Below are 69,929 nucleotides of genomic sequence, written 5' to 3' on the forward strand. Positions count from 1 at the left end.
GGTATGAGTGACAAGCATACCTGCCTCGGAATTACAAGGTAAAAATCCTCGAATGAAGGAATATTTGTGTATCCAACAAAGTCTCCAATAAGATTAGCTCGCAAAAACTTATCATTGGATATTGCTGTTCTGTTTTCAGGACCTACAAGCACTTCCTGGCAGAAAACAAAGGTGTACAAAAACCTCTCTTAGTGACCTTTATATAACCTCTCCTTTCACTTTCAATAAATAAATCACATAACATATAAGAGAAAATAATCAATCAAAATTTCGCTCTATTAACAGTACGTTAACAACTTACAAATCCGCTTTTACATCAATCTAGCAATATGATCATCAGGATGAAATGAAACTTGCTGAATTTATAGTAGATAGAGTGCTGTAAAGTAAAGAAAGAACAGGACTTCATTCCATAGGGAAAGAGAACTATGTATAGTTCAGTATGCACATTCAATGAGCTCTCAGGACAGGAGAGATACATTCTAATTCTTCACCAGAGCAGAAAGACAGAACATTTTAACACATGTCTCAGACTAAAATCAGGTCATGTATAATGACTAAGTTTTCATGGCGGAAACAAGAGCACTACACCATAAGAAATCAATATAGATATGGTGCAATTATGAGGAAAAGCAATGTACCGAAACTTTAGATCCTGTCTTTACTTGAATGAGAACACTAAATCCCACTGAGCGCTGTCCAATACCAAAAACATGGAACCTAAGGAGATTTTAACAAAGAAAAAATCAGTCTACCTTGTAGAATGCTTTGATCAAAATATAACAAAAAGAACGAGAAACATATCATCTTGGCCACCGTACAGAACTATTTATAAGGTTTAACTCATCAAATATATGATGCCATACATAAGCAAATATCAAAAGTAAAAATAGTGTCAAACTCTCAGTTGTACAAGTTCACGTGATGACATGCGCATATACCAAAGAGCTCTTGCATGTCTAATAGATCTTTTTCAAGAATCAAATATCAATGCTCGAGAAATATAATCAGAACGAAAAACTTAGTACAAGGACCATACCAATCACCCGGAAAGCGGACACAATGGGCTGTATTGGGTTTTCCTTTCATCAACTTGCCAACTAATCACAAGAAAGTCAGGTCAATACAACAAACTCGTAAAAGGCACTGTGCATGTAATGTTTAAGAAATACTAAACATGATAAAATCATTTTAATGCACTTACAAACACTTCCACATGATGAAGGTACCCGCCGCTGAGGCCCACAAGGACAGCACATTGGCTACGAAAAACAGAACAAACTAATTGGAGAGTACACATGATAAACAAGAAGCAGTACATATTTTCTAAGTACTTCACCAAGGGCGAAATATACACATAACAAAAGAAGTGTAAGCATTCACAGAAATAACCATAATGCAACTAAAATCATCACAACATGTACTACACTAATGTGAGAAACAATTTAAATTGGGAAAGTGAGTCGTCTCACTGCTTCCTTAAGGCCATATATGTACAATGCTATAGAATCTGATCTATAGGAAAGAATGGAAGAATATGATGAATGAAAACAGTTATCCACTAAAGTACAATAGACAGAAAGTAAATGATCAATTGATAATCATATCTGCTGGATTAATGAGAGCTAAATTTCTGCCGGCTTAATAAGTAATGTGGACATTTTTATGACAGGTCGAAGACATTAACTTGTGAGGAAAGTCATCTCTTTTATGTCAAATTCATATATCGGATATGAGTAACAATGATTTTATGTTCATGAAATTCCAAATATCCAACACCACGTAACAGTGCCCGATATCTGATTCAGATAGTAAATCACATCGTAGATTTTCAATCATGCATAATGCTGTTGAAATCACTAATCAACTTTTAGATAGCAAATAAACGAAAGAACTACTGTCAAAGTGGGGTTCTAAACAGTGTGGAAAAGCTACCTCTGTATGCTCAATAATGGTACCATTTTCATCTCGTAACCTACAGAACATACAGCGAAAGTTCATCATCATCCTCAACGAAAATCCTAACTTTAGCAGCTAAAGTAACTCTTGGAAATTATAATCCAAAGGTAAATACCATATAACCTTAAAACAATCAAAGAATAAAGACAGTAATAAAAATTAAACCCAATTTGTTAAAAGAAGGCTAATAGCTAGATTGTTTGCCTCTCACATATCTTCACAACTTTTGCATCTGCATCTGGCTCACACTTTCGAGTCTTAACATAGTACTCTTCAGGCTTATATGCAACATCCTGAATAAGATATTACAGCATCAATCGCAACGTTTCGAAATTGAAAAGCAAAAACTAATTAACAGATTTAACCAAAAAAAAAAAAGGTTAAGCTTTGCCTTACTCGAATGTACGTAAGCTCGTACAAGGCATAAGCCGCGGATTTATTGACAGTCAGGACAGGCGGTATTCGAAAAGTTTGCATCTTCTTGCTTGAATTCTCCTCTACCTCGACAATTTCCGCAACAATCGAAGCCTCACCTCCACTCTGCATGTAAATCAATCATACGTACGTACGTTCCTAATCCTTCCCCCACTATTAATTTCAAGCAGAAATTGAAAGAGAGAAAATAATATTAGGCAGAAGTTTGTTCCTTTACCGCGCCACTAGGGACGGCCATGTTGAGGACGATCTTCTTAGTGCAATTCAAGTCACCGGAATCGGAAGTCTTCTCGCACTTGTCGAGTTTCGATTTGGAGAGGATCTGGACTCCAACGACGTGGCCGATAAAGCAAGGGAGGAAGAGGAGCCATAATTTTGGTGGAGGGATTCTCATTTTTGGGAATGTCTGGGAGAGAATGTGGGGATTTGGGGAAGTGCATGAATGAGTGGGGGAGAAACAAGAAGAGGAAGCAGTTGTGGCGGGCGGGAACTGCCAACAACGGTTTCTTTTCTTTTTTTTTTGAATAATTATACATACATCTAAAGCCGATCGAATCACTGTTCCTAGCACTGTTCCTAGACACTGTTCATTAGAATTGCCGGTTTTGCCCTCATTCGAGATTTTTTTACGGTTCTGCCACTGAGCTATACTAGATGCTTCCATCAGTTTCTTCTTTCTTCTACGGCCATCGGTTTCTTCTCTCTTTTGATGGTTTCTCTCTTCATCACTCAGTACGACATCGAAGAAGTACAGCAACACATGTAACAACCCAACAATCTCGCCGTTCCTTGATTTCATTAGTGAATCACGACCCTTGATCTGTGCGTGACCTATGTAGTTTCGCAGCAGGAGATAGTTTCTCTGTACGAGAGGTTCTGTCAGCTCGATCATAGTGGCGGAGGTTTCATCTTCGTCGACGAGTTTTTGTCCGTACCGGAATTCGCACCCAATCCTCTCTCTCAGGTAAGCCTACCCCAAATAAAAGTTAAACCTTTCGTGATCTGAAGGTAGTAAGATTTCGAAGATTGAGGCTTTTATTGAATGGTTGTTTTTGCTTCTTCTATTCGTTGTTATTGGATAGGTTGAATTCTCATACAATTTTGGGTTTCACTTATATCAGTTTTGCATTTCTCAGTTTTGGGTGGGTGGACGTAGATACTGGGGGAGAGGGATTGGAGCAAGACCACACTTGCTCTGAGAAGATGCTTCTGTATCAACGCCCAATTTCCTTTCCTCATCAGAGAGATTTGATCCAACAACAAAGCTACTTAGTTTTGGTATATTTACGTGCCAATGATCTCAGTGAGGTTAGAGCCTAGAGTTTTATTCAGTACTAAAGGTCAAATTGCCAATGCATCTTAGTTGACAGAATTCTTAGTTTACAATGCTTTGCATACCAATGACCTTACTGAGGACAAAACATAGAGAAAAGGCAATACCAGGATGTATTGAGCCATCCCCGAAGCATATTACTGCCCTCGCAACCCTTCCTTTGTTATAACTTGAGGTTCACATGGCAGTGCTGCAATTTGAATATGTGCCAAAAGCTTATATCTTGCTGCAATCTCATCATGAATTGATAAGATCCTACTGGTTTTCTAATATTTATATGAAGTTAATATACAAAAACATTAAGATAGAAAATCTATTACATTTTGTTTCAATTTGGTTTGATAGAGTAGTAAAGCCTCCCTCAAGATCAGAATGGTATGGAACTATGGATACAGTGATTGTGATGGTTCTGTTTGTTTCTTATACCAGCATAATTCAATGCATAGAGAGCTCTCTCATTATCTTTGTTCTTTTAATGCTTAGTTTATGAATTGATTTTCTTGGTGTAAATTCGCCTTAGCAATGATTTTGAGAGATAAAATTGTGGCTTATAGTTTGGTGCTTCTAATATGAATGTGTAGATTCTAAACTATAGAGGGCCTGTTTTTGGTTTTTCACTTAAACTTCAATATCTGTATGTTTGCAGGCCGAGAATACAACAGAGGATTAAAAGCGCAGAGCTCAGGATGTTAACCGAGGAGCAAGAAAATGAACTTCTGAACTTTACACCATTCATTCCATTGATGTCTCCCTTGGTGAGTTTCCTCTCTGAACTATTCTGTTTCTATTTTGATGATGCCCGTAGTCTGTTATGGACTTCAAATACTACTCTTTTATTAGTATTTAACTCGATGCTTAAAACTTTAAGATTATATACAATGATATGTAATTAGAGAACGACCATTTTTCTATAATGCTTCATTTGGCATCTGATAATCTTTTGTACCAATGGTTCTTATATTGCTTTTTGAAGTTCGGTACTGATTATGAAAAGAACAATTTCAAAAGTATAAGTAAAAAGTGAAGCAATATAACAAATATTAAGCTAATGATGTCAATAATAATGTCTTTTCCAGTTTCATTGACTAACTTGCTTTCCTGTCAAGTTGTAGTGACGTTGATCCCATAGTAGCATCTTCTCTGCAGGAGCATCAGAGATGTAAATATTGTCTTGGAACTGGTATAACCTTTATGTTCTCAACCTTTTTGAGCATCAGAGATACTCACTTTCAGTTTTAACTAGAAAAATAAATAAATAGAAATCAACTGTTTCTCCAATGTAAATCTGATTTGACAACACTATAGGAATATTAATCATGTCCATATTCTGATTACTACTGCATAAATAGATCTCCTCTAGAAAAGCGGCAACATAGAATTAGTACTACATATGTATGTTTTCTAATAAAACAATTGTCCCATAGGATTAGGTTAGAGTCAAATCAAACCTAGATATTATTTATTCTTTTATTAAGTGAACTTTGGTGTTTGCAGCTTATGGCTCATCTTCTGATGCAATGACTATAATCCAACAATGATCTCCTATTGTTAAGGTACATTAGAGCGTTTTACTGTACATTTAAACTGTTTTGCTTTCCTGTAGTAGTGCTCTACATTTGAATGTTTTGAGGAGATCACATTAATTCTATCATTAAAATGATAATTCTAAGTAGGGGATGATGATTGAATTTGCTAAGAACTCTGTTGATTAAGCTACTGCCAGCGCCCAGCGGAAAGAAGCATGTTATATTGTTTTCAAGATTAAACTTTCGGGGGTGGCAGAGAATTAATGTACCTCCTTTGTGCTTTATAGCTTTACATGATTTCTTCTGTTGGTAAATATGCAAGCATTCTTTTTTAATATAAGTCAATACTTACTTACAAAGACAATATCAGTAGGAGTTACATTCTTTTGTAATGTGTAAAATGACAAATTTTTCAGTTATTGATTTTAGCTTACGATTGTGATCATTACTACAAATTTGAGAATAGAAAAAGGAAAAAAAAAAAAACCGAACTGTGGAAAATTGAATTTTCATCCAACTCTTTAGCTGATGGTCTGCAGACTGGATTTGGATCCAACATGGCCTGATAGATTCAAACAATATGATGCAGTCAGCAACTCCATCTCAATGTCCTTTTTATTAGACCAAACCAACTTAAGAATAATAGGATACTAAATGCATCTTTCCTTTGAAACAGATTTCTTATGAAATAAGCTTACTGGATCCAACATTACTACTTATGAAACGCATATGCAGAGTTTCTTATTAATTTTTTCTGTCTTATAGCTACTTGCAATTTTCAGAAAACCATACTACATGAAAGATATTACTGTGAAGTGTGAATCTATGATAAGGGGTGGTTTTTATGCAGTAGTGATTCTGGATTTTGAGCAATGGAAGAACTCTATGCAGTAGTGATTCTGTTTGGAAGGCTTTGGTTTTTTATGCCAAAAGTTGTGAATGCTTCTTTAATGCTGATCAAGACAAGGATTTGGCAAGGCCATAGTAGACATAAAGAAAATGTTGGAGCAATTTGATAAGTTGCTCAATGCCGACACCGTAATTTTCAAAAATGCTAGATGCAAGGTAAAGAACTTGGTGTTAAGTTGTTTTTTCATCCTCTGTTTTCCCTTTTAATCTCCAACAATTTCATACCACAGGTCCGTATTTGTTTTGATTTTGGGTTATTTGGTTATACACAGGTGCTTTTTAGTATTAACTTTTTGAAGTTATTCAAGAAACTGATGTTGGCCTGTTTGGAGAAGTCAGCACTCAGCACTGGATCTTCTATTAAAGCTTTCATGTGGCTGGAGACCCAAGAAGCAAGTGTTGAGAGAAGTTGTAGTAACTCCTCACTAATTTTGAAGAAATTTAAGGTTAAATCTCATTGTTTGCACAACAGCCTATTGCAAAGAATATGAGATACATTCAAATGATAAAGGTCTGAGATGTATTGCCTCCAGAGGATATCTCGAGGATATCCCAAAGTTGGAATATCGCTTGGAGACGGTTTTAAATAGATACACAAATAAAATCATTTTTGTTCATCTCGCAGCATCGCGCGAGGGGGATTATCTAGTATATACTAAAGCTGGTGCATGCATCGCTGTTGATCTTGGCCCCAAATGGAGTGACGGTTTTGCCCTTGCTACTTGCCTCAACAACGGTTTTTACGGATAAGAAGAGCCACTATGAGAGCGAAGATTTATAATAGAGGTTTGGCCGTTTGTTTTGGAAGAGGTTCGGTTTCAGTACATGCAGAGAGAGGGACTGAGAGCGAAGTAGCTAGGGATCGATAGCGGGATTTGGATCTTTCAGCAAAAGCAGAGGTGTGTGGCTTACTTTTGATTTTTATGGGTGTCGTATGGCGTCAAAGAATTGTATCTTTTACATGCTTATTAGTTGATTGAATATATAAATGCAATGATTGCAAAATCAATGTTGATCGAGATCATGGTGTCAGAGAAATCAGGCCCAAGAGTAGGACAATCACTCATTGCTGATTTGAAAATGCACATAAAAAAAAAAATAATAAGCTAAAATCACTCCTTGCCTCTTCAATTTGTGCATTTGGCATAAACTATACTCTTCTTTATTAAGCTAAAATCCGTTTTATGCATGAAATTTGATGAATTTTACAATAAAGTTTGTTTTTTTGGGTTGCGTCTCTTCTTCTGGAATTTGATCTCAGTTTCCTCCAATTGTGTTAACTTCACAATTGATATTTAGATAGAGTAATAGAGTCAAAATCTAGATGCATGTGTAGGTGTAACTTTTACAAAATCTGAAGCCCATTCTGGAATTTGATCTCAGTTTTCATTCATGGAAATCAAAAGACCATTCTTTCACTTTCTATGTTATTTGTGTGATCGATGTAATTACTTCCCTTCATTTTGTATGCTTAGCAAAATTCAGATTTGAACAAATAACCTGCTTTAGTGGCCATTGTCTTTTGTCACTGAGTTTCTTGGCTTCAATGCTGTGTTTTATAGTGTTTCATATTACTGCTACAAGGGAGAATAATCTCAGTGATGATGCCATAGCTAAAGACATTAAACAGGTAAATATTTCTCATCAAACTTTCAGAAAAACTATTTCCACAATTTGAGTGCTGCCAATACTAACACACATCTGTTAGATTTGAACTCTCAACCTTTTGTTTAGATATTCCATGCAATACTTTGGTGATTTGTTTCATCAATAGAACCTTGGTATCTTTCTGCTGGACATAAGATAGTATTGGTATTATTCCTCTGGTACTATGACAACTAATATATTACTAGATATAGCAACTGATCTAACTAAGGTATCTAGGAATACAATGAATTCAATAGACTTAACCAAACCTTTTGTTTCTATACTTTGCACTTCTGCATATAGTTAATGGGTTTTCATCTGTGCACGCAGAATATGAATTTGGATATTTGGTTTTCGGTTTCCTATTCCAGGTCTTCAGAATGCTTTCTTGATTGTACTGGTAAGAACTCTTGGCTGCCTATTTTATCTATATAAACACATATTCTAATCGCATGTGTGTGTTTGTGTCTGTATGATATATATTCTGCTTTCCTTTACTTGACAGAGATTTTCCTATCCTGCTCACCTTGATACTTGTTGTCACACTAAATGAGTCTTATTACTTTGTTTCAGTAGCAAATGGAAAAGTTTATGCTAATGATCATCTATCAGGTCAAAATAACCTGCCCATGCAAGGAGCCGACTGCAGGGAGCTCTTTGTTAGAGAGATGATGTGTGCCTCCCACATGCATAATGATAAAGCCCGCGCTTCAAGGGTGCTTGAGGTCTTGGAGAAATCCATTTGTTCACGTGCATCCAGAGACGCCAGTAATTGCAGCATCTGAAGCTACTGGTGGTCCAGTACCAGGAACAACTGTGAAGTCTTGAGGTTGAGCTTTATACATTGTAATATTTGGATGAAAGTTTGGGCACTCTGTTTCAATTACAATTTGGTAAACTATCTTAAGCTTTTGCTGCTTTTCTTCATTCGGCAGATAAACCATTCTCATATAAAGTTCAAGTAGTACAGCAAGCCAAGTTAAGCTTCAATCGAGAAGCTTCTTAATCCATATGATAAGGAGTGAAAGATGTGGCCATTTCAAAGCAGGTAATAGTCCATGAATACTGATTACAGACAGGATTACTAGCTTTTATTTATTTTTAGTCTGTACTAGCTTTTCTTCTTTTTTTTCGTTTTTTTTATAGACTATGTGTATTGTGTAATGAATACTGATTACAGACACAATTACCTTATAGAAAAAAAAAATACGAATATGAAATTAGATGCAAATGCAAGAGAGAAGAGATACGCTTGACGCTGTGGGGAGAAATAGCACGCAATCTTGATACCAAGGCTACAAGGAATAAAGTAAAACAGCGTCAAAGTGAAACAGAACCAAAGTATGTCCTCTAATTTCATCCCTATCATATCACTACAATTTCATAGAAAAAATATAGTTTCATTTAATATCCTCTGAACTAACTACAACAACTTTGATATTGTAGACAAGATTTCACTATCATACACAGGAAACAGTTTCTACTTTCTAAATCCTGAAATTCCAGAAAGAGATCAAGCAGCGTCTCTGTAAAGGCGCTCCTGGCTTTCCCAGGCAATGAAATCGTGGTAAGTAGACGTCCCTTTTTTAGATAATATAAACAAGTATCTTATCTAAAACAATAGAACCTAACAACAACAAAATTAAGTATTTTGCCTAGATACTTTACACTTATGTTTTATATATTGCCCTCATCTGCATCTTAAGTTAAAATATTAAGATATTCTCTTATGTATGTTGGAGTTTACACTTTGAAACTCTATTGATTTGTATTAAAATATCTGCTAACCCTCAGCTGTTATGATTTACAATAACAGCCAATCACAACCAACATTAGCTGCAGAAGAATCATCTCGAAGGACCTGATGTAAATAGGTTGTTTGAACTACAAATGTAGAGTTTGCAGGCTGGTTTTGGTTTGAGTGGGGATCCCATTATTACAACTCATGCAAGCAAGTTGATGCTGTTGAAATCAAATGCACACCATCTAGAATATTACATACTTGCAAGGTATGATCTCGGTCAATTAGTTTAGATGCTCAATTTAACCTTCATTGTTGCTTCTGTGTGAATGAGATTATTATTGAAATAGGTTTTTGGTTCAAATTTTTTGTTTTGTTTTGGCTTTGTCAGTTTGTTGCTACTTTCTAGATGGTTGATCTCATTCACATTAAAATTCATCTTAAACTTTTCAGTGATCTGTGCATTCATCAATTTTTCGGTACCAGAAGTTGCAGTTTGTCTCCTTCCTCATCAAAAGTGAATTTGAAGGCATATACTGATCGAGCTTCATGAGGAAGAACAAGTGGAACAGACATTCCATCCTGGTTCGAATGAGACATTGCTTTTGCAAGACAATGGGAAACAACTTCTTCAAATCCAAGGAATGTTAGAACAAAAGATGAAGCAATGAGAAGCAATTCAAGCAGCTAATGCAAGGCTGGTAACTAAGTTCACTTCTCTTGCAAATTCTTATTTGTTTGCCCGAATTTTCATGTCCTACTGAAAGTCTTCCCTTAAAATTCCAAGAAGGCAAGAAGAAGAAATAAAAAATAAAATAAAAAACTGGTGAAAAACAGAAGGACGATTCAAAGTCCCTTAATTGCCTAAAAACAAATTGGTGAATGATATTGGGGCTGGAATTTCTTTTCCTTTTTATGATTTGGTTTGTGAATTGGGAGCACATTCTTTGGTTTTGCAAATCATTATCTCCCAATTTAGCAACAGAAAGCTTTAGCGAGTAAAAAGGTGGGATGATTCAAAGCCACTTGATTTAGATGGCTGGATATATAAGATGGTTTGTTTACCCAAAGTGAAATCCTAATCAAAGGCAGATAGATAAAATAAGCAAGCAAAAATCCTGAAAAGATGTTTCTTGCATTTTTCTTTTTTTATTGGCTTGAGTTCTTTCATTCCCTATTCTCCTCCCCTGTTTGAATTTGATTTGAACAGGTTTCAGATCATTGCTGGAAAGATTGCTGATTGTAAATGATACTTAAAGCTACTATATATGCAGTGGGCTTCATCTCTCTTCGACTGAAGCCCCTCAGTTCGATTCATAGTTTTCATGCAGATGGAGAAGAAACAAATCTAAGATTTCAGGACGAACCCATCTTTTCAAACCAAGTTTACGAAAGAGGTGAAATACTACTTCTTTGAGTCTTTGATCTGTTAAGTAGCTTGGAATTATTTTCTTTTCCAATGCGCCTGAATTGGTTTATCATTCTCTAACTTAGATAGATCAGGACTAAATCGCAAACCTGACATGTCATGGTCTTAAACTGCTATAGTCCAGGTGAATAGGGTGACGATGATCATCAACCGGAACTCGGAAGACTCTTCTGTTCACATGTTTCAAGCACAAGATGAATTTTAGTCTTTGAACGGTAATTATTGAATATAATAGTGATTAAAAATAATGTAAGCCTGCAGCTTTCGTATTTGAATTCTATTATTTTCCGCTGAGGTAGCCATTCTCTGGTCTTATGCCAGCTCCAGGGATTAATCTGTTACTATTTAGTCACTGCATGTACTTATGTGAGTCCCATCCCCATTAACTTGGTAATCATTAGAAAAGGCTGCTGAAGGTCATGGAATTGATATTGTTAGGTAATATCTGCAACAAAGTTATCTTAGCCTTTTGTTATGTGTGTTTTCTAGCAGTTGTCATGATCTAATGATTCTGATACTTTGTGTTGTGGTATATAGTCTCTAGGTTCACACAAAGGAACATTCTAAGGATTTACCCCAAAGGAACTTGAAGTTGCCTCCTCGAATTACCAACCACATGTTGAATGGATGCATGGAGCTCAAATGGTTGTCTCTAATATGCAGGTTAGCTTTGGAGTTTCATAAAATCTTATTGGAACCTAATAATATGTCAATGGCAAAGATCAATAAGAAATATAACCCGATCCCTGCATATAAAATTTTATGACAGGGATGTGACAAATCACGATGTTTAGACCCAATGAGGATGCGGTTACTTGAAAAAGCTCGCCTTTTTATGCACAAGGGCCCAAATGATGAGGTTTTTCATCCTAAAAAGACCTTGATAGTGACAAATAACTTTGGTCATTTACTTGTGCTCTACTATGTTAAATTGCATTACCACTTCCGTATTGACATTATTACTTATGTTTTCCAATTACAGCAGCTCAGCTCAAATTTCAGAGGAGCAATCATCTGTTCCAAATGACGAATTTGACTTTGTACACACATATGACTGACTACCTTGTATAAAATAGTTGGTCGCCATTACAAGCCTAAACCATTTGTTGTATAAAATAGTTGGTCGCCATTACAAGCCTAAACCATTTGTTGTCAAGCCTGACCATGTTTGCTATATGTACATAAACACCTACTATCGTTAGCATATCTAACTTTGAAATCTGGCTAACTTACTAGGTTTTTGAACATGTAAAACAATATATAATGTATAATGTAGCAATGTAATATAAACAATGTTTCTAAATTCAGTAGCATTGAATCAAACGATATTGCTCATATTCCCGCAACATCGCGTGGGCACACTTTTCTAGTCCAAATGACGGTTGGGTCTACACACGACTCTGCCCCAGGTCTGTTAGGCCATACAGAGAAATTCTTAGGTGGGGGTTTCCCCACCACGTGGCTTTAGGGCCACTCAATCAGAACAAAGAAAATTTTTTCTCTCTTCTGAAAATGCCCCTGCTCCTTAAATATACAATACCCAAAAGACCCCCCTGCTAAGCCGTGATTGGTCTGCCGCATATGCCACGTGGTGCGGGTGCCCCACGCAAGTCTCTCTCGGCCATACAAAGACAAGCTTATAGGGCTGAAATTAGAAACACATATGACACAAGTCCGATTGGAAAGAGTTTTTTTTTTTCCTACTCCCAAGGCCACGGCTTACCTGCTCACCGGCAATCCAATTAGAAAGATAAAAATAGAGGAAAGCTAATCTCAGCTAACAAAAAGTAGTTTTTTTTTTTTTTTTTTTGCTTTACGAAAACGAACTTACATTCATTACACTGTAAGATTACAGAGATGGAAACAACAACATAAATCAACATAAGTCCACAACCACTCCAATCGTCCTATAATAGAACCAACAGTTATGGTGACCGTGAGCCTAATGAGGGACAACCTCTAACCACAATAATCACCCTTAAAATCTGCGCTAATGATAGAAAACCGACTCCGAAAGTTTCGAATTTATGATACATCCTCGAGGCTAACTTGAAGAAGAGTTTAACCCCATTTCGCACTGTTTGACAAAGAACTAGTATACGTAATATCATTGTACGTGGAAGGTGGTAGAATTGTAATTAAATTTACATCTAAAGATGAAAAACAATGAGCATTTCAAACCCTCAAATCTAACAACAATGAAGCACGACTGAGTACCAAATCAACTGATCACTTAAACAAAACTGTTCGCAAAATATTGAAACAATAATAGATATAATACTCTCATCGTAATCCCGAGTTCTGGACTATCCAAATTATCTAGCTGCCACATGACTCCAAAACGCACTACTTGACTTCTTCTCCGAAAGGCTGCACAAGATAACTCAAGATGCAATTTCCAAAAAAAAAAGGACTCAAGATGCAAATGGCTTGCATCACTTGCTTGATAGCTAAGTACACCCCTTTTATAATATGTGGCCATACTCAAGTTGACATTGGCCATGAACTTGGGTAGGTTTGAAAATTGAAATGGCTTACCATAACTACATCACAAACTTTCCTCTTCAGAGCAAAAATCGTAGGGTATCCATCCGTCCACTCATTTTCAGCACACAAAATCTGCGTCCATTTATTGGAAAGGGCCACTTGCCCCAAAATCCCCGTAGTAATTTAGTACGGCAAAGCCGCAGCCCAGCTTTCCTTTCCGGCCCACGTCACCCAAACGAGTGGCGCCGAGGCTGTACACCTTGCCGCACCGGATTGCCTCCTCCTCACGGCGGGGACACCTGGCATCCACAGGGTCGTACAGCGAGTTTTTTTTTAAAAATAATTCTTTTAATTAAAAGAGAACATTTTGCGGTCGAACCAGCTACGGCTCTCTCTTCGATGATAAACACTTCTCCAAAGTCCAAAGGGCGAAGCGAAGAAAGCTAACTATGCGCATTGGGCACCCGTCCGGAGATCTCGTCGGAGACGGCCATGGCGGCGCGCGACTCGCAGGCGAGCATGTACCGACTGCTGCTGGACCGGTGCCAGAGCTTGGAGGCCAGCCACGTCAGACTCAGAGCCGAGTTCCATGAGCTGCAGCACCACAACGAGAAGACCGAGGAGGAGGAGGAGGAGGATGATGATGCGATGCTGACGTCAGAGTTCTCGGTTCCGCACCGTGTCCGGGGGTTCTTCCTGTCCGGGAGTCCGTACCGGAGCATACTGGACAACATGGGCCACGCCGTCCACGTCTGCACGGCCTCCGCCGGAGAGATCCAGTACTGGTACGTAGTCGGTGAAACGTACCAGGCAGCTCATATTCAATGAAACGGTGGATTTGGATCTTGGTGTAAAATAAAAAAAAGTTCAGACTTCTATTTAGTGTTTATCTCAGCACGCGCGTATTGATAAGTTTGATCACTATATCACGGTTTGAGCTCAAGAATTTACTTCAGTGTATTTTCGGTTATCTGTGCGTTTTTTCTTTCCTGTTGACATGTTATTTGACTGACTGTGTCTGTGAATCTTTGTTACCTGGTGAAAGATTGTTTATGCGTATAATATTGATGAAACAGTTGGTTAATTGATAGTTTAGCTTTTAAGAGGTTTTTGGTTGGCTGTTGCGAGTATTTGTGCTTGTTTAGCATCTTGGCAATCACTGTTGATGGAAACTCAATATAAGACTTCAAAACATGTGAAATTAAAATGCTTTAAGATTTGTGCATTGTTTAGTCAGCAGATAATTATATGTTTGGACAGTTATCACATATAGTTTGAGACTTTTGAGTTTAATTCAGGAATCGTGCGGCTGAGAATCTCTATGGATGGAAGGACTATGAAGCCCTTGGACAAAGGGCTGCTGAGCTCCTCATTGCTGAAGAGTACTATGCACATTTAAAGAGAATCATGGAAAGATTGAATATTGGCTTATCATGGTCAGGTCAGTTTCCTTTCAAAAAGAGGTCGGGAGAGATATTTATGGCAATGGTGACAAAAAGCCCATTGTATGAGGATGGTGAGCTTGTTGGTATCATCACTGTTTCAAGTGATGCGGCATTGTTTAATAGAGTTGAAGCAGAAAATCTGAGAACATCCAAGGATCATGCCAATGGCCAACATAAGGGATGGCAGTTAAACTGGAACAAGAGCCAATTACACCCTGGCCGGCCACCGGTCGCACCAGTGCCACAGATTGCATCGTCTGTTTCCAATCTGGTGCTTATGTATAACACAACCATAGTTCTTTTTCTTCCCTTTTCATGACTGGAATTTTGTTGTAATCAATCTACTTATGAACTAATCAGGCCTCCAAACTGCTATCACGAAATGATGACAATGGATGCAATCCAAGTGAGGTTAACAAGGCAAGGGAGAACTCTACAGCAGACACTGGAAAAGCTAACTTAGAGAAAGCTGGTACACTAGTGAGTCTCTCCGTCATAACAAGTAGTGGTTTCTATGAACTTTTTCTTTTTACTGTCACTAAACTTTTTGGTTGGGATGGCTGCAGGCGTCTAAGTTCTTGGCAAAGTTGAACATTAAAGGAGCCAACAAAGGTGGGAAAGAAGATTATGAAACATCTCAAAAAAATGGCAGAAATGATGCTAATCTATTTAGCAATGAAGTGACAAAGCAGCCTAATTCCCCTAGAAATTCAAACGCATCAAGTGTATATGGGCATAAGAATCCGATTGATTTAGATGAGAGTTCTGTCTTAGCCTCTTCAAGGGAGTGCAATGAGTATATTGGGTTGCATAGACCAAATCATCTATTGCCAAAATTACACTATGCAAATGATCCGGGGCCTGAAGAATGCAACTTGAATGCTTCAGAGGTAGAAGATGCAATGCAAAAACAACCAGATGGTCAACCATTACCTAGTTCGGCAGAGAGCACTCGCAGCCCCAGTAGTTCATCAAGCAAAGGGGTTAATAATTCTACTTCCATAGGAGGTTGTGAGATTCGTTGGGAGGACTTACATTTGGGAGAGGAAATTGGACAAGGTAAAGAGTTATAGTTGTGTTATATATTCCAGTGCCTATTCTATGCTCAAAAGTCAAAAAGGCTTGTGTTTTTAATGGGAAAAGGAGAATCCTGAATGGTGAGCAGTTTTTATTAGGATACTCAATATATAATACTTACAGGATATTTGTTAGTTATTGACAGTCTGTTAATATTTAAATGAAAGAAAGTATTTTTCTGGAAACGATAGTTTTTCATATATGTGTGTGCGCGCGCGCTTGCTAATGTAAATTTTGTTCTCATCTTACAGGTTCCTGTGCTATTGTATATCGTGGAATCTGGAATGGATCGGTGCATTTCTAAATTCGAAAAGCTCCTTGTATCTTAATTTAACATATTGACTTAACAATTTTTTTGTTTGTGTTGTTCAGGATGTTGCCATTAAGGTTTACTTTAAAAATGAATACAGTGAGGGGGTTTTGCATGACTACAGAAAGGAGGTGATTACACAACTTCCTGTGACCTTTTAACTATTTGTAATTGTTGTTTGAGAAACAAGGCAGCTGATTCCAGCATCTCTTTTGCATTCTTCAGATTGATATAATGAAAAGATTGCGGCATCCTAATGTGCTGCTATTTATGGGAGCAGTATATTCACAAGAACGTCTAGCTATTGTCACAGAGTACCTACCTAGGTAATTGGAAGTATGTTGCATATTCAATGATTGACAGTAAATGATAAAGAGTCGACACAATTCTCATAAGTAGCCTGTTTCATGTTTCGAGTTATACCCTTTATTAAATCTGAAATAAGGTACTTCATGCTACTTGGAGTGATGGTATAATATCTCCTTTCTTACCTAGTGTTCTGGGTGATCAGGGGAAGTCTTTTCAGACAACTTCACAAAAACAATCAAGCATTGGATATTAAACGACGTATGAGGATGGCCCTTGATGTTGTGCGTCTATGCTATTCTCTATCTCTCTCTCAGTATCAGTTCTCTTTTTACAAGTGGTCTTAAGACTCTTGTCTGTCAAACAAATTAATGAATTTGCTCTTTTACTACAGGCGAGAGGTATGAATTACTTGCATCGTAGAAATCCACCTATAGTTCACAGAGACTTAAAATCGTCTAACTTGCTGGTTGATAAGAACTGGACTGTCAAGGTATGTGTACTGGGTGACCACTACTATTTCAAGTAGATTGAGTATATATCAGTTGTTCAGGCAAGTTTTCTGTTGTCAGGTTGGAGACTTTGGTCTGTCGAAGTTAAAGAACGCAACCTTCTTGACTGCAAAATCTGGGAGAGGAACAGTAAGGCTCTCACTTTCTCTCCAAGGGCTTTGTTCATGCACTTAACTGTTGTGAGATTTTCCAAATCACTGTTGATCACATACTTGGATGTCTTTATGTTGATGCAGCCTCAGTGGATGGCACCTGAAGTCCTCCGAAATGAACCTTCAAATGAGAAGTAATTTCTCATGACTGCTCTCTATTCATTAAATTTTATTAAATTTTATCATTACTTGTCAATGTCATGTACAAAGCATGTACCTTATGTTTGTGTTAGTGATTGTTGGATCATTCACATCCAAGTTTCATGTTGATACATTAAGTTGTCTTCTCTTTGAACAGGTCTGATGTATTTAGCTTTGGTGTCATCCTTTGGGAACTAATGACTGTATCGGTCCCATGGAATAACCTCAATCCCTTGCAGGTTCTCTTCTCTTTTGTGTCAACAAGCATGGGCATATATGATGGCAACACCACTTTAATCTCTTCAGCTTTTAAATCTATTTAAAATTTATTTTATTTTTATTTTTTTTCCATTTGCAAGGTTGTTGGAGTTGTAGGCTTCATGGATAGAAGATTAGACATACCAGAAGGCCTCAATCCCGAAGTAGTATCCATTATTGAAGACTGTTGGCGAAGGTACGTGTGAATTTAGTTAGCTCAATGTTCATTTTCTAATTTGGCACTTGCAAGTTGAACTAAACCATTCTCTGCCAATTGCAAGCAGTGACCCGGGACAGCGTCCATCGTTTGAAGATGTGATTCAGAGAATGAAGGACGTAGTTATCAAAGTTGAAGCAGCTTCAGTAAGAAGAAAGTTCAAACCCTTGAATTAGTAGTGATTTAGGTTACACTTAGGGATATACCTTTTTGCTAATCATTAATAAACAGTTGAGAAAAGGGCTGATCAGATCAACTGTCTGACACATGATGGTTCGATTTTCACTGCAATTGTATTCATCGTTCAAGTGGAAATGAGGGAAAGAAAAGGGTATCAATCCCTGAAATGTTGCCTAGTACGGAATTATACGTGTGCTTTCGCTACCATGATTACTTTTTCCTTTTTCTATTCCTTCGCTTCCCATGGTTGAAAACTTCTTTGCACTGTGCTAGTAATCCTTTTGTACTCAATTTGAAGATGCAGTTTGTTAGTATAGATTTTATTGTATATTGGCATTCCTAATACAAAACCTAGAGTCTTAGTCTAAGTTAGAAGTGTGCCAATCATTGGAGTGAAGACCTAGTCGAAGGAAAAGAAAAAGACTCAATGCTTCAGTTGACTCCTCAAGGTACTTCACAGGTAATTGCATATGCATCTCATACGTTTTGTGTCTTTATGCATACTAGGATTGATGCATGTGTTGCAATCCCGGTTAGGTCAGAATATGTGAGTTGGTCTGTGTTCGATTTCTTTAGTTAGGAGATCTTTTGTGCATTATTGCTGTCAGTCATTAAGTTGTAAAAGGATATTTATTCTACATGATTTGTTCAGTTAAGTCTATCTTTTTCATTAGGGATAAAATCATGTTTATTTGTAGAATATCTTTAGGATATGTCTCTTCCATATAAGGAGTCAATTAGGTTTTGGTGTCTTTATTGTCCAAAGTTTTAGGGGGAGTCTGCATATTATAAACAGCAATAAAATGTGTTCATGGTGCTTGCCTTTGATGGGAAAAAGATTGTATTCATCCATTGTGATTTAGAAAAAGGCTTCATTCATCTTTGAATAGTGATGTGCTTCAAATCGTATCAGTAATCTACTTGTTCCATGTTAAAGTAGATTGGTGAGTCAAACACTTTTTCATTTATCAATCATATACTGCATATCAAGTACTCTCGAGGTCAGTTGGAGTTGTTGATGTGCAAAGAAGGTTGAAGGTCGAGGTCAGTACCTGTCAATCCTACCAGTGAGAGCAGTTCATTAGTGGAGAAGATTTACGAAGACGTGATCATACAGCCTTCTACAATGTGTCTAGTAAGTATAGCCGAGGTCAGTGCTATTGGTTGTTTGTAAGAGAACTCGTATCTTTCCATTAAGTGAATTGGTTTTCACTAGGGCTTTAGAGAGTTAAGGCCCCGCAATTGTTTTCCTCATTTTGAGATTTTTACTGCGCAAACAATTCTGGTGTCTCTTGATCGCTGTGTGATTGTGTTTACCTTTCTTTTATGCACTTTATCTACACTGTTATATTCAGGGGTTCATATCTGTGTTTCAATCCTTTAACGCTTCTTGTTGGAGTTTCTTGTATTAAGGAAAAATTGTGGTTTCTGTAGGGAAAGCCTATTTACCCCCCTCTAGGCCTTTTAGTTTCATCCCAATATTTTCACAGTTTTAGTTTGCTATTTCACTCATGAGTTGAATCGTGCAACAACATCCAGCATAGGCCTGGCATCTGAGCCCGTGACCCGCAAACCCGCCCGAAACCCGCACGGTAAAAGCCCGCACGAACCCGTCCATTTATTAAATTCGTGCTAAAAAAACCCGCACGCAAAAAGCCCGCAAATTAACGAGCCTTGCGTGCTAAACCCACTGGAACCCATGGAACCCGTTTACTTCCAAACAAACCCACTTCGAGTCTTCGACCCTTTCCGTCATTCACCAAAACGCAACTCTCTCTGGAACTCAACCCAATCTGATCTGGGTTTGCTGCACTGAGGTAGACGCACACTCACGCCACTCCCTCTCTCTCTCTCTCTCTCTCTCTCTCTCTCTCTCTCTCTTCCAGATCTGAAACCCAGAGACCCCCCAGAAGCCCTTGGTTCAGCTACAAGGACGATCGCGGTGAGCATTTTCTCTGCTGCACTACTCTCACCCTTCTTCTGTTTCTTCCATTCTGTAATATGGTGTTTGTTTGGTTCTGGGGTTGTACTAGTTCTTTAAAGATCTGAGTGTTCTGAAGCTTTGTTGTTCTTGATCGAATGTTGGGTTTTATGGGTTGCTGTTGATAATGCATTTTCTGTGTGATTTTTGTATACTGGCCTAGCTTGAGATTTTGCTTCGTTTATCTTGGATTTAGAGTATTGATTTTGGTTTGTGTGGACTCCAAGTTGACCTGAATGTGTGGGTTTGAATGTTTGTTGAATGTTTATTGATTTAGAGTACTGGTTGTGATTTTTGTGTAGTCTGGTTGAAAAAAATAAAAAATAAAAATCCCCTCCCACGCATAAAATCTCATGAGAGTTGAGATTGCAAGAGAAATCTAGTGCTTTTGCCAGTTTCCATCTCGGAACACGGTTGGATTTGTGTTCAATATGATTAGCCTTAATAGTTTTGAAGGGTGTAATTAATAGTTGGAGGACCCATGAGGGTTGTTTGTATCACCTTTTTTTGGTTCTGACATCAAAATCATTTAGCTGTGCTATTGTCTAAAACATACTCTTTTAGCTCTCTGAAATCGTGTAATCTCTTTTTCCCCACTTATATAGTTATATGTCTTGCTTATGTTTCTGCCTGCTACGTTGTTAAGAAGTCACTTTCGTTTCTTTTTTTGTAGATGAGTTTAAATGATGAGTCCCAATTTATATATGTGAACGAAAGAGGAGAAGATGCTACAACAAATGTTATTCTAATATTCTAATATTTTTCTTTTTTGTTTGTTTATATTTTAGAAAAAGAGCGTGCTGAATTGGAGGATCTTACTGAAGACGTATTTGATTTGACATTGCAAGATAGATCTGGAGAAGGAGAAAGCCGCAATTAAGATGACTTAGACGTATTTTATTTAGTACATTAAAAATGTATTTTATTTAGTACATTAAATATGTATTTCGAACCTATCGAAATATTTAATTATATCTACTAGCTTAGCTCAACCAACATATGTATATATTAATTGATCTGAATATATTTCTCTAACAGTTGATCAAAAAATGAATCAAAAATTACATAAGTCTTAACGGATTTTAATGGATTTGGGAAAAAAAATTTATATACATAAGTCTTAACCGGTTCTAGTTGCTTAAAAAAAAAAAAAATATTAAAAAAAAATTTTAAAAAAATTAAAAAAAAAAATTTTTAACGGGTTTTAACGGGTTCCAATGGAAAACCCGCAAACCCGTCGGGTTTAGCCCGCGAAACCCGTTAACTTAACGGGTTTTTACCGAGTCGGCCCGTTAAAAACTCGGCCCGTTAAGAACCCGCACCGTACCCGCACGTTGCCAGGCCTAATCCAGCATCATGCGTACATCTTAAGAATAGGCACCCAGTTGAGGCTTCCACTGCTGAAATAATGGGCTCAACTTACAGGCGAAGTTCCTAACCTGATTTACAAGTCTGATTATTGGTCGTTCAACAAAATGAATAGCAAAATTGCAGTATAGAAGGACTTCGAAATCCCTAAACATAACTGGTTGGAAATCGTCTCTAGGCTGGAGCGGCGAATTGCTTGACCCGAAACTTAAAACATAGAAAACGTTGGTGGCTGAAGCGGGTACAAACCCTGAGCACTTGTCGAAATTAGGTTGAGATGGACTGGGCTTACCTAGGTTGAAATCGGGCACTTCCAAAGCTCCAATCAATTGCAAACCGAAATTTGAATTGCACGATGAGAGAAAAAAAAATTGAGATTAAGAGATGCATTGTTGCAAGTGGCTGTGCTTCTCCTAGTGTCTAGTCATTTGTACCACAGTCCACATATTTGATGTTCGCTTATAATGAGAAATAAGACCAAGTATGTAAAACTTTTTAATTAATTCGCCTCTAATATTCTCATTAGGGTCTATAGAACGAGCGAGGTCATCAAAGTTTACATCTTTGATAAATGAACCGTATAAATGTGCATAGCTATGCAGGTATTACTTCTGAACATAAATGTAATACACTCAAACATAATTGATGGATAGAGAGGAAGAGGAACGATCCACTTTCATTTTACTAAGCTTGTAATCGCCAAAAAGTTGGTAAAATTTGTAAACTAATAGTATGTTTAAGTTATGAAAAATTCTACAGTATATTAATGTACCGATACATCAAGTAGACTACATTTGATATAAAGGTAGTCTGATTTCGTGCATAAGTAAACTAGTCTGCTTAATGCATCGGTATATTAATGTACTACATAGGAACCCTTTAGTGATAATGAACTCAAACAATAACATAGAATTGTATCTTCTCTAATCTAGTCTTTATTTTGCTTCAAAATCCATAATTTACATCTTTCTGATAAAGTTCAAAGGATTTACATATTTTAATCTATAATATTAATTATTATTATTTTAAAATAATCTAGAATATTAATTATAGAAAACAAAGCCGCGTAGTTACCCTCGGTAAAAATCTCAATCCTCATGAAGAATATAGTTTCACACATGCATAACCAGGACACGACTACGTAGCTCTTGCTACATAAACCATGTAGCTCGATTTCCGAGGCTTTGTCACAAGTCACAACAAAGACATCTGACAGCACAGAAATAGTGCTTTGCGTCAAGGCCTTCGTCGCCGATGTGACTACCCCATGCCGTTTGTTACTGCTATCGTTCTCTTACATCCCCTTCAGTCTTTTTTTTTTTTTCCAACAAAAGGATGACATTCTCAAAAAAACAAAAAAAAAAAATCAAAGTACACACATGGTCATTTATACTGGAGAAGTTCGGATCATATGACGTTCTCTATCATTATTATCGGTGATATAGTGGTCTTCACTTAATCAGTTGCTGAGCAAAGAATTTATGCTTAATAATTCTTAGATTTACATCCAAGAGTGGAAAACAAAACACCTAAACTTAATAATAATTCTCTCTGCCATTGAATTTACATCCAAAAGTGGTTGAGTATTATTTTCTTGGTCAATAACTGACCAGGTGAACATTCTTGATCGGTGATCAGTGGTGTTCACCTGATCAGTTGCTGACCAAAGAATTTATGTTCAATAATTCTTAAATTTACATTCAAGAGTGAAAAACAAAACATTTCAACTTAATAATAATTCTCTCTGCCAACGCAAAACATGCACAAAACACCAACGTGCTCCCACAGAAGAGAGCTGCTCGACATCTTCCTTTCAGGAAATATTGCTCTACAAGGATTTATTTTCTTTTCCTTTTCATTTTCCAGGTCGGTGGCGTTTGTCATATTCAAAACACAGAATATAGAGAAAAACAGAGATGCATGTTTATGGACCACCCGTGGATTGGGTAAATTGATAAAGTAGAATAGTGGTTGTTCGTACTAACTGCTCCATTGGCTGACCCGGCACGGCAGACGGCAGCGATATTTGAATTTTGACTCGGGCGTCAACCTTCCACACTACTGCTACTACGTCAACAGTGAACTCGAATCCACTTTGATTGGCGCCAAATTTATAGTTTACAATGACCCGCCCCATTTCGTAGACCGCTATCCAGTTTCTTTGACCTTGTCTCGTGTCGGTAGGTTGCCTGGGATTCTGGAAACCATATCTCTCTGGATTTTTTTCTTTTAATTTTGTGATCAATATGGTGTCAAAAATTAAGGCCAAAAACTTCCCCCATGTTCTTGTGTTGCTACGTGGTCATGATAACACACACACACTACTATAATTTTCAAGCTTAGTTGACTTCATCAGTTCATGGTAATTTATGTCTCTACTGTTTTGTTAGTTTTATTTATTGTTGTTGTCTGTCAATATTTTTGTTGATTGAGAGTGATAGAGTTTCGGTTACTTCACTTGATTTAATTAAAAGGTTGAGAAATGTAGAGTTTCAGTTACTTCGTTTCCTCTTACTGTAAAACCCCTATAAATGATAATGTTGGGATTATAGAAAATTATTACTTTAGAGGAGTTATTATATTATCGATAAATGAATAATTATTACTTTAAAGAACAATGATCAAGATTCAAATGACACTTGTGCTCTACTAGATAATTCTTCGAAAAAGGCATTTCACGCAGTGGTAACTTTGAATAACTACTTGCTACCAAATAAAAAAATTAAAAAAAAAAAACAAATTTTGTGTATAAATTGCAGAAAATTAATGATGAAGTTCAATTTGGTTTAGATACAAGGAAAAACAAACTACTGTAGATATATATTTTGAGAAATAGTTAAATTGAGAAAATATAAATTGCAAAAAGTTCCTTAATATGTTTAGGGCTCTTGACCATTTACCCAATTTGGGCCCAACAAATGTCCACTGACTTCACTAAAAAATTTGTGTGCATACTTACCCAATTTAAATGTAAAAAGACAAGTTTGCCCTTTAAATAATTAAAAAGTCATTGAAGACTTCGTCAGACTTCGGTTACCGATCGTTGGAATCTGGTCACCGACAGCCGGAATCCAATCACCGGTCGCTGGAGACTTTTATTACCCCCCAATAAATTTTTATAAAGTTTATTGGGGGGCAATAAAAAGTTTATTTGGGGGCGATAAAATGTTAATTAGGTACTATTGAGGGGCAATAAAACAGGATGTGGGACTCCGATCACAAGTCCGGAGGTTGCCGGAAATTCGCAAAGAGATCGTTGGAGACTTTTATTACCCTCAATAAATTTTTATTAGGGAGTAATAAAAAATTTATTATGGGACAATAAAGTTTATTGGGAGGCAATAAAAAGTTATATTAAGGAGCAATAAAGTTTATTGAGGGGCAATAAAAAGTTTATTCGAGGGCAGTAAAACCGGACACCGGTCGCCAGATTTCGGCCGCCGGTTACCGCATTCAAGCGACCGGTCACCGGATTCGGGTGAAGTCTCTCTCTCTCTCTAAGTGACAAAGGGAGAGAGGGCAAAATTGTCCCAAAAATAAACCAAAATTAAAAAAAATAACTTAATTAGTTGCTTATTACGGCAAAAAATATGTAATTTGTTGGGTAAGTGAGCAATCTTATAAGATGTTTGGGTAAATGGGGTTAGTGTAGCTCAAATTTAGGTAAATGGACATTTTCCCATGTTGATGAATTTTTATATATAATTTCATTTATGTATTTCATCAATCATTAATATTCTTTGTGAAATTTTTTTCTGTATTTTTTTTTTATCAATTATTACTTTATATATTCGATAGATCCTAAACAATGTCTAGAAATATTATTATCTTATTACCAAACTACGCTAGTCCCGAATTAAGATCGGAGAAATTTATTATTTAACTGAAGTTATTAATTTATCGAACATTTATTTATCGAAGTTTTACTGTATTTTAATTTCTCAGAGAGTTATCATTCTCATTCATTATAATATCTATGGCTCAGTATGCCTCAACTCTCCCCAAACCCTAGCCTCTGGAGCTCTGCGCTCCATCAATGGCGGCCGGCTTCAGCCTCCCTCCTAAGCCATTTATTGATGGCCCTCCAACGCCGATCTTATGCGGCAACCACCAAATCAAGCTTGCAAAGTTTCATCACGATATTTGCTTCACATCGGAGTAAAATAGTTGATGTAGAGAAGATTGTTCGGGGGTCTAATTCGATGACACCCAAGGCTAGCTAGGTGCGAGACTGGGATTTGTCGATTCGCCCGTGTAGGGCGCGACTCAAATCGGATCTAATCTTGGTTGGAGGAGCGCATAGTGGATCAGCGAGGGCCAGCCTCTTCTCCGATCTAATTCTGAAGGCTGCGGGGAAATGCGGTGCTGATCCGGGTGGTCTGAAAGCCATGGGTGACCGGTGGAGACAAGTTTCCGGACCCCATACCAGTGTGACGGGCGTCGTTGCGCTCCAACATATAAGTGTGACCGGTGGGGTGGTTGTACCGATCGGAGCTGTGCACAATAGAGGAGCAAAAGGTGTACGATTCGCAAACGAGATGGCGGAAACCTCCCATTCAATGGCTGAGGCAGCGAGTGGATCTAGTTGTGCAGTGATTGATCCTTCTGTGTCTCAATCAAACCCGAAGCCGGTGAAGTTGAAGGCAGGGATCGATGTTGCAGCCGGTGGAGGGGTATCCAAATTGCGTTGGATGCCCAGATCAGCCGTGTGGCCCAAATCACTTTGGAGGCCCAATTATGTTAGGGTGTCCAATTCCTTTTTGGTGCCCAAACAAATTTGGGTGCAAAAGCTAAATCCGGATTTGAAGCTCAAAGTTTTGGGATCTGGATCTATGGGGTTTCGAATTTGGGATCCAGGCGGCTAGACCCAGTCAAATCTCCTAGCCTTAACTTGGATGACAAGGAGAGATTTTAGTTTTTTGTTGAACTATGCCTATGTACTGTGTTCTAGTTTTTTCATAGTTATAGGCTTGCTTTCATTTGTGAGCACTGATTGTCTAATGAGTGGTGCTAGCATGCCATGTCCTAAACTTGCCCATAGATGGTAAGGGAAGGTATGGGGTTTGGATCTGGATCTATGGGGTTTCGAATTTGGGATCCAGGCGGCTAGACCCAGTCAAATCTCCTAGCCTTAACTTGGATGACAAGGAGAGATTTTAGTTTTTTGTTGAACTATGCCTATGTACTGTGTTCTAGTTTTTTCATAGTTATAGGCTTGCTTTCATTTGTGAGCACTGATTGTCTAATGAGTGGTGCTAGCATGCCATGTCCTAAACTTGCCCATAGATGGTAAGGGAAGGTATGTATCCGTGCCATTCTGGCTTGCGTTGAATGAAAGTCGTCTTGATTAAAAAAAAATCATTATAATATCTTGATCTTCCTATTTGTAAAATACAATGAACGGTTGGTAGGAGGAACAATAGTAGCGTTTCATTCAAAAATAATTATAGCAAATCTTGATTTATAACTCATAAATTAGTCATTTATTATATCTTTCCAAATAAAGGAATACACTAGTCTCGGGATCAGAGAAATTTATTATGTAACTCAGATTATTAATTTATCGAATATTCATTTATCTGTTTAAGTATATCTTGATTATGTATCTGGCCCAAACTCTAGTTTTTTTTTTTTTTTTTGGAGGATAATAGGCAACCACTTTATTAATAATAATAAGAAGGGGCTGTGACCACTTACCCAATTTCAGCTTCAAAATTGCCCACTTACTCCACTAAGAGTTTTTTAACCCCATTTACCCAATCTAACAGCTATTGACAGTTTCGCCCTTATTTTAATTCATAAATTACACTCCCCCTCTCTCTCTCTCTCTCGCTCTCTCATCCCCTCCTCACCCAGACCACCGTCAACGATATCTCTCTCTCTCTCTCTCATCCGCCTCCTCACCTAGACCACCGTCGTCGATCTGCCTCCTTTGCGGCTTCTCGGCCATCACCGCTGGCTACTCCATCATCGAGCCCAGGCAACCATTCATGTCCCCATCAGAAGCAGCACCAGACACCGTGCCAATCACTAAGTCAAATCATCGAGCCCAGGCAACCATTCCTGTCCCCATCAGAAGCAGCACCGGACCACCGTGTCAATCACTAAGTCAAACCACAAATCTGGAGATCAACGTCGACCTCAAACACGAAAGCCCGACCTTGACCCGATTCGAAATCCGATTAGACAGCCCGAGACGCCGAGACCACCTTGAAAGGGAGCCAACCCAAGGTCCTCAATCCCAGGTTTGCGATTTTGCTGTTGGTGTTTGATTCCGAGGATGAGCTTGTGCTTCTTCTTGGCGCGCTCGTCGTCGTCGTCCGGCGAAGGAGGAGGAGGGGCCGGCTTCACACTCTTGGGTGCCCATAGCACTTTTTTTTTTTTTTATACACTGTGAACCCCGAGAATGAGGAAGGAATTGCAATGTAACTGTGGGGTTTGTTTGATGGTCTACTGGGGGCAGTAGACACATTATTGGCCCCCAGTAGACTTTGATATGAGGGACATGGATCACTATAGTGTGGTGTTTTGATAAGTTACATGTTGTTTTCTGTGTATTAAAGTCAAATTATCTATGAATCATACAAAATGGTGCATTTTTGGCCCCCAGTAGACACATTATTGGCCCCCAGTAGACTTTGAAATGAGGGACAGGGATCACTATAGTGTGGTGTATTGATAAGTTACCTGTTGTTTTCTGTGTATTAAAGACAAATTATCTGTGAATCATACAAAATGGTGCATTTTTGGTGGTCTATTGGGAGGCAGTAGAGACATTGGACTTTGTATTGGGGGGCAATAATATGATTATTGGGAGCCAATAATATGATTATAAATTGATCAATTGTTCCTGTAGTGTATTCATTTTGGTTTTGGGAGTTCATACAATTCACTGGACGGCAATAATATGATTTTTGGGAGGTAATAATATGATTACTGGGGGGCAGTAATATGATTACTGGGGGGCAATAATAGCCGGATTCCGGATTCCAGTCATCGGTCGCCGGATTTCGGTTACCGGTTCCCGGAATCCGGTCATTGGTCGCCGAAGTCCGTTCGCCGGAGTCCGGTCACCGGTCGCCGGAGACCGCGCCGGCCACTGGTCACCGGAGCACAACAAGGTGGAAGGTGACTTCTCTCTCTAAGTGAGAAAGAAGGAGAGGGCAAAAAAGTCTCAAAAAAAAAGAAAAAAGAATTAATTGGGTAAAGGGGAAATAATCCCTTAGAGTGTTTTGGGTAAATGGGGTTAAAAAACAGTTGGTGGAGCAAGTGGGCAATTTTTAGCCTAAAATCGGGTAAATGATCATTTTCCCTAATAAGAAAGATTACAACTTATAGATGTAGTAACTACATCAAATTGAAATATAATAAAAACAATACTAGATGCAACAGGGCAGCGAAAATAAAACCTAACAAGAATAATGAGGAATGCTATAAAGCATTTGATGAAGCACCGGGCAGAGCTCGGGCAATGTAAAACAGTACCAATAGTATGGCCAACCATACTTCCACGCAAAGATATCCGTCGAATAGAGAGTAACCTTCTATCAAGGTAACTGCCGGTAGTGTGACCGACCTTACCTACTCCACGCAAAATATTACGTTGAGTAGAGAGCAATCTTCTACCTAAGTAGCCGAAATTCCAATTCCAAAGTGCAGCCGAAAAGTGAGCCCATAGAAAATCTCCTAGATCCCAAATGCGAATCTAAATAGAAGACAAGGCCCAAGAAAAGGCCCACCGTGGGTAGTCCAAACAGAAAAAGGCCCAGGTCCCCATCTGGGCACCCAAATTCTCTATGGGCACCCAGAGCTGCCCTAACCTCGACCCCAGCCAATGCGCCGCAGTCCTTCGCCGGAAAAAACTCATCCCGGCTCTGTGCACTCGAATCCGGTTTCCACCACCGACGCCACCAGTCTTGACGTGATTCAGAATCGAAATCGGGTTAGTGCTCCTCCAAACCCAGATCCCTCAGATCACTCGTGCTTCAATATCAAATCTCGAACTCGACCACCGATCTGACATCTTCCCATCATTTGTAATCATGGACCAGCAACGGCCCCTCATGAATCTCTCACCCAGCCACGCCGCCACCAGGCCAGGTCCTTCCATGCAACCCGATTTCAATCGCGCCCGACTCGGCCGAAATCGATCAACAATTGAAACCGTCCCTACCCAGCTAGATGGCTCATCCACATCCCCCCCCCCCCATCCCACGAAGCAAAGATGCCAAGATTAGGTTGAAGCAGATGATGGCTCTGAAACTGAACAGAAGAAATCAGCGCATGCAAGCGCCCATATTTGGGAACGGCATAAGTCGTGCACAAAGGAGCCGGCCCTGAAATCGGTACCGGAACAGTGCTCCATCGATGATAGAGGAAGGTGCAGAGAGGCCAAGAACGGCGCTCTCCCAACCCTAGCAGAGCGCTAGGTATTCTCATTTTCATTGCATTGATGCTGATAATTACTCTCCTATTTTGGTTTTTGTCCAAGTTGTAATAGGGTTAGTCTTATATATATTCTCGGTGATATTTTATTTAATGAATCAATGTATAATTAAGTTTCCTTGTAAGACTCATATTCTCTAGTTTATATAGAGTATATAAAGAGACCCATATTGCTTATTCTCTCCCAATTTCGATTCCCTAAAACATTATCAAAAGTTTACTGTATTTTAATTTATGGTTCTCATTCATTATAATCTCTTGATCTTCTTATTAGTAAAAGGGAAAATTTTGCAAACAGTACACCAAGTAAATGCCACTAATAATTTTTATACATAAAGTTTCAAACCGAGCATTTTAGTACACGAAATCTGAAATTCGACCCACTATCTAGACACGACGTCAATGACGCCGTTAATTTGAGGGGTAATATGGTCTATTTAGATTTTTACTATGAGCACCCGACCTTCTCTCTCTGGGCACCCAGCGTTCCCTCTCTCTCTCTCTCACTATGACTCTAGCAGCACCCCATCTCTCTTCCCCCCTCCCAATTCCGATGACCTCTGCAATTCCAACCATCCACATCTTTTCTCTATTGGATTCATCAAACAACCCATTTGCATCATCCAACCTGCCTTCCTTACACAAGCCATTTATTAAGGATTCATCAAACAACCCAATGCGGTGGTCGTCGGGGTCGAGAGAGAGATAGAGAGAGGGGTCGAGCTTTCTGGGTTTGGGTATGTTTTGTTGTTCGGCAGTGGCTTCAAGAGACTCTTACGAGGTCTATGGAGTGTGTGGTGGTTCTCTAAGGTGGTCGGCGGCGACTGGCTCGCAGAGGAGTTAACCTCCAATCTCCTTTCAGTTTCGGGTCAGATCGGGAGATTCCCTCGCACCCCACAACGATGGTGGAGGTCCTGGAGGATCGAGGTCGGCCGCCAGAAGAATGGATTGATCTGAAAGGGAAGATGGAGAAGAGATGGGTTCTGGGATAAATGGATTGACAGAGAAGTGTGTGGATAGTGGCAGCTGTGCTGGTGCTGAGTCGGGGCCGAGAGAGAGAAAAGATCCTTTTTTTTCTTTTCTTTTTTTACCAAAAAAGTGAGCCAGAATGTGAGAGTACTAAATTACCCTTTAACAAATGAACAATGACATAAAAGTTAACGGCGTTATTGACGTCGTATCTATATAATGGGTCGGACTTCAGATTTCGTGTACCAAAATGATCGGTTTGAAACTTTATGTATCAAAATTATTAGTGACATTTAGTTGATGTACTATTTGCAAAATTTTCCCTTAGTAAAATACAATGGATGGTTGGTTGAGTAACTCCCGGCTACTGTTATGTTTCATTCAAAAACAGTTATAGCAAATTTTGATTTTTAACGCATAAATTCTTCATTTATTGGATCTCTCCAAATGAAGCATAAATTCTTCATTGATGACTCGAATAAACTTGTAACATATATCATGAACTAATGCTCATTGCTTTTAGTAATTCTTGAATGTGCGACTATCCTATAACTAATTTGATATAATAATGAATATAAAATATTTCGTTTTGTTATATTTTTAACAATATTGGATAAAAACATAAATTCTTTAGCAAATAAAAAATGAAAAAATAAAATCATAATTAGTCTTTCACGATCATAAGTTTTTTTTTTAGAAGAATTTCTGCCAAAATGTTGGGAATTCAACCTAAAACTCTAAGGCCTCGTTTGTTTCGCAGATTTAAGGACTGGGAAAGGAAGATTATTCATTTCCTTTGTTTGGTAACCACAAATTCCGGAAATGCTTTCCTGACATAGGAGAAAGTTGGGGGTAAACTCATTCCACTCAAACTTCATGGGATTGAGTTTCCCATCCCATTTCCTAGCATTAATTGCAATAATTTTGGACAATAATACTCCATCATTAATTGCTTGAGTACCATTGGTAGTGTTGAAAATTCATTCTAAGTTGTTTTTATTTTAAAATAGAATGGTATTATTGAAACATTGATATATTTTTAAGGCAAATTCGTCCAAACAGTGTCTGAAATTTTCCAGACTATTAATTTTCATACCTATACTTTGAAAAATGTCATAATGGTACCTGAAGTTTTGGCCTCGACCCAATTTCCATACCTGACAACAGTAAAACCGTCTACGGCGTTAAATTTTCAAGGGTATTTTCGTCATTTCAATATTCATTTTATCCAAATCAGACAACTATAATATATATATATATATATATATATATATATATATATATATTAAAAAATAAAAAAAAAGAGCTTGCCATCTTCTCCATCTAATTGATTCGTTTCTCTCTCTCTCTGTGCGTTGGGAAGAAGTATTTCCTATGAAACCCATCCAATGGCCTCATCATAATTCCACAAAACTTCGTTTGATTTCTGCGACATCGCACCTCAATCAACCATTCTCTCACCTTTCTATTGAAATCTCAATCACCATCTTTCTCGACTTTTCTTGTGTTGCTTTTCAATGGTAGCAGCTGAAAGAATCGAGCGACAATGGGGATCATTGAAAGGATCAAAGAAATTGAGGCCGAAATGGCTCGGACTTAGAAAAACAAAGCCACAGGTTCTTCCCCCTTTCTTAGAACTTCTCCTCAAGGACTAAGTGTTTGTGGGTGTCTAGTGGAAAGGACTGGGTCTACTGAGCGGATTGGGTCGTTTTGTGAGCTGTAGGCTTCAGCAAAGAACATGGAAGAAGAATTGACTGCTGTGGGGATTGGAGAATGGATGACCGTTTCAATCTCATGCCATCTAATTCCTTCCCTAATTTCGTACAGAGCTCCTCAAATCACAGGTGACGGTGACCAGTCCAGTGAACTCAAACTACAAAACATGGAGTGTCTTGATGAGGTCAGATTCTTTCGCCGCCAGAGAGCTCTCGAATTTAGAGCATTTCACGATCTTCAACTCGATCTCCCGCGTTATTTGAATGTTAGCTTCAATCTCTTCGTTGACCGTTGGTCTGGATTGGAATATATGCAGAGGCAAGTGACGGCCGATACTGCTGGATGCAACGAAGAAGAAGACCCGGATCAAGTTGTTACAGCCGATAACATTGGCTTTGTCTATGATGAAATCCAAGTAGGAATTGAGGATCAAGAACTTGTCTTTCTTCTTGATTCGCAATGCGAAGCCTCGCTTCCTTTCCGGCAATGGCCACTAGGAAAAGGTCCGGTTTGGAGAGCTTGGAAGATGACCGGATTCGCAGCTGGGTAATCAAAGTTGATTAATCAGAGTTACTGTGGTTAAGTGTGTTGGGGAGTGAACATGTATTTGAATCCCAGGCTGCGGGGGACTACTGGGCAATCGGGACAAAATCGAGCCGAGCAAGAAGAGGAATCCGGTATTGGTCGGCGATTCGAAGCCCGAGGCTGTGACGAAAGAGCTATTCAGGCGAATTCAGAGCATGAAAGACTTGATGCCCTTGGTTGAGACCCGAATGGCAAGTTCGAATGTGGGAGCTATGATTCTTGATTTGGGCGACTTGAAATGGCTCGTGGAGCAGCTTGTTAGCTTGGGAGCAGTTCCGCCTGGCTCAGGTGGCCAACAGGTTTCGGAGATAGGGCCGGCGGCGATGCCAGAAATGGGGAAGGTGTTGGGAATATCTGAAGTTCCAGATTTGCCCCTGAAAATCTAACGCCGTAGACGGTTTTACTGTTGTCAGGTATGGAAATTGGGTCGGGGCCAAAACTTCAGGTACCATTATGATATTTTTCAAAGTATAGGTATGAAAATGAATAGTCTGGAAAAGTTCAGATACTGTTTGGACGAATTTCATTTCCTGCACCAACCAAACATTGAAAGGGAAATCAAATGGTCTTTCCTGGATGTTTTCCTTGCTTTACCAAACACAGGAAATGAAATCTGACAGGAACTTTAGTTTCCCTTCCCCACAGGAAAGACAAGGGAATTGATTTCCTTTCCGTGAACCAAACGAGGCCTAAAAGAAAAGCAGGTAGCTAGATCAACATCAAATAGTAATGAGCAAAGCATCTCAATTACTGTTTCTGATCTTAACCCGATGTTGTTCCCTCTCAAGTCCCAACACGTGAAAGTTAAAAAAGGCAAAAAGAAAGTGGCTGATGGGAAACATTTTGTTGTTTCTCCACCGTCTGATTTGTACAGAAACTAGAGTCCAAATCACCCACCTTGTATTTTTTTGTCGATTTTGGACCATTCCGTTCTTCCTTTTATGGCTAATGCTTTAGCCTAGCTAGAACCAAGAGTAATTAACGATTTGACAATGCAGGAGTGACTAGTGATTGATCTGCACGCCATCGCCCCTTGCATGTTTTTTAGGCTGTGAGGTGATGATTACTCATGGTGGCCTATTGACCCTTATAGCTTAATTAGGCCACACGTGACGACTCTCTCTCCTTCTCCCTCTCTATCTGTTATATTTTCCCTCCATATTTCTGTCTGTTATCTGTCTCTGTGTGCTGTGTGCAGTGTGCAGTGTACAGAAGATTTCTGCTCCGAGTTCCCTGACCTCTAGCTCTGATCAGCAACACGATAATAGATTTCATCTCAGACGATCACTTCCACCTCTTTTTCCAGTGTACCTACCCCGTATGGCTGCATCTTTATCAGCTAAGATTTTCTTTTGCCATGTGATCGAATCAATGTGGTGGCCCATCCTGTGATTGTCTCATATCAGGGAAGACCCGACGGCATCTAGGGTAGGCCATGGGTGAAAGGGCTGGGTGACACAGTGGGGTCTCGGGGAAGAACTGGGGTGGAAGGTAATGGAGCAGAGTCGTCTTCTTGGGCAAAGGTCTGCAACCCGACGTCTTTTTGCTCCTTTTGTTTTGTTTCTTTAGGTCTTCTGAATGTGGTTGGATTTTATGAGCTTGATTTATTCAATCAATTCATTAGGTTTATTCAATTCATTAGATACAATGCACCATACTGTTAATTAGGTTAGTTAGATACAATGCATGCACCATACTGTTAACTTGTGAAGTGAACTATATCAAGCCAGTGGTTACTGCATAGACTCGAATTTTTTTACCCCTTTCAGTAGATGTTATGTACGATTCACTTTGTTGAATTGTAGTGAATTTTTTTTTTTTTTTTGAAGAGATTGTAGTGTACTTTAGCTTAGATAATGTGTACTCCATCAGATTAACAACCAATGTTATGAATTATGATGGTGTCTGATCAACGGCGGTGTTCATCTGGTGTCTGATCAACCGAGGGTTTATACCAAGGATGATGGAGATTTTGTTGAAGGATCGTCAACAATCAAGGATTCAAAGCCAGAAACTTGTAATGGGAGAAAAGAGGCATTACGAATATTTTACACACAAACGATATTAGATGTACACCAAGATACACTTTACACATTATATGCATCTTAGTGAAGAGTAAAAACCTATATGAAAGAGTGATGGTCTTTTTTTTTTTTTAATGGAAAATATGTTGTTGGAGCTTCATAAACTTTCCTTGAGAGTAGTTGAAGCCTTATAAGTGCTTATTCTATTTCAGTCAATTTCCTATTTCTTCTATTCACATTCTAGCTTTAATTACTTTTTGATTTTTAAATTTTTTAATATCTAAAATTGATACATGTCAAAAGTCAAAACTATTAAAGACATAATCTCTTCTCATGTATGGGTGTTCTTGGCAAAACTTTAAATTTCAACACAACAAAATATCCTTCAAGCTACTACATTTTAGATCGAAATATAGATAGCGTGTCTTGCCACTCTCATGCATCACTTAGTACCCTTATTATCGAGAATGAAAATTTTGTCATTTGATACTCTCTTTCATACCCCATACCAAGCTTATGGATTGAATCTTATCTCTTTAGTGAGAGTTTGTTATTAGGCAAGTTCATCATTATACGGTTGGGTGTGATCGATTGCTGATTCTTTTAGCTGGTTAAGATTTGGTGTATGTTTAGGATAAGTTTTTAGACTATTTTTTATCTCTCACATACATCAGCCCGTATTTGGTTGCTAGTACTTAATTTTTACCATGAGAATTTTTCTTGATCTAGTTTCTCATCAAAATATTGCAGAAGTACAAGCTGTCCTAATAATGTAATCAACTAGTGTAAGAACATATATTATTTTTGAGTGTTATAATTTGATTGTTTTTTTTTTCTTTGAAGGAAATTGATGTCAATCCATTAAGAGTAAATGAATGTGACAATACACAATGACCACCCATCAATAGCCACGAACAAATTGTATCACTGTTTGGGAAGCCCTAAAGCTACCTACGCAATGCTACCCTGAGAATAAGCTCCAAGTAACTAGTAACTTGATACTACTATGGTTCTCACCAAACAATTCAAGATCCAACTTCAATTTATTCTTAAACCTAGGGAGTTCCCTACACAGAGGGGGTTACCCCATGGTTATCAACTGCTTGAAAGAGCTAATCTTGACTAACAACTGCAGAGAGCTCTAACTTCTTCTGTCTCCTAATACTCTTAAGAATCTTAGATTCCTATGGCATAACCAATTACTTCGATTGCAGAGTCTTCGATTTAGCCTTGTTCTTACTGCCAACTAGCCTTCCCAACTTTCTCTTCTTTGCTAGAGAGACCTCCAAGCCACCTGTATGTGATGCCAGAGCCAGAGAAGGTTCAAATCTCATCATTGTGGTTTTTTAATATTTTTAAAAACAAAATGAAATTTTGTGTTTGTAACGAGCCGGCCCACAATATGTCCTGCTAGGGCCGGGCCGGGCCAATAGACCAATATTCCTAGGCCCAACCCGACCCGTTATTCTAACGTGCTCCGGTCGTGCCGGGCCACTAACGGGCTTGGGCCGTGCCGGACCGCTTTTAAGCTTGCAGGGCCTGTGCCGTGCTCGTGCTTAGCGGCCCGTTTGCCACCTCTATATAACATCAATGATGATTTTTTCTCGTGAAACCTTGACTGTTACTAAAGTCATTAGGTGCTAGTCACTCGCTTTTTAAAAACTAACAAATGGAATAGTTGAATAGAGAAACAGAATATAGATGAGGTAAAAGTGTGTGTTTCATTCTCATTAGACCCCTTTATATAGGGGTAGTATTTACATCATAAGGACATAACTAATGAGTATTTACAGTGGAGAACCACATATATATAATATTTACAACAACTCACAAATTAGGTATTACTTGCTTGATAGTTGTTTTGTAGAAAAAAAGAAGAAGGAATATTAAGTATATTTTAAATTTATTTGAAATATTTATAAATAGTATTATCCTTTTCTGTTGGTGATGAATCCTAAAAATAATTTCGTTAAGAAAACATTATCCTATTTTCGATGATAAAACAAAAGAGACCATTAATTAAAGCTCCAACGCAGTGATTCTCACGCGCCGGGCGTTTCACTTCCCCTACAAACATGTGTTTACTCCCAAGTCTGAACTAACATAAATGAAAATCTCAACCGTACATATTCCGTCACTTTTATTACTCACTCCCTTAAACATTTCACCACTCCTTCCTCTCTCTCCTTCTCTCTCTCTCTCTGCAACTCCAAATGCCTCCCCATACCCAAACCCACTCCCTCAAACAACTCCCACCTCACCACCACCAACCCTGACTGACCTCCCTCCCAGATGGGCAAAGCTTCTAGATGGTTTCGCAGCGTTATCGGCCTCAAAAAGTCCGATAAGACCCACAACAACAACAACAACTCCTCATCACCTTGTCCCAAACCGCCATCCACCAAGCGCAGATGGAGCTTTGTCAAGTCCTACAGAGAAAAACACCACCCACACAATCACAACCACCAAACCGACCCCGCTGACGAGTCCTCCTCCGCTAACGACGTCGCTGATCCGAACAAGCATGCCATCGCCGTGGCGGCCGCGACAGCTGCTGTGGCCGAGGCCGCTGTTGCCGCCGCCCAAGCTGCCGCGGCCGTCGTCCGCCTCACCAGCAGCGGACGGTGTCCCAACAACAACAACAACCCCGCGGCGTACGTTAGCGGAGGCGGAGGAGGAAGCGTTGGGATTCGCGAGGAGTGGGCAGCTGTGAAAATCCAAGCGGCGTTCCGTGGCTGTTTGGTTCGTATTATTCTTATCCTCCGGTCCTCTCTTTTGGTTTTTCTTCTTCTCTGGCTTATTTTAATCTTACCGTTAAATATGTGATTAATGCTCCGGGATTGGCATTAGGTGCATGAACTGACACGTGTTCCTTCTTCCATATCTGGCTTCGTGACCGAAGCCTAACTCTGCACGTTCTTCGTTTCTGGAAAACTGTCTCAATAGAACTGCTCACACCCACTTGCACACCTCTCTTAGTTGCATATTTCGTGTCGTTTTTCCCAAAACGGCAATGCGTTGGAGAGTGTAGTGTACCGTATACCAAGAAAGCCGTGTGGACCTGAAGGGTTCACACATGGCTGAGGTCCCTTGATTTATAGCCCAGTCTCTAATTTTGTATGTCATGCCATTTTCACATTATGGATAGGTCAAGAATCTAGTGATCAGTGATCTGTGTTTAGTCTTAGTCTTTTATTTTTTAGAGTAGAACTTGTTTGTTGATGATTGCAACTTTTGGTATATGCATGTGGGTTGCTATATGATTTTGTTATTCTAGCTAATTTACTGTGGTGCCGTGACTTACCATACCTAACCACCTCACTTAAATTGGGTAAACTTCAATTTGCATTGGGTTGGTAAAGCTTGGAATTTATATTTATTCTGCAAAGTTTGGATCTTTTAACTTAAATCCAAGAAAGGTTGAATCTTTTTCGTCATTGTTGAATCCAAAGGGCAAATTCTGAGATTCTTTTTATGTGGGGCAATAGTGAAGATAAGATTTTGCTATAAGAAACGAAGTTGTTCAACTCTCCTTTTGTAATTATGCACTTTTAAAGGAATGAATGGCCTAATTTCAACACCATGTTTATTGACGTTTTGTTCGTAGTACAGGTCATGGAGGGTCCTTCCCTCCCCCCACAAAAGACTGGTGGTTTTCTGAAGAAGAATTTGCTTGATTGACTTTTCTAATGGGGTGTTTGCTGGGTGCTTTAATGTTGTATTTAAATGCACACATCACGATCAGACAGTGAAAATAGCACTTTTTTCCTCTCTGTAGGCTCTGGTAGTGAAATGTCATTGTTCTTCTTAAGACCATGTCAGAGAATACATTCATTTTTTTGGTACTGATTCAAATTTTGATGTCCTACTCCTTGGGCCATATTTTTAAATTGTTTATAAAGTTGAAAGATAACTTCTTTTGGGTTTTGATCTGTTTTGGTAAGATCATAGTGGACTAGTGTTGTTTTTACTTGGTTGGAACTATGTATGATTGTGAAGCTGTGGTTTATTTGCTTCGTCTTGAGTTTGATAAATGGATACTTATTGTGAAGGCGAGGAGAGCATTGCGTGCATTAAAAGGACTGGTGAGGCTTCAAGCACTGGTTAGAGGTCATATTGAGAGGAAGAAGTGGGCTAAGCGGTACCAGCGGTTTCAAGCAATATTGCGAGCGCAGGCCAGAGCTCGAGCAGGGCGAACCCAGATCTCAGAGCTCTCACATTCACATTCAAGTTCCCAATCTTCTCAGATTCACCAACCTGTAAGCAAATTTTCCTTTTCCCTCCAATATGAGTTTTCAAATAGATTTGAAGTTCCGTTCTTCTGGACTTTTGAGTGTGGGGGACCAATTCCTTTTAACCCAGGAAGGCTTTCAATGCTTGCATGTACTTTTCAGTACAGATGTATGATCTTTTGAAAGAGTGTTGTGGTGGAATTTTTTTTTTTTTTTTGAATTGGTGGTGGAATTTATTAAAGCTTCATAAAGTTAGATGTGTAATAATATGCCCTATATGAAATCCAGCCTTATATATGTTATGTAAATCACAGCTTTTGCAGTCAAATAAATGAGAGTGGCAGGTTGGTCTGCATGTGAAATTTAAATGTACATTAACAAACTTTGAGACAGATAACATGTTGAGACCTTCAAGACCTGCTGCACCTACACATATGTTGAATATTACACCACTTAGCATTCACCTCACTTTCATTGTTACTATTACTGCTTTTATCTCGGCTGTAAAAAAAAAAAAAAAAAGTTACTATTCAAAAACGTATCTTCTGTTTTTTGTCATTATATGTATCTTGTTCAAGACATTCTTTAAGCTGTTATGATACTTCATTTCTCAACGTCTCTTTGATTGTTGATTGAGGATAAGGTACTGTTTTTCCACCATTAGATTACTAGATCACATGTCTAGTAATAGCATTTGGTTTTATTTTATGTATCCTCACAAAACTTTTGTACATCAGTATTCATTTAACCAGAAAATGTTCTTTGCATGCAGGGTCCTGCAACCCCTGAAAAATTTGAACATGGCCTTCGATCCAGGAGTACAAAACATGAACATTCATCAATACTCCGGGTATGCTGTAATTGTATCTTTTGTTATCGTTGTTATTTGTTTTCTACCTATGTAATTCTTATGTCAAATACTATCTACCCTATATCATGCAGAGAAATAGCTCAAGATCAAATGGTAGGATTATTGGTGATCATGACAGAGCTCACTCGGAACGATCATGGGAGCAACCAGGGTCTGCAGTGAAGAATGGCACTCCTGAGGATGAGAAGAACGACAAGGTCCTCGAAATCGATACTGGGAAACCCCATATTGCAGCTAAACGTAGAAATCTCTTCCACTCTACTCATCTTGCTGTCGCTTCAGACCAATACAGCCATAGCTTTACTACATCAAAGGACTCAACAACTCATCAGACACTTCCAAGTCCGTCTTCTTGTGAAGTCCAATCGTTAACCCCATTGAAATTCTCTAGAGAGCTGGAGGAAGACGCATTCTGCACAGCTAACAATAGCCCACAGTTTTATTCTGCTACTTCTTCAAGGGGTGGTAATTCAAAGAAAAGTCCTTTCACTCCCACAAAGAGCGATGGCTCGAAAAGTTACCTGAGTGGGTACTCAGATTACCCGAACTACATGGCATGCACTCAATCTTCAAAGGCTAAGCTGAGGTCACTTAGTGCTCCGAAGCAGAGGCCTCAGTATGAGAGGTCTAGTTCAGCAAAGAGGTACTCTGTAGGCTTTGGTGAATCAAGATCAAATGCACAAAGGAGTTCAGCCTTGCATTCAAACTTCACAAATAAAGCCTACCCAGGATCTGGTCGCTTGGACAAGCTTGGCATGCCTGTAGGTTACAGATACTAATATGTTGCGCTTGGAGAGGTACTCAAAGTATCGGGCGTGCCTCCATTGTAGTTTTGATTCTAATCTGGCTAACTGATGTATTTAAGTACTTTATTCTAAGAGGATTCTATTAGCGACAGCATATATTTGTAATCTCAGGTTTAGAGCTCAAAGGATTCCATCTTAGAATGCCATTTCTTTTCAAAGTTGGTAAATTTCTCAGCAGCAGCAGAAGCTTAACATGCTAGGCTTAGTCAAAGAAAAGAAAAAAAAAATACCTTGCCAGAAATTATTTGTACTTTTTATTTATAATTGTTGGTCAAGAATGCGTTTTAGGATACGACTTCGCAATTACAAACAGGTCGTACATTCCTGTATAAATCGAGGTATGAATTAGAACACGAGTACAATTGAAGACCCACAGGGTTTACCATTTCAGCTTTGCTGGGAAGTACTTCTCAATAAGGGAGAAGTAATATGGCTGGACTTTTTCGACATCAATTCTAACTTTGCTCTTGCTGTAGAGGTCATACTTGTTGAAGATTTTAAGCCACTTCAAATTCTCTTCATCCTCCTTGTTCATGAGGTGCTTATATGCCTCGCATTTGTGCAAAGGATAAAAGGAGTGATACCGGATAATGAACAATCCGGCCTGAGGCAAAGTTGAGCCATTTTCTTTGGCCACCAAGTACATGTAGTCGTCATGACCCCAAGACATCAACACATTCTCCAGGCCAATCCCATGTGCGTAAATACCATACTTACTGCTGTTGTACTTCGGATTGTTGTAGTCCGGGTTGTCCTTGAAGTACTTGTGGTGGACAATGGAGCCATCAAAGGGGCACCCAACTGGATGTGTGTCTCCAACAACAGCCCATTGAGGAAGGCCTCCAAAGCTCGGAAGCAGCAGCACCTTTCCGAGATCATGAATAAGAGCAGTCAAGTGAAGCCAGTCTTCATCAGGGTAGTCTTTTCGAATTGCTTCAGCTGTTTGCAACAAGTGCTCAATTTGGGGTTCGTCCAAATCGGGATCACTGTCGTCCACAACTTCATTGAGGAGTTCACAGCATTCCCATATGCTCATTTCAACTCGATTGAGCTTTCTGTACTCCTCTCTCATTTTCTTCACGAAATCATATGTTTGGTGAATGTGGTTCAACCGGTAGAATTCCTCCACACCTTTCTGCCTCTCACTCTCTGCATTGTAATCCCTGCAATACATTAACATACGTATCATGTCAGACTTTCATTATGCGTAAAATTGAAAGAGTAAGATTAAGCGGTCACCTTGGACATCAAGTGATATATTTTTGTACATGCTAATAACTTTATTTAGTGGTAAGGTGAAATCAGGACCGTTCGAATACAAAGGGAAGTCAAGACCAAAAACAGAAAGTAGCCTTTCCAAGTTTTCAATGAGGCCTAACGTGAAAATGTAACATATAAAGAATTACTTCTGAAAGTAGGTATTCTACACGATATGTGGCCTAAGAAGGGAGGCTTCGCTTGTGAACCTAAACTTAGATCAATTGAATATTGCCGCACATTTTGGTATACAAATTTAGTAATCTTGAGCTGAAGAATGTGGATAGAAGAATGAACAATACGAACCTGAATGTCTGGCCAAATGCATTGATTTCAGGAGCAATGAACTCATCGTTCGACACTAGAGCTTCTGGCTTCACACATCCATCGTTGCCGGCTACGTCTTTCAAAACCACAAACCCACCATCCAACACCAAATCACTGGTTTCATTCTGGTCCTCCACTGTGGCCACTACCTTAGGCTTCTCAACGAGGATAGTCATCTTCGAATCGTCTCGAAGAAAGCAAAGAAACTAAAGAAGAGAAGGAAGAAAGCTAAGCAACAAACAATGGCTGTGGCAAAACTTGTAGCCAATGTGGGTTAATCTTATAGTCCCAAGACTAGTCTTGCATGAAAGAACTAGAACCCTAAAGAGTCCTCAACTGAAACAAAAAACGCGTCTTTTATTTCTAACTATTTTATCCAAACAGTCCGACTGAAACGCTCGAATACAGTTGTTAGGAAAAGGATGAGGTTGCCCGAGTAGGAAAATTTGATCAAGTAATTAAAAGACGAGTCAACTGTACATGGATATCCAGAATGTTTGTTTTAGACGTATTTAGTGACAAGGAATCGAGTCAGGGCCAACGAATGCCAGCTGTATTTATTTTTGGATTGGGAGATTAACGGGTTAATTAACTGTGATCCTCTAATTAGGCAAAGGGTTAGAAACTTGGGGAAACTATGTTAAAACGTTGACTGATATTCACCGTTGAAACAAGTTGTTAGGGACAATTGATTCTTTATACAAATTGATGAGGGTAAGACTATGATCATCAACTTCTTCTTTTTTCTCAATTAGCAGGGTAATGATAGAAACTAAAGGAAGAGGAAGAAGAAGAAAGGATATTCAGAACTCAAAAACGGGAGACTTGATCATCAACTTGTAACTAGGTTGTTTGACTTGTTTCAAGGCCCATAAGTGGTTTATTGGGCCTGACCAATTAGACCTTATTTTAATTTTTTTATAGGGTCCTTGACCAAAAGCCTCAAAATGAGCAAAAATTATCTCACTTACTCCAGCAACAGATTTTTATTCCCACTAACCCAATTTAAAGAGAAATGACAGTCTGCCCTCAATCTAATTAATGAATTACATTTTATGTGTCACGCCCCTGATTTTTAACACAAATAAAAATCAATATACAATCCCATAATTATACATGCGTGATCGTCCAGTCATCAATATCAAATACCTGGAAACTTTTTCCCTTTAAACTACCCACATATTGATGCCCTGAACCCACTATGCCAATATTGACCCGCTCTATAGAGTCATATATTACATAAGCTTACGAATTAAATTGTCAACAACAAAATAATAAGTAAATACTCCTCAGAGCTTACTACAAGCGGAAGTCATAACAACGGTAAAGTCACAAAATTGGCTTCCTACCGTAATGCTGTCAGCACGCCACCTCAGCTTCAGCCACGATTACCCTGACCTGCAGGATTAACCCCTACACCATTCCATTGAATAGTGCACTGGGTTGCCACACAACAAACCCGGTAAGTTTATGAAGCTCGTATGAGTAAACTCAAAACCACAAAGCAAAACACATTTCTTAAGTCACCACAACCTAAACAACGATAAGCATACATCTCGCACCTACAACCATCAATTTCATATCCTTCCATATCGTGCTTACATAAGTCAACTGGTGACTAAAGCCTAATGCTCAGATCCTCAATCCTAGCATCCAATTACACAAATTTCGATCAAACAAGACTTCCTCAAGCAATGTTTGACGCCATCCTAACGCCTTATGGCGAATTCCAGAATCACACTCATTCCCTCCCCACTGGAAGCCTTTGTCATCAACATGACATCTAAGGTGAAAAGCAATGAATCACCTTCCTATCCTCACCACAGAGTACTATTCGTCACCACTATGGCCCTTAAGATAAATCAAAGCATCAATCAATAAATCAAGAAGAAAACAAGGCAATTACAATTCAAGCAGCAAGTAAAACAATTCATAGTAACCCCTGCATATAATTTAGTTCAGGGAGTCACATTAAGTCAAGCAATTCAAGTCAAAGTAGTCATCGTAACCCCACACTCTGACGTTCGTAGGTAATCCCGACCATCACAGTAGTCTTCTCGATTATTGTTAACTTAATAACAATTCAGCTCCGCTACCGAGCAGTCATCACACTGATCATCGCACAGATTCCACCAGTCATCACGCAGATATTCATCATCCTACTGATCATCACACAGATTTTGAGGATCATCACACATATTGCAATTGTCCAGCTGATCATCACATAGATATCAATAGTCCAGCTGATCATCACACAGATTTCGCCGGTCATCACACAGATATCAATCATCACAAAGATTCATCACACTGATGTCATTCATCACACTGATGTCAACGATTCAGTACACAGGTATTCCTACACAAGCTTCACATGGAAATCATCACAAAGATTCATCACACTGATTCCAACGATTCATTACACAAATATTCCTACACAAGCTTCACATGACAAACATCACAAAGATTCATCACACTGATTCCAACAATTCATTACACAAATATTCCTACACAAGCTTCACATGACAATCATCACAAAGATTCAATACTTAATTTCACTATTTCCAACGATATATATATATATATATATATATATGTAGTCATTCACTCAGGAATGCCACCAATACCAACTACAGTCATAGTTAACCTAATAACTCCAAGACAATAGGGTAATCGTGCTCATAATGAATATCGATCATGCTCATAACAAATATCGTGAGATTTACTCACCTTGAAACTCCAGCTGCGTTTTCAATATAGAACAAAGCAGCCAATCCACAACATAACCATCCAAAAATATTTCGTCAAGTACCTAATCACATACGGTTTCAACTTAGTAACAATTCACAAACGATTTAAGTCTGAAACCCCTGCTTTGAACTAAAATCCCCAAAGTGGCGCCAATCGAGGCGAAACCACATCCAAGACCTCCCGAAGTCTCCGGAATACTTCCACGATCGATATGTCCAAACCACAAGTCGATCGGAAGCTCGAATCCTCACGGATCGAATAAATCCACCGGTATGAAACCGTAAAAATCATAACAATTCCATTCGAACTCCAAAATTTGCATATTATATATCGAAACGCTCGTATCAACGAGTAGAACATATATAATACCAAAAGCAGTTCCTTACATGGCCGGAAAGCCATCAGAACTCCGCCACAGGTGGTGGCGCACCGCCGCCGGCCAAAACTCATTATTTCCCAAAACTCCCAACATCAAAAAGTTTCATCTAAGCATGCTTGTGAATTTTCATAACTAGCTCGAAGTCAGAAAACAAGCATAAAAGATCAAAAACTACCTCACAAGCTGTGGATTACTGTTCAATCCGAGTTGAACCAAGTTTCACGTGAATCGATCCAAACAACCACCAAGGATCGATCAAGGAGGTTGCTCTGAGCTCCCTCGCCGACGTCGGAGATCGGAGAACCGATCGGGTCAGATTCCTCCAAAAGTCACCGCCTTGCTGCACCTCCTCCGCCGTGAATCGTCGCAAGAGACTGCCACAGAGACGACCGCACAAGGGAGGCGAATCGATCAGGTTTCGGGGCCGGAGATCGCCGGAAATCGCCTGAAAAGCCTGGTCGGATCACTGGGTTCGGGTCGGGTTAGACGCGGGTGAGGAGAGAGAACGGAGTGTTTCTCTGATTTTTCCGGAATGGTGAAAGTAAAATGGAAATAGTAAATTTCCAAAAGTGGAAACTCCTATTTATAGAACTTTTCCAAAACTTCCACAGACCATAACTTTCTCATACGAACTCCGATTGACACGTTCCGCATGTCCACGAACTCGTATCGACGCGCTCTAAAACTTTCGTGAAGGAAGTTTTTGGAGAATCCCAACGTATAAAAAGTCAACCTTTGCACCCCCTTAAAACCATACTTTTCAAATAATTAATTCGTCCGAAACACTTCCGCTCGGTCCATGAGCCATGAAACCGTCCTATAACCACAATTTAGATTCTGAAAAATCCTCAAAAAATAATGACGAATTTCCGGGGTACTACATTATGCCTCTCCCTCCTCTCCTCTCTCTTCCCCGATCTCCACCTCCGGTCTCTCTCTCTCTGATCTCTAACTCCGGCGCGGCGTCGAAACAGGATTTAGGTCGAGGAGATGAGCAGGACCGGTCCACGTCGTCGGAAGTCCGGTGGTGGACTAGTGGTTGTCATCGAAACACGGGCAGAAGCATAGCATCTCTCACCGAAAGATTCCTATTCTGGTTTCAGATGGTTTCGCCTTCGACAGCCAAAGATTGAAAATGGAGCCACTGAGTTCGACGTCCAGCACAACACCGGAGGCTTCCGGTTCCGATTCCGAAGAGAGAGATGACTCGATACAGGAGCCGTACGTCTCGAGGTTTTGATTTTCATTCTCGTCGCGCTCTTGGACGCCGTCGCTGGCGACCAGGAGAAGGTGTTCGTGGTCGGACGGCGCACTCATGGCTTGGTATCTCTGCCGGTGCTCGACTCAGGCTGTGGCCTCTGAGATTGGTGATTGGGTGCCCAGAGCTTTTCTCTGGGTGCCCAAGATGAGTTTTTTTTTTGTTTTTGTTTTTTTTGTGGTAAAATGTGGCAGAAGCCCAAAAAGAAAGAAAAAAAAGGTTTTATTGAGGGCCAATAGACGTCTATTGGGGGGCAATAGATGTTTTAAATTGATGTAATTTTTTTTTTTTTTTCGTTAATTAAAGTTTTATTTGTCTAATTTTAGGAAGATTAATTTTCATTCCGGCAAACGAAAGTTCTATGGGGCAATAGACGTCTATTGGGGGGCAATACATGGCTGATAGACGTCTATTAGGAGGTAATAGATGTCTATTGGGGGCAATAAACCTTTCCGGTGAGGTTTTCAAAAATTTCGGTGGGCGGCGACCGGCGACCGGAATCCGGCGAAAGTTGGCCGAATTCCAGCGACCGGTGACTGGAATCCGGCGGCTGGCGACCAGAATCCGGCGGCCGGTGACCGGGTTCCGGCGAAGTCCTCTATGGTTTCTCTCTCTTCCATTCTCTCTCTCTCTCTCTCTCTAAGTAACAAATGTGAGGGTAAAATGGTATTAAAAAGAAAATAAAAACAAAAACAAAAAATCTAAATGGGGTATTAGGGAAAACCTCCTTAGAGTGTTTTGGGTAAGAGGGAATTAAAAAAACTTAATGGGGTAAGAGAGAAAAAAATCTCTAAAAATGGGGTAAATGGACAAAAACCTTTTTTTATATTAAAGGAATCATACATTAATATTAATATGACCCTGATCATAGGTCGGAATAGTACATAAGGTGACTGTTAGTACAATGTATTTTGAGTACTTCGCAGTTTATGTTAAATAAAATCACTTTGTCTCGTAGACAATTTATTCCACATGACTTCACTCGCTGAGAACACAATTGTGGTACGTTGGAATCAAGTACTTCTATAAAGGCTCATAGAAGAGCTAAGCATAGACAAAGAACCAACTAAAGTCGACGGCTTTTGGTCCAATTTAATTTCAATTCACAGTATGAGATGTACAACTTTTGTTCGAGCATAGTTTCCTAAACCCCACATCCCAACCATGATCTGATGACAGATATAAATAGAAGTTCTACAACTACAGTTCTCAATAATATAGGCATCCTAATTACAATCTAATTGGTCGTAGGAAAAACCAAACATTCTCATAAATGAACCACAAGACAGTCATAAAATTTCTTCTTTAGCTCTAGAGTTTCATCAATAACGTGATATATTTTTTGAGTTATCTGGCATTTGAGAGGGGTTTATATTTCTTCTACTTTTCTTGTCATAATAGGATATGCATGACTTTTGCTAAGGAGAACCTTCATTCCTAAGGTTAAGTCTTTGGCATAGATACTACATGAGTTTGTTTGAGTCTAATAGCTTTAAATAGAAAAGGATACACTTTCTAGTTCAGTGTAAGCAACAATCTCTTATCTATACTATTATTAAGAGAAGAGGTTTTGTTAGTCAAAATTAAAAAAAATGTACCAAAATACCCTTGAAATATTAACAAAAAACCTTTGAATTGATATATTCAAGAGAGACAAAGAGGACAATTCACAAAATAAAGAAAAAGAAAAAAAAAATAAAAATAAAAAACAAAAACAAAAAATGTTGCTTAGTTTTCTCTACATTCTATGAAATAACTGCCAACGTAGTTATCCACACTCATAGAGTGTGTTTGGCGTCTAGTAAATCTTTATATAATTAAGTCAATTCTCCTTGGAATAGTTAAATTTTTGAACTTCTTGTTATGCCCATAGTTTATTAATAGGACTAAATTCAGTTTACCCCCTTCAACTTTGGGCCAAACATCAGTTTGGTCCCTGTTTTTTTTTTTTTAAATCATGATGGTCCTTGCACTTTTAATTTTCATCACTTGAGTTCAAATTTTGAATTTGACTCAATTTGTGACGTCACTTGCTGAGGTGGAGCCGACATAGGGCCCCATTTTTCAGCTTTTGACCCTTAGTATGGACAAAATGTCCAAACTACCCTTGTTACAATTTTTTTTACTTCTTCAGATTTTTTCCCCTTCACCTCCACTACCTCTCCTTCCCTCTCTCTCTCTCTCTCTCTCTCTCTCTAAATTATCTCAAACACATCCGACGACCGGCCATCTTCCAATCCACCAGTCACCACACTCAAACTCATGCTCTCCTCTTCCAAGATCGAAACATTATCATCCCCAACGACCACAACCACTTCAAGAATCTTTTCTGTCTCTCCCTCATCTTCTTCCTCCACCGCCACCACTTGATCTCCCTGATCCAACTCGCCCTCTGTTTCCAACCTCGCAGGCCCGAAATCCCCAATCTTGGCATTGAAATCTGAGTCCAGTAGCACATTGTTGGGCTTCATGTCGCCGTGAATCATTGGTCCAGCAAGCCTCCTGAAAGCTCCATTTTGGCATGAGCACATATGACCAGAAACAGTTTCTAGCCACGGCGGTCAGTGGAGAAGCCTCAGAGTCCATCACTTTCATAGTGAGGGATTAGCCTGAGGGGAGCGTGGCCTTATACACCAAGCCAAACCCGCCGTGGCCGAGCCGTTTCGAGGAGAGTGGGCTAGGATTGCGAAGGAGAGAGGGAAAATTAGGGAAAAATTGAGAGAAATTGAAGTTCTTCCGAGGCCAGATCCATGATTTGATTCAAGAAAAGAAGAGAATTGGAGGAAAAAGTGATGAAATTTTAGGTAATGGGGATCTGGGTATTGGTGGTGAGGAGTGGTTTGGCGGTGGTGGAATGAATGAGTGTTGGTGATGAAATTGCCAAGCTTTTTGGTGAAGTGGGTGGTGGTGGAAGTGACCTGGGTGGGCCTGATGGTGGAGGTGTGAGTTTTGGAATAGGCCTGGGCACGGGCCGGGACCGCATGTCAATTTGCTAGGCCCGGGACCAAGCCTGTTTTATTCGGGCTGGGCTCAAATAACGTTTTTCAATTATTGGGACCATGAAGGCCCGGACCGTTCAGTCCCGGGTCAGTCCTGCCGAGTTTTCGGGCCCAAAAGTCTAATTTTTATTACCTTAATTTTCTCCACGGTTTCATCATGTTCTGGGTTTAGAAGAAGAATATAACATCATACACATCACAAACTAAGCTACAAAGTGAAGAGAATAACATCCAAACTTCATAGCTTCTTCAAAGTTCCATTGCAAGCATAGATCACAATGCACAACAAAATGCACTCAAATACATTAGGCACACAGTTATATCATTACTCTAACAAATGCATTAGGCACACAAGCAAGCACATATCACATATACCTAAGTTTTCACTTTCCAGCAATATCTAAGTTTCCAGTAATACCTAAGTTTCCAACAGATATCAAAATTGCAAAACCAATGAAAGTTGCAGAAAAAAAAAAAAAAAACACAACAATTCCTTGAAACTGATTAAAGTAGAGAAGAAGGAAAAAAACAACAATAATGCCAGTCACACCACTTGCCGGCTCACTATCATCACCGCCCTCAGACAGGCTGGAAGCCACCACCAACTCGTCCCCACAAACTGCAGCTACTTTGGGTTCCATTGCCAAAGACCCGAGTTACTGAGTTAGTAATTGAAGAAGGCCAGAAGGGATTGAAGGCTAGGGAATTCTGGGTTTCTGGAAATTGGAAAATCGGGAAAGCTAGGTACTTGTTCGAATTCGAAATCGGGTAAGCTATGAATGGATTGAGGGCTAGGGATTGCTGGGTTTCTGGAAATCGGGAAAGCTATGAATCGGGTAAGCTATGAATCGATTGAGGGCTAAGGAATCGAGTTAGTAATCGAAGAAGGCCAGGAATCGAAGAACCCGAAGGCTACAGATGCTACGGATTGATGGGTTTCTGGGAATTGGGAAAACTGAAGGTTTTGAAATCGCGAATGCTAGAACTTTGTGCTTGAGGGCTAAGGGAAAATCTAGGAATCGATTGCTGGGTTCGAGCTGCTAGGATGCTGGGTTTCTGAAACAAAGGCTGCAGATGGCACTATGCCAGATTGCCAGTTTAGGAAAGGGTCGGGGTTGAGTTTGGGAAAGGGTCGGGGTTGCAGAAGAAGGCTGCGAATTTTTGAATGTTGACTGAAGTAAGGGTCTTAGTCAACACACTGAAGACAATATACTTAGGAATATAGGGTTATATTTCTTCGCGCCTTTCTTTGGGCTTTGGGGCTTATGAATGTTAGGGCCCGGGACCGGCCCGTTTAAATGCAAATGGTCAGGGCTTTAATTTTTTCTATATTTTTTTCCTCAAAGCCCGGCCTGGACTTGAAGGTCCGGATCGATTCGGTCCGGGTTTTCGGGCTAAAATGCCCAGGCCTATTTTGGAATGTGGAAATGGCGAAAGGGCTGAGGTTGGTGGTGTTCAAGCTTTTGGTCTTGAAGAAATTCAAGGTGGGTTTGGTGAGAAATTTCAGTTTGGTGGCGGTTTGGGTGGTTTAGATGGTAGTGGAGATAAAAGTGGAGGTGGTGCTCAAGGATGTAGAGGCCACCGCCAAATTCTCAGGAGAGAGTGAGTCGGAGATTAGGGGTGGAGAGAGATAGGTGTACCTGCTATTTTTTTAAAAATCTTTTTATTGTTAAAATGTCCATTTTACCCTTTCTGTGGGTCATGTTGTCGGTGTCAACTCAGCAAGTGACGTCACAAATTGAGTCAAATTTGAAATTTGGACTCGAATGATGGAAATTAAAAGTGCAAGGACCATCATGATTAAAAAAAAGAATAGGGACCAAACTGATGTTTGACCCAAAGTTAAAGGGGGCAAACTGAATTTAGCCATTTATTAATGGGAAAAATGCACCAACAGTGTCTGGAGACTCTGAAGACTGTCAAAATGATACCTGGACTTTCAAACGTATCAATGTGATACCTAGACTTTTATTTTGTTGTCAATGTGGTACCCACGTCAAGTTTCCGTCACGGTTCTGTTAAATTTACCACGTGTGAAGCACGTGGGGTGCAAAATGAGGACAAAAAGACTAATTTGCCCATATAACTGACATTTTAAATATTTTTAATAAAAATGATTTAAAGCTATTTAATTCTTTTAATATATTTTTTTCACCCCTCCACCTCTGATCTTCTTCCTCTCCCCTCGATCAACCACTCTCTGAAAAGAGTGACTTCTCTCGCCGATTCCTCCCTCAATAACACCTCGTACTCCTCGATTTCAGGTGTTGTCTATAAAGACAAGCTCCTCCAGACCTGATTCGAAACTTGCTGGAATATCTGGGACCGAAACGACGGTGGTTTTGTTGAAGCAGCGGTAGAAGAAGAGCTTGCGGAGGTAAGGGAAGGCGGAGAAGAGGAGCGGGCTGAGGGTGGTGGTGGAGGAGCAGGGCGGGTTTGGGGTGTAGTCGGAGACGTACCCGAAACTGACCTCGGAGACGTGGACAGTTACGATGCTGGGATCAGTGTCGTTGGCGAAGAAGTCGCAGACGACGCCGTGGGGGCCGTAGGAGCAGAGGTCGTCGGGAAGAGGGTGCGCCAGGGGACGTGGGGGTTGAGGGAGTCGAGGAAGCAGTAGACGGAGGCCTGCTTGGCGGGGGCGAGGAGGGGCTGGTTTAGGGAGAATAGGTGGGTGAGTGAGCACCGACCTTGGTTTGGATCGGATTGTCCGGATCTGGTGAGTGAGATTGATTCAAGAGGCCTCATGCTGGTCTCTCTCCCCTCTATTCTCCCTCAGCCATGTTCTGCGAGAAGAGTACCAAAATCACCCTCTTGATTGTTGGTTCAATTTGAGATCAATGGCTGGAATGGGTTTCTTCCAAATTGAAGCTCAATCCCATCATCAGTCTCTCTTCTTTTTAAAGCTCAAATTGGTTTCCTGGGTTAAAGAAGATGAACTGAATGGGTTGAAGAACATGAACAATTGCTGGGATTAATTTTTTTTTTTTTGGGCATTTTTGCTGGGTTTAGAGGATGAACATGAAGAATTGCTGGGTTTAGAGAATGAACATGAAGAATTAATTCATTCAGAATTTAATGGAGAGAAAAAGTCATTTTTGCCCTCCGAATTAATGGAGCCGTGACAGAAACTGGACGTGGGTACCACATTGACAACAAAATAGAAGTCCAGGTATCACATTGATACGTTTGAAAGTCCAGGTATCATTTTGACAGTACTCAGAGTCTCCGGACACTGTTGGTGCATTTTCCCCTTTATTAATACGTATAAGAACAACATTCTCTTGATAAAATAGTAACACTTATGTTAGCCATAAAACTGAAAATAACTACCCATTATCCCTTTATTTTCTTTTTTATTTTCTAATTTTAATTTATTTTTCACACATTTCTAAAAACAAAAAGCCAAATGACACACACTGTGTGCGTGTCAGGAGGCTTTTTTTGATCGAAATGTCAAGATGCTAGTATTAATGAAAAGAGATGAACCATGACCAACATAAAATTTGTTCCTAAACTCTAAACCCTATATCCTATAGCTCAATTGGCTAATTTTATTAAATGTAATTTTTTTAAGTGTACTTCCCTAAACCCAACATTCCAATTAACCGAGAAACAGAAAAATCTGTTATGAAAAAGAGGGCGACCATCGGGTTTACTTTTCCTCATTCAAGTCCCCTCGCTCGAGGAGCCTACGCTTCAGATGTTCTGACTCCAATGTCCTGTTTGGTATGGATTCTCAAAGTTTCAATCCAATGGCAAAGCTGCAGAAAGCTAAGGCCATTAATTAATCATAGATTCAAAAGACATCGGTAAAAAGAAGTGGAAGATGAGTATTGCGCGCCGAGGTGGAGGGGTTTGAAGTCCACCGGTTTCGTTTTGACCGGGCACCAGCAAGGATTGATGATGTGGTGACCGGGCAGAAGGAAAATTTTGCTTCCATCGGCCAAGGTTTGCCTTTTCATGACCGAGGCCAAGAAAAAAGGCAAGGCCGTGACTTTTTTCTTGCCCAGGCTCGCCGGCTGCCAGCTCGGCAGATACCTGTCGTGGCTGACGTCAGCGTGTTGTGTGGAGAGAGAGAGAGACTCGACGAAGGACGATGATCGGATTCGGTCTGATTTGCTCCGAGATCATCACTTCTTGATTCTAGGACGAGAACCAACATCAAAACAAGCCCAGACATTCCAGAATCGCCGCAGTGCAAGGTAACTCCGACGAAGCCGACGGTACCCAGAATCGAAAAGCATTAAAAATCGATCAATTCCAACAAGTAAGTATACCCAGATTAGAGCTCGACGAGAGGATTATGTTTCATACCTTAGGTGACCCAAACGATGGCCGGAGTCGCAGGAAAAGTCAGAAATTGCCGGAAAAGCTTCAAGCTTCTGAGCTCGAATCTCTCTCCACGGTCCGTGCATGGACGATCCGCGGCCAAAGGTGCGCCGGCGTCGTCAAGACGAAGCGAATGCCAGTGGTCCGCCGCCGTGATATGGCCGGAATCGAAAGTTCCGGTCGGGTCTTCCATACGGGTCGCCAGTTCTCTCTCTCGGGTCGAGGGAGCTCGATGCTTCTGGAACGATCTTGGTCGTTGAACTGTGCGGAGGGATATTTATACCCAAAACTCAGTTTAATCCGAGGGCTGAGATTAAACGGTGAGGATTTGAATGGCCCAGATCGCTCCAAATTAATAAACAGTAAAAAAATGAACACTAAAATTAAAAGTAAAATATTTGATGAACAGTGGAATATAAACAGTAAAAGTAGATGAACAGTCAAAAGTGAACAGTATTGACCGGTCAAGAAAAAAAACGGGTGCAAACCCATGTCCAGTGGCAGTGAATAGTAACTTGACTGGTCGAATTCTTGACTTCTCGACTTTGCCTTTTCTTGACTACGGGTGCACTTGCTCTTATATATGCCCAGGGGATAGAATGGACGATTCATGTTTAACTGTAAAACCAAACATCATCATGAATAATTCATCCCCAGTTCATGATAATGAAGGTGCATTTGTTCTTCTTGCAAATGTGCTCGTGGCTGCAGGTGCGTGGAAAAGACGGTGCGGGCATTCGTTCTTCATGAAAAATGAAGATGTCTCAAGTTGCATGTTTCTCACTGCTGCTGCTACTATATCATAACCATTAACTGATTCAAACAGTGTGCAATGAGATATCTATTTGCTGTAAGAATCACATGACCAAAAGGCAGTAATTGTTTGTTCGGAAGAGTGATATGTTGGTAAACAAGGCTCTAAAATCGCTACTGGAGGCAAATACACACTGAAGATTCGACATCATGAGGAATGCTTTTGAGTACTTATTGCATGGTCCGGAATTACCACGTGTTGTCTGTGCTCCCAACAACTAAGAGGCCGACACATGCATGCAAGGACTAAAAAGAAGAAGAAAAAAGAAAAGAAGAAAAAAAATAGGCCAATCATCGTCAAGTCAAGACCACATGGATCAATCCGATTATCAGAGACCACGAACATGTGGTACCCGGGACTACTGACTAATTTATGCAGTCCTATGACAAATGGTCATGACCTTACTCGTACACGATCATCTGTTCTATAGCTTGTACGTCTGAACCATGATCGTGTGACCAGAGCGTCCTCGTGTGATAAGTTTCGCTCTGCGGAGATTTCATGGTCGGATTCCTTTAGTCCTGCCTTACTGCTTTGCATCCTGGGCCTCTGGAAAGTTCTACAAGAGATGTTACAACGAGAAATTGTAATGGTCAAGACTTGATGAGTAGTACTCGGGTTATGATTCACATACTTTCAGTTTCAGACACCTAAAATTTTAGACTACTAACAGAGTCTGCTGCTACGGAATATGTGGAGTTCCAGATTTAACGTTCCAACTCTAAACTCTTAACCAGTTCCTGTTCTTAAGTTTGAGAATAATCATATGTATAAAGAATGAAGAAATCCATCTTGCATACAAGAGCAAATCATTTGTATATAATGTAAAGACACCCTGTATCTAATGTATAAAGACACCCTGTATCTAATATACATTACTATCTCCAGGTTCCACACAAACTAGAAAATCTCATGTGCTCACAAACTATGCATGTACACCAGTGAAAGTTTGCCAATGAAATTATAACATATCAAAGAACAAAAAAACAGAATAGAGAGCAAGATATCAAGGTCAAGGTATGGAAGTTGAATTGTAGATGTGGGAGAGCTCATCAGCTTGTGTTGTTACACTTCCAATGTTTGGTTGGCACACAGCTTAGGTAATGGCACCAGCTGCAGTGCTTGTTTCCGTCCTCTCCTTTGAACAGCATCACCAATCCCACAGTATACCTGCAATTAACAAGAAAACTGAAAATTAGTTCTGTCACAAGAAATCACATTTACGCTAATGCGAATGCTACAACTTGAGAGACACTTTAGTGAAACTACGGTGGTGCATCCTTGGGTCTGTCCCGGATTAGATGCCTGACGACGTTGTTGTCATGCCATCTAATTCCTCAAACAGGACTCATGCAAATGAGGCCGAGATATGTCCATTCAAGATTCAAATCATTAAAACTCTGCAATAAGCTTACCAAACAATCACCGAGGCAAGGGCAAGCACACAAAAAACCAATTGGTAAGCCTTGTACTTAGATTTGACACGAGCACCAGCTGGAAGATTCCGACTCTCCAACCATCCAAACTGGGGACGAAATAGCAGTACAAAACCGAGGAGAAACCCAGAAATAAATCCTCCAATGTGGGCAAAGTTGTCAACATGAGGAAGAATTCCAACTGCTAAGTTGATGGCAATGATGATTACAAGAGTGAACAGAGCTGCAGCCTGTAAGGACAAGAAGAGGACAGGTTATGAAACATTAACACAAAACTAAGTCGTTTTCAAGAATATCAACTTAATTTTAGAATTGCAAAGTCAGTGAGTTGCATACCTTGTTGCTATAGATACTCCAGTTGGTGAGAAGCTCTGATAACATAGCTCCAAGAAGTCCAAACAAAGCGCCAGAAGCACCAACAGAAATATTGTTATGACTCTGAAGGAAAAGGGCTGATAATATACTCCCACCAAGTCCTGACAACAGGTAGATTATCCCCACGCGAACTGCCAGATCATTCAAAGCAGAATTAATTTTAGATCATCACAAAAAAATGTAAAAATAGGATGCATGAGTAAACTAAATAAGGCTTAGAATAAGTATACAATTTTCGTTATTGGAACATAACAGATATATAATTTATACATAACTCCAGTTAAATGAACAATTGCATTCGGCAGGGTAAAGTAAATCCAGAAACTATCGATACAAACAACTTCAGACAAGAGTTGGAATGAGACAACAAAGTGGCTGTATCAAGGGCTAAATGACAATACAAGAATGTTTCCGAGCATTAGCTTTTAGAAGTACTGAGAATATTAGAGAGCCATCAAGTTTAATATTTTCTAATTTACTTGATGAACACAAAACCTTAAATCAAAATACTGGAAGAAAAAAGGCATACCAAAGCCGAATTGCTGTTCCAGACGGATGCCAATAAAGACCAAGCTCAGCATGTTTGCAAGCACATGTATGACACCGGCATGCAACCAGATACAAGCGATAAGCCTCCATGCTTCATTCCCATGTACAACCTTGTACCACTGCAGGCCTCCCATTTTTTCCAATCTGCAAAAGCAAAACATAGTAATCAGATCACGTAGATGGCAAAGAAAATTCTATTAAATAAAAAACCATCATTCCTTGAATTTTGGCACACAGAGAAATTTTTTTGCCCCAAATCTTTAATATCGATGATTTAATATTGTTTGTTGGAATATCACAGAAAGGGTCAGTTCTTTTCTGGTAAGGGAAGAACAGAAAAGGTCATCTCTTGTACGGAGTCCTACAAAAAGTAACTGACATAAACTAGTCGATTACTCTATAGAATTTATGGTGCCAGACAAACGAAGACAAGCAGAATGAAACCCTTCGCTTCTGATACTACAGAATTGAAATTGGAGAAAATGAAGACAAGTCAAACATCAGCCTAAACTTTCAATTGGGACAAAAGCATCAGAAAATCAAGCAATTCAATCAATCATGATCCTGAACTCAACAAGACAAAAATTCTAAAAGAGATGAAAGATGGAAAACTAGAAATTTCAACAAATTCACACAGCCGCAATATCTTAAACTAAAAAAAGTAACCCACTTTAACAATCCCAAACTCCATTAAAACCCCAAACAGGAAATTAACAAAAACCCAGAAAGATCACAAATTGAAACATTGGGTGTGTTATAGAACTACTTACGTTGCAGCAGATGGACCAAAAAGAGGGTTCTCTTTCAAAGGCTGAAAGGAAAGCCTCCCAAGAAACCTGGCCACACACTTGCCTTCCAAACCCGAATTGTTCTTCGGACAGTTGTTCACGAACATGGTCACAATAAAGATAGCAACATTGGCAACTACAATCATAGGAACCAACCACGATGTCCACGAAGACTCGGAAGTTGCGACATAGTACTGGTTTGGGTTGTTGTAACCGTTGCTTCTGGCTTTTGGCGGCCCTCCTCCTTCTAGATCAGCCATTGTTTGATTGGTTTGTTCCTCTCTGGCTCTAAAGAACTAAAGCTTTGTTTAACTAATATGACAAAAGGGGCTGTGCTTTATGGTTTTGGGGTGTGGTGGTTTTGGAAGCAACAAGTATATGAAAGAATGGGAACAGGGATTGAGAAGTGACTTAAAAGCGAGTAGAAGACGTGCTGTGATGAAGGAAACGAAGGAGATTGGGAGAAGAGGAAGAAGGTGGGTTGGTTGGGAAAGCTATGGATTTGACAGTCGGAATCGTGTTTGTAACTCCGTGAAAAATGTGTGTGACTTTCTTCTTGGTGCTTCGTTGTCTGGTCTTTATATATTTATGTTATTGCCTACGCGGTGCTGCTCTTTTAAATTTAACACTATCATTGCCAAAAAAAAAAATTAAAAGTGTTAATTAATCAATATTAAGTTATTGTTTTGTTGAATTACTTGCTTGTCCCCTTCTTGGTTTTCCTTTTCATGAATGTTTTTTGTGTGAAGTATAACTGTATAAGAAAAACATTATTGTACACAACACCAGAAAAACATTATTTCTCTAATCACCTTATAGTTTGTCTACCTTTTTTTTCTTTGGTACAAGTTTCTCCATATCTCACTCACATATCAGGTAATTACGGATTTTGTGATCATATACTCTCAGATTGAATTAAAAATATATTATTTTGATCTCAACTTTGATAATTAAAACCACGTGGTGTGGTGTGTTGGTCGAACGGCTTAGTCTGGTACCCCCAGGTCTAGCGTTTGAATCCCAGCTCCATCCCGTGGCCAGCAGATTTGAGGGATCATTTGGATTCGTGCGGCAATGTCGGTGCATGTGTCCTGGCGCTGAGATACCGCTGCATGGGTGTGTGAGTTTAGATTACATAATCAAGTGATCATGACTATTCTTTTGTTAACCCTAACTTGTGCCTAAATTTTCTTCTTTCTTTTTAATTTAGGAAAATCCCATCATATGAGATTCTTTTGTGTTTGGTATAGAACGAATCAAATGATTGATTTGACTTAACCTAGATTACAGCTACTTAGTATGGATTTTTCTTGAATTTAAACTCAGAATTCGAGATACACTTCCTTTTGTACGGAGTTTAATTAACTTCTATTTTTATACTTCTCAATTTGATTTCATTTAAAATAAATTTTGGAAAAAATTAAATTATTAAATGTAAAACCAAGCCGTTCTATTTCTATATTGTCTGCGGAATATAGGTAGATTGTTTCAACTAAATACGCTTCTATTTACTGCCTATGACTCTGGTGAATCTTCTGGAATAGTACTGAAGAGGATTCAAGTTATCCTAATGACTCTGGCGCCACTGGATGTTTAATGAGTGGACCTATCTCTATGTACCACCGTGGGTACTACCACATCTTCTTATTCTGTCCCTAAATGACAACGGAAGGGTATGTAATAGTCACTCTGGCTTGAGGCTAGCACAATTTTCTTATCGCTTGATGGCACTCCAAAACTATTTTATGGAGGTGTTACACTACGATTGTAATCAACTCTATTGAGTTCCTATTATATGAAGATAATTCCTTTATTCAAAAAAAAAATATTGTCTGCGGAATTAAAAACTTTCGATAAAAATAATATCACTCTTTCATATGTTCTAATTTTTTATGAAGATAGCCAATAGCCAGAGAATAAGTCGAGTTTGTATTAGATAATTTTAAACTAATATTTTCTGGTCATGACCTTTGGCATTCATCCAAGCAAATATAATCGCTACCAATCTGCTAACAAATTCTTGCCAAAACATAAAAAATCTGTTAACAAATCTATTACACCGCTTGGTGATGTTTGATCGAGTCCCAAAAACACAATCGAAAGGGATAATGATCGACTTCTCCACGTGGTTTCAAATGTAGTATATTGTAGAATGTATTGGACAGACAAATGATGACTCGCCAGTTCTGCAACCAAATATCTGAAGCCCTAGACGATCAGTTTCATCTTATAAAGAAGTAAATTATTGCATGAGTTAAAAACCTTGTACTTAATTCTATACATATCCAGCGACTTTCATCATTTGGTTTCTACACATTTGATTACAGTATCTTTTTTAAAAGGTTATAAAGCACCAGTCATCATTCATCAAGCATGATATTCCCTATAAAGCCAACAGATTATTGATACTGAGAATTTCTAAGGCAATTTAATCCCTTCATTGTTTCAAGAAAATATAAGTTTTAACACCAACATCAACAAACTACCATATGTCAACTAGATATACAAAGAGGGAATATTAAGTTTGTTGTTGCAGCCATTGCTGTCTTTTCTGAGTTGTTTAGTGTTATAAGATGCTGTGAATATATATTAATTACAGATGACTAATTCTCGGTTGGGTTTGCTTAGTAAATGACTTTGTTTGTTGCCAGTTGTAGAAAGGTTTACAATGTCAAAGCCAAATGTCACTGCTCCATATAATTACTTCCTCTTCCTCTCTAAACATGATGTACGTAGTTTCTCAGTCAAAGTGACAACAACATACCATCAGCAAAATAAGAACAGGCTACCAACTAATTACCAGCCGCCAGCAACTGTATAAATTAAGCGGTAATTAACATGTCACTGTTAACTGAGATAAGAAACGAAGAACAGGGCATGGATTCATTGGATTGACATCACTAATAAACCAATTACATTAGCTAATTATTCTTTTCTTGGTTGTTGTTGTTGTTTGAGACACAGTGTTATCCATCTAATCCCATCCGCTAATTAGATGACCAAATTAATGGTGTTTGGCCGATCGACCTAGCTTTTTGATCTAAATGATATGAACTACGATCATTTTAATTGCAATGTACGTACGCGTATAAATTGTACATGACATGGAAAATTGAGCATTGGAATAAGCTTAATTGGGCCAAAACACACACAACTAAAAAATATATGTTGATGGTGTTGCATCGGATACGAATTTCAATTACTTATCATGTTGAATTTAAGTTCAATATATTTTTACACAACACAATGCGACCTAACATAAACACGCACGACCGAACAATATATGTCGATATATCATTCAAGATTTTTCAAATATGCCCATAACTTTAGTTGATAATTGGGTGCATATATGGGGCGGTGATGGAGTAGTGAGTAGGCCTAGTTTTGGGCGGATGTGTTTAACCTGATGTGGGAAACGTGATTGAGACATAGATTAGGACACTCCATGAGCAAAGTTAAGCTTACGCGTTGCCGGTGACTCATCCTCATAACTCATAAGCGTGTATACGGTTCGGCAGAAATGAACAGAAACTGCAAAGCTGGCGCCATTTTGGTTTGTTGGATTTGAAGCAGTTTCGAGTGAGTGGCTTGGAAGTTACGTACTCCTCCTCTCTTTGCCATTTGTGCGGGTCTCTTCAACTTATTTAGCTAAAGCACATATGCTTTTGTTCTCAGAATTTGGAATAATTTTGTGATTAGAATTGGGCCGCGGCTTTTTGACATTGACAATAATTGACAATACAAGGAATATGACACGAAGTCGGCGAATTTGGGATTCTTATGAAACCGAAGTGAGCAAGAAATATAATCAGTGACATGGCTGGTTCAGAAACAAGAAAATTTTAGTTTTTAACATAAAACATGAACTAACTTGACGAGTTTACATTCTTAGTTCAGAATGGTTTGGCATGTACCTACTGGGAAAATAATACTAGAATGAGGAAGTCGTTGCCAAACTCAATTGCTACTTTCTAACAAACGGCATTAGTGAAAGTTGATGGGCCAATTTGACCTCGGTAGAAAATGCTACTATCAATTTGTATTTGTGTGAACGACTATAGGCGTTAACATCCCTCATTAGGTGTAAAATAGATGATGTGTCCATATATTGTTGGATATATATTCTATTTTGAGGGCCGATATGTCATATAAGTCTAATAAATGCTTTTCATTATATATATAATAATGAGAGGACTTCCTTAAATTTAAAAAGTAAGGATGTATCTATTTTTAGTATCTAAACAACTCATTCTCTAGTTACTTACACATATATGAATCATAAATGAATTAGCCAAATTAAAAAACGTTTAATCATTTGATTAGCGCAATGTTTGTTATAATTTTACAATTTTCAATGACTAAATGATTATGAATTTGATTGATTTTTTATAGACACAATTTTGCATAGCAATGTAAATGATCAACAATTGAAATCATTGAATTAAGTCATATATAGTATGTAAAATAGTAAAAATTCTTAAAATAAAGAGGTGCTCTCTAGAACAGGAGATATAGATATATATATATATATACACACACACACACACACACACATATATATAGGGCCCTTCAAGTGAGGGATCCATTTTTTTAGCCATTTTAAGGAAACGCTTATTAAACCCACTTTTCGATCATATATCTACATCTCAACTGTTTAGTTTTTAGGTCTATATGAATAGATCACCTCAGCAAATTTTCAGGCAAATTGATAATCATTAAGGCATTCATAACTGGGATTTACAATTATAAACATGAACAGTTCATGTTAGATAGATTTGGTTCGTCCATTGATTTAATCTAGTTCGATACCTTAACGATCACCAATTTAGCTGAAAATTTACAGAAATGATCTATACATTAGAACATAAAAACTGAATAGTCGAGATGTCGAAATAAGATCGAAAATTGGGTCCCACAAGACATCCCATTAAAATGACTTAAAAAAGAAATCCCTTAATGGAAGGGCCTCATATACAAATATATTTTTAAATTAGAATGCCGACATATCTCTCACGGCCGATATTTTTAAAATGAGTGATTACACACGTGGACTGTATATTTAGCAAGCAAATCTCTTTTTCACAATCACTTTAAAAACTTCAAAATTCACATCACATGTGCAATGTCTTCGCAATGATTCAAAACCATAGAACTTGTCCTTATTTGTCTTTCAACCCCCACTTCATCCAAAGAAAGAAAGGAAACCATCCTCAAATTCTGATAAAGGCAGAAGCTGATGCCTCAGAAACAATAATCTTTTTTGGGTCACCATCGGTAGTTACAGCTAACCTTCTTGACAGTAAAGAAAACTGCCCAGAGGTACTACTTTTCTTGTTCGGCAGCTCCCCCTAAACTCCTAAAGTGGGAAAACTAGGACAGAACTGGAGGTAATTATAGATGCCTGCAAAATTGTGATAGGAGTGGGTCATGGAATTTGTTATCCATGCGGGAAAATGTGAGGGAGTTAGATGATTAAGACGGAACTGCAGGCAATCCAGTATAAAAAATGCAACTTCAATTTGTTGTCCTATGCACCAAGCATTTTTGCTCAGCTGACATTTTTTCGAGTCAAAAACTACAAGAATACTACATGAACACAGTAAGGTCACAAAGCCTCATCAAGTTGTGTACATAACAGATTGACACGATAACCACACAAATGGACTGGATTAGAGTTCATTCACCAAACACGATGAACACGATCATGACATGCTTGCATTTTAGAGGGCAAGGGAAAATACTCTATTAAGACGATAAACTTCTTGCCAGTTAAAATCATATTTGGGTCAAGTTGGGGGGGAGTAAATTCTCATCATGGATAATTAGAGAGCAAGTTCACCTGTTGGGAGTAAATGTCAAGGTCGAAGAGTCAATGGGTCGACCAGTCAAGAAATTGTTCACTGTCACTGGACATGGGTTTCCACCCGTTTTGTTTCTTGACCAGTTAGTTACTGTTCATTGATTTTTTTTAATTGTAAAATTGAAATATATTTGATGTAAATAGATGGTAATATTGGAGATTTATGGATAATTAATGTCATAATTGTGATTACTATTTTTCTAATATTTTTGGTGGACAAATTACGAGCCACCTACAGTTACCGACAATTTTTCTTGAAATGAGTGAAGTCACCACCGACAATTTTTTTGAAACGATTGAAAAAACCACCGACATCTATGAAAGGACCAGATCATTTGCATACTATTCAATCTAACGGTTATTGTCGATGTAATCTTATCTAAGATTTTGGATCAGATTACGTAGAACGAGGAGTGGACACGTGTCCTTATCATCTGATCACGTTTGATGTGAAAATTGTAAATAAATAGAGAAAGAGGCAGCACTCCATTCACACACAATCTAATATTGGCAAATCTCCTTCTTTTTCATATCTCCAGATCCAACACATTTCCTCTCCTTCCCTCATTTCAATGAAGAGATTGTGGGCTAAGTATCGACAGTCTCGAGATGAAGATTATGAAGAGATGTGTACGACTAATGCCCTTGTGATCGCTACAGTCGCTGAAGCTGAATCTTCTAATCAAACACGACGAGGAGGTTCTCGACCGAGGCGTGCATACAACCAGTTTGCGGCAAAGTGTCGCTTCACGCCCCTCCATAGGTCGATCTTTTTCTGATTTGTGCCCACAGCCGGATTTTGGCTTACAGCTTTCCAAGACTTGCACAATTGAACATCTTCCTCATTCGTCCATCTCCTCCCGGATTCGGCATTTTCATCTTCACTTTGATCTCCCCATTGTCCGGCCACTAGACATATGTTTCCCCTTTGTTCGACCATATTGGATATAAACAAATTTGGAAGATGAGAGCTATATGAAGAGGAGGAAGGTGTAATTATGAAATATAATTTTTTGGGTATGAGATGTTAAAAAAATGGTAGGTATTTATAGAAAAAGTTTTAGAATTTTTTACAATTTTTTTTCTTACCGTTTTGTTACCGTTTGATTTAATATACATACATATTAATTGATTGCCGTCAGATCTGGATGTTAATTGAAACTCACGGCTGAGATTACTTGACCGGTGGCTTCAAAATTCGAAATGAACCAACGGCCGTCTGCCACGTCCCTAAAGTCCGGCCCTATAATTGTCGCTACGCGACAAAATCACGCGTTCAACGCGTTTCGGTCGATTAAGCCGCTACACGACAAGAAACTCAGCAAGACGCGCGCCTTGCATCGCGTGATTCTCTCAACCGAAGCCCCTGACGTCAGCCACGATCGTTTTGGGCCGAGCTGGCAGCCGGCCAAGCTTGGGTCAAGAATATAGTCACGGGCTTGGTCAGGAAAGGCCAAAGTTTGGCTGGTCACTCTTGAGCCGGTGGAGGCATGTTTTCGCTTCTTGCCGGTCACCACCTCATTAATCCCATGCTGGAGGCCGGTCAAGTACAGATCGGTGGACATGCTCTAAGACGATAAATCCTATTTGGGTCAAGTTGGGGGGGGAGTAAGCAATACAATCATCTCGGGAAAGGCAAGGTTATCAACCATCCAGGAGCCTCAGCCTCAACCTGCCAACATAAGAGCACTGATATATCTAACGTTGCACTGAAAAGCAGAGTCTGTTGAATGTATCTTTTGCTGCAACAGCACTATATATGCACTTTGGTGATAAAGAAAAGAAGGAAAAAAAAAAAAAAAACAGGTAGCATCCGAGTTGACAGAATGGAATCAAATTCTGAGGGGCACAAACAACAGAACTTAAGAGACAATAACCATGGCATGTCGCCAACCTAGATTAAAGTCAATTTAGGTGGAAAACATTGTAAGACTTGAAACACCACACAGTGTCTAAAATGCAGACTAAGAAATACAACCCAACAAGCACAGGGTGTACAAGAAAGCTTCTGAAGATCCAAAAGCACTGGCCAGAAAGAAGACCCCTTGCTTCCCTCTTTAGGTTTGTTGAAAACATCTGCTAATCTCAGCGTTCCTGGAACCCAAATATTGTTCACAAAGGACACAACCAAACAAGTCACCTCTGTCCTCCACACAAACAGAGAAACCAAGCCTATATTCACAAACAATCCCAAAACCAGATTCAGATTACTTCAATCCAAACAAATCCTGTACCAATTTTTTGCAATGGTAACTCATTTCACATCTCAAGATTATCAAAGACTTTGAAAATTAAATTCCAACCAAAGGAAGAAATGCAAGTATTCAGTGATGGTGGGCATTGGAATAAAAAGATAATCTTTTACTGATGCAATTGGAAATCCACCATAAACATGCAAATATTAAAATGGTCAACAAGGCCAATCATAGAACAAAACTCAGACCAGAAAGGGGTCAATTGTCTAAGTAAAACTGCAACTAGCGTAAATAAACGGTTTACATAGGAAGACGAACATTCATCGCTTTCCACCTCCACCACCAAGCTTGGGGCCCTTGGGGGCTGCAGCCTTGGACAGATTACCCTTGGTAGGCTTGCTTGACTTGGCTGTGATTTCTGCTTTCTTTGCCTTCTTCTCATCCTTGGTCTTCTTGATTCTCTCCTTAATCTCACTGAAAATACACACGAGGATCAGAAATACAATACAAATCTTGCACCATTCAAATACGATGTCAAACACACCCCAAATTACTAATCTGATCAAATAAAGCATAGCATAACATATACACATTCCAAGTATCACATTACATGAACTACAGATTCATGTTCGACACAACTTAAAACTAATCAAGTTGATCAAATTAATATCAGCATAACATATATTTAACCATATACTAAATAAATATATGTATTGCAATGATATGAGCAACATATTCACTGTTACAGACAACTAAAACCTTACTCAAACAGCTTGATCGAACAAAGCACACATACAACGCAAGTAATACATAACATCAGCTACAAATAACTACGTCGAAAAACACCTAGAATCAAATCTATGAAGTTCATCAAATGAAGCAAAGCATAATAGCATTGCATACCGGAGAGCGGCCTCGCGAGCAGCGTCACGGACCTCAGGCTTCTCGGTCCTCCTCTTCTGGATGACCTCCAAAGTGGCACCAACAATGGACCTTGAGTAAGGCTTCTTGGTGGCACGGCGCTTCTTCTTCACAGACTCTTGAGCAGAGTCCTACAGTAGTAGTCACACAGCATCAAAACTCATCATCACATCAAATCAATCGAATCGAAAGAAATCAAAGCAATTTCAAGACCATAAGCAAAGGCAAAGATTGAATACTACCTTCTTGTGCTGCTTTCTGAACATGGCAGTCCATGTGATCTTGGACGGCTTGAGGCGGTTGTGGAAGTACCTCTTGCACTTGGAATTCACGAACAGGAAAACCTAAACCAAGCCACAGGTGCAGTATTATTAGTGATGAGTATGCAAATCGATCAGAGAGAGAGAGAGAGAGGTGAAGAAGTTAGGGTTTGGTGTTTAACCTGAGAATCAGAGCGGATGAATCTGATGCCCCTGCCAGGGTAGATCTTGGCGCCACTGAAGCGGCAAAGCTCAGTCTTGAGAACCATGGCTGCTGCTGCTGCTTGTGCTTTCTGCTCTCAAAACCCTAAATCTGCTGCCGCCGCTACTAGTGCTCTCTATAAATCCTCGATCTGTCCAAAGTCCAAACCCTAAGGCCTCGGGTTACCAATTTAACAGATAGCGCACAACGTAATGTGACGTCGTTTTGAGAGGCAAATGGATTGCTTGGGCTTTCTGGTCTCCGACTCTCGGCCCAATCCTTTTCTTTCTTCTTCTTCTCTTCTTTTTTTTTGATTTTTGAACCTTTTCTTTCTTCTGAGGTTCCAAGGAAATTGTTAGTTTTTTTTTTTTTTGGATAGAAAATTGTTAGCTTTTTTTTTTTTGGACAAAAGGAAATTGTTGGCTTAAGTTTTAGGTTTCTAATTTTTAATTCAATTTTATTCATGTAAATCGAATACTCCCTTCAATGAAATGCAACCGATGTATACAGTATACAAACACACCATGACCTTTTAAAAAAAAAAAAAAAAAACAAACAAACAAACACACCATGAAAAATAAGTATTTCGTGTTTACAACGAACAGAATCAAAATCTAAGTTATTTATAAAAAGATTCCTTCTAAAATTAGACTATAAAAACTTGTTTATGAACTCAAATTTGAATGCTGATTTTTGTTAGGGTTGAAGCAAAGATATGATGTATTTGAAGTTTGGACCAGCGTCACGAATAAGTTGCCAAATTGGTTAACCCTTGAATGCTTAAACATGAGTAACTGTACCATAAATCTACTTGAAGGAGATAATGGTAAGGCTTCTTTAGTCAAGCTTATTGTTTCTGGAGCTACATTTGGAGAAGACGTTGCTGATTTCCATTATATAGAAACAACCCCTTGAACCTTTTTGGATCTGTCCAAGTCTACAATTCAAGACTTCAGCTTCTTATCTCATCTAAATGCTCTGGAACACTTGGATCTCAGCTGTCCTGTGATCGGAGATCATTCGCTTGAACTTATTGCATGTATTGGAGTGAATTTGAAATATATAAATCTTAACAACACCAAAGTAAGCTCTGCAGGAGTTGGAATTTTAACAGGGCATGTACCTAATCTTGAGGTTTTGTCTATATCTCATACATCAGTGGATGATGTTACCATATCTTACATTAGCATGATACCTTCTATGAAGGTTGTTGAGACTTGAGCAATACCAACATTAAAGGTACGGATTTTTAAATACAAATCCTACATATCAGGGTTTTTCCTATGTCGTTTACATAGTGATAAAAAGGAGGGAGGACAGTAAATAGGCTGCATTGATTCAGTCTTCCTCATAGCAGTTTTGAGTGCAATGACTTTCTAGGCATTTCAGTTTCCGGAAAGAATTACCAAACTAAATGGAAGACCCTAAACTACTTCCCTCTATTAAGTATTAACGTTCAATTACTGACATTATATATAGACTAGATTATTATAGTTCCTCACTTGTGTTCAATCAATATACCAATAAATACAAGAAGGAGGGTAGGAGATGCGGACATGGGAGCATGCAAGTTGTTATGGCTTTGTCCCTGATGGTAGTGGTGGTGGCGGTGGCCTTCCATATATAGTAACAAATCGCAGTGTTTCGCAGGTGATAGTGACCTTCAATAATAAGTTGGTAATTGTTGCAGCAGTGGCCTTCCATAATGATTTAGTTGTGCTGCTAGTCGCCTTCCATAACAACTCAGTTATTGGAGCTGAAGTGGTCTTCTTCCTCATTGACTCAGTGGAGGTGGCGGTGGTTTTATTCCTCATCACTACCGGTGGAACCACCAGCAGAGTTCCATCTTTAACGGCATGATCCAGCGTAGTTTTGAACCCAAATGTTTCAATGGCACGCATAGCAGTGCTAAATCCTTGACCATAAACTTCGTCTTCCCGCCATTCAGTCCTCTGTGACAAGATCTCTTTCAACTTTCTGGTATATTGAACTTGCTCATCGGTTTTGTGCGAAGAGTTAAAACCTCTAGAAGAAAACCATTGCAACCATTTATAATACATTACTTGGCAAATACCTTCTTCAATGCTTCTTTCCCATTTCCATGGCCTACCCATAAAGAAACACATTCATGAACCATCAGTAGCATATATAATCAATAAGTGCAAACTGGA

General features: G+C 39.2%; 6 protein-coding genes and 1 long non-coding RNA gene across 29 annotated transcripts in view; 3 read left to right on the forward strand and 4 right to left on the reverse strand.

The window, feature by feature from the left end:
- The window catches only part of LOC133744872 (protein HAPLESS 2), a gene marked incomplete at its 3' end in the record, with an annotated part of 8,554 nt that extends 5,758 nt beyond the window's left edge, over nucleotides 1-2,796 (reverse strand). The window contains exons 1-8 of the mRNA XM_062172902.1: nucleotides 2,612-2,796; nucleotides 2,356-2,499; nucleotides 2,164-2,252; nucleotides 1,936-1,975; nucleotides 1,205-1,262; nucleotides 1,040-1,100; nucleotides 642-720; nucleotides 21-155 (exon numbers count right to left, since the gene is read on the reverse strand). Of these exons, the coding sequence (XP_062028886.1) occupies nucleotides 21-155; nucleotides 642-720; nucleotides 1,040-1,100; nucleotides 1,205-1,262; nucleotides 1,936-1,975; nucleotides 2,164-2,252; nucleotides 2,356-2,499; nucleotides 2,612-2,788 (783 nt within the window). The remainder of the gene's footprint in view (nucleotides 1-20; nucleotides 156-641; nucleotides 721-1,039; nucleotides 1,101-1,204; nucleotides 1,263-1,935; nucleotides 1,976-2,163; nucleotides 2,253-2,355; nucleotides 2,500-2,611) is intronic.
- A 181-nt stretch (nucleotides 2,797-2,977) lies between these two features.
- On the forward strand, nucleotides 2,978-12,302 carry LOC133742304 (uncharacterized). Of its 20 annotated transcripts, none has more exons than XR_009862488.1 (21): nucleotides 2,978-3,358; nucleotides 3,516-3,702; nucleotides 4,374-4,482; nucleotides 4,834-4,907; nucleotides 5,222-5,280; nucleotides 6,104-6,318; nucleotides 6,435-7,061; nucleotides 7,725-7,792; nucleotides 8,140-8,209; nucleotides 8,422-8,638; nucleotides 8,745-8,857; nucleotides 9,007-9,150; nucleotides 9,256-9,376; nucleotides 9,626-9,818; nucleotides 10,004-10,251; nucleotides 10,761-10,947; nucleotides 11,099-11,194; nucleotides 11,301-11,417; nucleotides 11,517-11,642; nucleotides 11,749-11,838; nucleotides 11,962-12,302. It is a non-coding gene; the product is annotated as an uncharacterized LOC133742304 (long non-coding RNA). The 20 variants fall into 20 exon arrangements; XR_009862479.1 differs by having other exon boundaries at nucleotides 3,531-3,702; nucleotides 8,383-8,638; XR_009862484.1 differs by having other exon boundaries at nucleotides 3,531-3,702; nucleotides 8,386-8,638.
- A 1,353-nt stretch (nucleotides 12,303-13,655) lies between these two features.
- LOC133743936 (serine/threonine-protein kinase CTR1) lies at nucleotides 13,656-21,037 on the forward strand. 3 transcript variants are annotated; one of them, XM_062172017.1, is made up of 15 exons: nucleotides 13,656-14,251; nucleotides 14,765-15,182; nucleotides 15,272-15,391; nucleotides 15,478-15,970; nucleotides 16,240-16,280; nucleotides 16,361-16,429; nucleotides 16,524-16,624; nucleotides 16,810-16,888; nucleotides 16,999-17,097; nucleotides 17,177-17,245; nucleotides 17,353-17,402; nucleotides 17,567-17,648; nucleotides 17,769-17,863; nucleotides 17,952-20,006; nucleotides 20,834-21,037. In XM_062172017.1, the coding sequence occupies exons 1-14, from the start codon at nucleotides 13,959-13,961 to the stop codon at nucleotides 18,058-18,060; spliced, it is 2,118 nt and encodes a 705-aa protein (XP_062028001.1). In that variant the 5' UTR covers nucleotides 13,656-13,958; the 3' UTR covers nucleotides 18,061-20,006; nucleotides 20,834-21,037. The 3 variants fall into 3 exon arrangements, with proteins under 3 accessions (XP_062028001.1, XP_062028002.1, XP_062028003.1); XM_062172018.1 differs by having other exon boundaries at nucleotides 14,109-14,397; XM_062172019.1 differs by lacking the exon at nucleotides 13,656-14,251 and having other exon boundaries at nucleotides 14,954-15,190.
- A 16,075-nt stretch (nucleotides 21,038-37,112) lies between these two features.
- On the forward strand, nucleotides 37,113-41,155 carry LOC133743253 (protein IQ-DOMAIN 22). The gene is made up of 4 exons (XM_062171122.1): nucleotides 37,113-37,894; nucleotides 39,205-39,411; nucleotides 40,157-40,234; nucleotides 40,327-41,155. The coding sequence occupies exons 1-4, from the start codon at nucleotides 37,445-37,447 to the stop codon at nucleotides 41,032-41,034; spliced, it is 1,443 nt and encodes a 480-aa protein (XP_062027106.1). The 5' UTR covers nucleotides 37,113-37,444; the 3' UTR covers nucleotides 41,035-41,155.
- A 196-nt stretch (nucleotides 41,156-41,351) lies between these two features.
- Nucleotides 41,352-43,031, reverse strand: LOC133743254 (inositol oxygenase 1-like). The gene is made up of 2 exons (XM_062171123.1): nucleotides 42,625-43,031; nucleotides 41,352-42,224 (listed from the first exon to the last, which is right to left on the reverse strand). Exons 1-2 carry the CDS (start codon nucleotides 42,819-42,821, stop codon nucleotides 41,441-41,443), a joined length of 981 nt encoding a protein of 326 aa, XP_062027107.1. The 5' UTR covers nucleotides 42,822-43,031; the 3' UTR covers nucleotides 41,352-41,440.
- Nucleotides 43,032-55,964: 12,933 nt separating this feature from the next.
- LOC133742700 (RHOMBOID-like protein 2) lies at nucleotides 55,965-58,853 on the reverse strand. The gene is made up of 5 exons (XM_062170383.1): nucleotides 58,303-58,853; nucleotides 57,513-57,676; nucleotides 56,945-57,114; nucleotides 56,588-56,838; nucleotides 55,965-56,342 (listed from the first exon to the last, which is right to left on the reverse strand). The coding sequence occupies exons 1-5, from the start codon at nucleotides 58,578-58,580 to the stop codon at nucleotides 56,225-56,227; spliced, it is 981 nt and encodes a 326-aa protein (XP_062026367.1). The 5' UTR covers nucleotides 58,581-58,853; the 3' UTR covers nucleotides 55,965-56,224.
- A 7,189-nt stretch (nucleotides 58,854-66,042) lies between these two features.
- Nucleotides 66,043-67,927, reverse strand: LOC133706484 (large ribosomal subunit protein eL24). 2 transcript variants are annotated; one of them, XM_062132023.1, is made up of 5 exons: nucleotides 67,739-67,927; nucleotides 67,539-67,640; nucleotides 67,279-67,427; nucleotides 66,694-66,849; nucleotides 66,043-66,352 (listed from the first exon to the last, which is right to left on the reverse strand). In XM_062132023.1, exons 1-4 carry the CDS (start codon nucleotides 67,823-67,825, stop codon nucleotides 66,696-66,698), a joined length of 492 nt encoding a protein of 163 aa, XP_061988007.1. In that variant the 5' UTR covers nucleotides 67,826-67,927; the 3' UTR covers nucleotides 66,043-66,352; nucleotides 66,694-66,695. The 2 variants fall into 2 exon arrangements, with proteins under 2 accessions (XP_061988007.1, XP_061988006.1); XM_062132022.1 differs by lacking the exon at nucleotides 66,043-66,352 and having other exon boundaries at nucleotides 66,521-66,849.
- Nucleotides 67,928-69,929: the final 2,002 nt, after the last annotated feature.

Source organism: Rosa rugosa, chromosome 4 (assembly GCF_958449725.1).
Source record: "Rosa rugosa chromosome 4, drRosRugo1.1, whole genome shotgun sequence".
Lineage (NCBI taxonomy): Eukaryota > Viridiplantae > Streptophyta > Magnoliopsida > Rosales > Rosaceae > Rosa > Rosa rugosa.

Bases quoted from the DNA above. Each gene is read 5' to 3' on its own strand.
- LOC133706484 (XM_062132023.1), bottom strand. From the start codon at position 67,825: ATGGTTCTCAAGACTGAGCTTTGCCGCTTCAGTGGCGCCAAGATCTAC. The intron at 67,641-67,738 runs GTTAAACACCAA...GGCTTGGTTTAG, and splicing joins TCATCCGCTCTGATTCTCAG to GTTTTCCTGTTCGTGAATTC. The intron at 66,850-67,278 runs GTATGCAATGCT...GTGTATTTTCAG, and splicing joins GCTCGCGAGGCCGCTCTCCG to TGAGATTAAGGAGAGAATCA.
- LOC133743936 (XM_062172017.1), top strand. From the start codon at position 13,959: ATGGCGGCGCGCGACTCGCAGGCGAGCATGTACCGACTGCTGCTGGAC. The intron at 17,098-17,176 runs GTATGTGTACTG...TTCTGTTGTCAG, and splicing joins ATAAGAACTGGACTGTCAAG to GTTGGAGACTTTGGTCTGTC. The intron at 17,246-17,352 runs GTAAGGCTCTCA...ATGTTGATGCAG, and splicing joins CAAAATCTGGGAGAGGAACA to CCTCAGTGGATGGCACCTGA.
- LOC133743254 (XM_062171123.1), bottom strand. From the start codon at position 42,821: ATGACTATCCTCGTTGAGAAGCCTAAGGTAGTGGCCACAGTGGAGGAC. The intron at 42,225-42,624 runs GTTCGTATTGTT...AATGTATTGCAG, and splicing joins GCATTTGGCCAGACATTCAG to GGATTACAATGCAGAGAGTG.
- LOC133742700 (XM_062170383.1), bottom strand. From the start codon at position 58,580: ATGGCTGATCTAGAAGGAGGAGGGCCGCCAAAAGCCAGAAGCAACGGT. The intron at 57,115-57,512 runs GTATGCCTTTTT...ATGATCTGGCAG, and splicing joins GGAACAGCAATTCGGCTTTG to TTCGCGTGGGGATAATCTAC. The intron at 56,343-56,587 runs GTAAGCTTATTG...TGTTAATTGCAG, and splicing joins CTTGCCTCGGTGATTGTTTG to GTATACTGTGGGATTGGTGA.
- LOC133743253 (XM_062171122.1), top strand. From the start codon at position 37,445: ATGGGCAAAGCTTCTAGATGGTTTCGCAGCGTTATCGGCCTCAAAAAG. The intron at 39,412-40,156 runs GTAAGCAAATTT...CTTTGCATGCAG, and splicing joins CTTCTCAGATTCACCAACCT to GGTCCTGCAACCCCTGAAAA. The intron at 40,235-40,326 runs GTATGCTGTAAT...TATATCATGCAG, and splicing joins AACATTCATCAATACTCCGG to AGAAATAGCTCAAGATCAAA.